This window comes from Martes martes (assembly GCF_963455335.1).
Source record: "Martes martes genome assembly, chromosome: 1".
Classification (NCBI taxonomy): domain Eukaryota; kingdom Metazoa; phylum Chordata; class Mammalia; order Carnivora; family Mustelidae; genus Martes; species Martes martes.
In genome coordinates this window covers 197,417,997-197,473,846 of record NC_137888.1, presented here as the reverse complement: position 1 = coordinate 197,473,846, position 55,850 = coordinate 197,417,997, and the positions used below count along the sequence as shown (strand labels likewise).

Below are 55,850 nucleotides of genomic sequence, written 5' to 3'. Positions count from 1 at the left end.
AGCAGGAGAAGCCTTATTTCAAGCTGAGCGCAAACCCGGTTCTCTGGACACAGGAGTCATAATTTGGTGGTGTGCCCGTTTGAGTCTGTGTGTGGTCTTTTATTTTATTTTTTTTTTAAGATTTTGTTTTTATTTATTTATTTGTCAGAGAGAGAGCTCTAGTAAAACCAGGGGGAGCAGCAGGCAGAGGGAGAAGCAGGCTCCCTGCTGAGGAGGGAGCCTGTTGTGGGGCTCGATCCCAGGACCCTGGGATTGTGACCTGAGTTGAAGGCAGATGCTTAACCAACTGAGCCACCAAAGTGTCCCTGTGTGTGGTTTTTTAAAAATTGGGCTCTTTATAATAACTAAACATATGAAAGAGAGGGAAAACAAGAGAAAGAAAAGGAAAGGTGGAAGGGAAAGGAAGGAGGAGGGAACTCATGGGGTTTCTTTGGGTTCCTGTGACGCCAGCCTCTGCCGCTGCCTCTCCCAGGAAGTCTGCCCTGGCTGCTTTAGCCCTACACATCCTAGAGATTCCCAGAGCTGCCTCTCACCTAGCATCTGTCTCACCAAGTGAATCGGGCCCATCCACTCCTGAAAAGTCTCAGGAATCCACAAGCCCCTCTTGGCTCCAGTGTGGACGTTCCAGGTACTCAATCCCTGGTTCTGGGGCAGGGAAGAAGGCTCCAAGCAGGGACAGGGATGAGGGGCTTCCCTGGGCCCTGTGGTGGTATCTCCAGGGGTGAGAGGACTGGGGAACCCAGTGCCCCTGAAAGCCTGGGGATTCTGTAGTTCTGGGTACCTTCATTTCTGGGAACTTGCTGTGCTTTGGAAAAAGAGAAATGAGAAGCAAAACCCTAGGGCCCAGCACCCCCCCTCCTTCCTGCCTTCCTTCCGCTGAGTCACAGCCAAGAGCCCAGTACCTCAGCCTCCTCTTGGGGCCACTTGGGTGGGGTGGAATTTGGGGTCACGTGAGGATGCAGCATCTGGGACAAGTCCTCTTTTCCTGCCAACATCCTCTGTGAGGTTGCTGAGGGCTGAGGCTACCTCTGAAGCTTGGGGAAGGGGTGACTGAGGTCCTTATCTGGCCTGTCTCCCTTCCCATTACCAGGCCCATTGTTCACCTGTAAGCATTGAGCACCAACTGTAAACCAAGCCAGGGGGTGGGGTGGTTCATGTGGGGTCCTGTCATTGAGGAACTCGTGGACTTGGACAGGGACCCCTGACAGGACCGCAGTGTGTTTGCTCTGGTCAGCAATGGGGAGCCATGGGAGCCTTTAAGCTCTGGGAGAACACATCACACACACACATCACAGAGACCTGTACAGCCTTCCCCAGGGACCTGTGTGCACATGCATATGAACAGGTATGGACTGGAGCATTTGGGTCCACGTCTATGATCACAGGTGTCCATGCAGGGCCTCCCATGGTTGGGGGAGTTTGAGGCTCTGGGAGTCAGGCCAGGACCTTGTGTTTGTGTGTGGGGGAGTGTCACCCTGTCTTGGAGGCCCAACCACTGTCTCTGAGTCGTAGCCCATGGGAGCCTGAGTACTGTGCCCGTATTTCATGGGAAAGAAAGCGAATGTCCAGAGAGGGCCCATGCCTCGGCCAGGATCCCATGGCAAGTTAGGGGAGATCTGGGAGGAGAGTGAGCCAGACCTGGGTGCCTTGCCCACATCCCTGACCTCTTCGACCTGGCACTTGGGGCTTGACACCCCCTGACGACCACACTGCATTAAACTCTGGGAGATGACATTGGTGATCCTCCCAGCAAACTCACCTGAGGACCAACCGTAGGGTATCCCCAAGCTTTATGGACCATTTCCGCGGGTTTCCCCACATACCCCGTCTCTGGTTGGGCCGTGCTAGATTCTTGGAATGCTCTCTCTTTCGGCCTCTCCCTCTCTAGTACTTGAATGATACCCAGACTTCCATATTCTAATTAAATGCTTCTTCCACCTTCTCTGACCCCGTGGAAGGTTCTCCTGCCTCTGGATTCCCCTGAGCGTCTCCCCCCTTATTTCCACCTCCTGTTTGCCCACCTACTAAACAAAATTGATCTCTAGAGGCCTAGGCTGGCGGTAGAGGGTCCTTGAGGCAGAGACAGTGGGAGCCACATCCAGGCCTGCCCAGCCCTTCAGACTTTGCCTGTCATGGGGTTGGGCCTGGAACAAGGACAGGAAGCTGCCTTTCCCAGGCATCATCACCTGTCCCCAACTCTGCTCCTTCTCTGAAGGCCCAGCCAGGCCCCATGTGTCCTCTGAGAGAGGAGAAGGCTGCCCGCTGACAGGGAAGGCTTGGAGCAGTGCATTTGAGGCAAGATGGACCCCTCCGAGTTAGCCATTCTGAGTTCTTTTTATCCCTCCGTGCCCAGAGCCTGTGCCTGTGTTTGGCCAGATGAAGGGTGGGGGCTGACCATGTGTATAGAACCCTCAGGTTTGGTGGCTGCTGTTCTTTCATTAAATGGCCCCGGACCAAGTTCCCTGCTCCTTTGCAGAGCTCTTCCCTTCCACTTGGTCTCGGGAAGGGGCCAGAGGGGCTGCCTTTGCCCCACGAGGCTGTAGGCACCATCACTGCCTGGCCATGCCCTCATTCCTCCCCATCCCTGAGAGCTAAGAATTATGTCCAAGGCTACAGCTACTGGCTTCGCTTTGTCTTCGGGCTTGGACCCAGCCGGCCCAGCCTGTGGAACAGCCAACTTGCATGCAGCCTCTCGTGCAGGGGCCCAGCACGGGGAGGACATCAGGGTCCTGCATCTGGCTCGGGGCCCTAGAGAAAGTTTGGTGGGTTATAGGGGGTAGGGGGATAAAACAGTCAAGAGGAAGGTGGTTTTCAGTTTCTCACGCCTCATTTCCTCCCCTGGCTCTCGGAGGCCCATGCCCCTTGTGAAAAGTTAGCTTTGCTGCTTATCTGTCATACAGTGTTTGTTGTTAGTTATTATATGGGGGATGGCCTAACTGGTTCTTGCAGATGCATGGGAAAGCTGTTAATTTATGTGGTTTATCTTTTTTTTTTTTAAGTTATTTTTATTTATTTATTTGACAGACAGAGATCACAAGTATGCAGGGAGGCAGGCAGAGAGAGAGAAGGAAGCAGGCTCTCCACGGAGCAGAGAGACCCATGCGGGGCTCGATCCCAGGACCCTGGGATCATGACCTGAGCCGGAAGCAGAGACTTTAACCCACTGAGCCACCCAGGCCCCCCTATGTGGTTTATCTTATAACTGGCCACTTCTTGGCTCCTCATAGATCTGTTGTTTGTTGCTTCTCTTGGATTTTTTTTTTCATTTAAATATTAGTTAAGCATACAGTGCTATTTGGCTTCTGAAATAGAATTCAGTGACCCATCCCTTACGTACCACCTAAGTGCTCATCACAAGTGCCCTCCTCCATGCCCATCCCCCACCCACCTCCCTCCAGCAACCCTCAGTTTGTTCTCTGTCCTTAAGAGTCTCTTATGGCTTATTTCCCTCCTCTCTTTTTCTTTTCCTCCTTCTCATATGTTCAACTATTTTCTTTCTTAAATTCCACATTAGTGAGATCATAGGGTAGCTTCCCTTCAATTTTCTACATTGATATTCTACCACTGAAAATGACACACTTGTCTTTTCCTTTCTAACATTTATAGCTCTTACTTATTTTCCTTGTCTTTTGGCGTGGCTAACATCTTCAATATAATATTGAAAAATGGTGATGGCTAGAGCCCTTATTGTATCTTGTTTCCCATGTATGGAGTGATGCCTTTGGTTCCTCCCTCTCCAGTGCACTCGATTTGGTATTGGAGCGAGACAGTCTTTCTCTAGTTAAGGGTGGCTCCATCTGGTCCTAGCTGACTCCTTTTTGCTCATTTATTTTATGTTATTTATTTAATTTTTTAAAAAGATTTTATTTATGAGAGAGAGAGAAGGAGAATGAGCGGGGAGAGAGGGAGAAGCAGGCTCCCCCGCTGAGCAAGGAGCCCGATGTGGGACTCAATCCCAGAACCCTGAGATCATGACCTGAGCTGAAGGCAGATGCTTCACCGACTGAGCCACCCAGGTGCCCCTGCTTGTTTATTTTAGAAGCTTTATTTGCATCATTTGTGTAATAAAACTTAAGTGAATGTTTGCTGATGTCAGGCTTACCCTTGGTACCAGGGTATGAGGGAAAGATTGGCGCAGATGCTGTTCATACAGAGCTCACGGCCTAGTGGAAGATAGAGGGAAGGAAATGGGCGCTTGTCCTTGGGCCACGTGGCATGCACTTGACAGCAGTCTGCTCAGCACTGTGTAGGGCATTGGGGGCAGGGAGCCCTGGGAATGGGAGTATTCAGATGAGGCCCTGCTCCCCTGGAGCCCTGGTGGGGCCAGAGACTCTCCCAACTGAAGTTCCCACACAGCAGCTGCCATGTGCAGCCTGAGGCCTTCTCTGATGCATAGGGTAGTTGGTAAGTGGCTGCAAGTCCATCCCCTGGAACAGCCCTAGGCCGGGGAAGGTGGGGGTTGGCTACACACCCCTGCTTACCCACTCCTTGGGTGGGGCAACTGTGAGGTGTGTTCTACTCCATCTCTCAGCTAAGGATGGTGCCTCAGTGGCCCACAGGGGGATCCCACTCCTTAACACACCTGGCTAAGTGTCCTTTCCTTCCCTGCCTCAGCCTCACTTCTCCTCTCCTGTACATCAGGAACTGGGAAGGCCCTGAGATTTTGCCCCACACGCAGGCTAACAAGTTAGTCCCTTATATTCCCACTGCTGCTGGCAGAAGGCACCAGACTTGTGGTTCAGAAATAAGGATCAGTTTGTTACAGTAACAGCAGGATCAGCATTTTCTTGCATCGCTTCCCCAGTTCCCACAGGGGGACCCAGGAAGCGCCAGTGGGTGCCTGTATATGCAGTGGGTTTGCATTTCAAGACAGGAGCCCGGAGTCCGGGGCCTGAATGTTTTATAATAGGCTGCCAGCAAACTCCCCAACCTTGGCCTAAGAGGGAGCTGTGGTCTTCGCTGTGCTGGACAAGAAAGAAAGCTGCTTTTTTCCATAGAGGGAGATACTCTCTCTGTTTTCTAAGGCTGTTCGGTATGATAATCACCCTTGAAAGGATTGTCTGGACAAGGGAGTCATTGCCTCTACAGGCAAGGATACAGAAGTGGGAGAGAACCGTGGAGACTTATCTCACAACACTTTACTGGTGAGTCTTTTTTTTTTTTTTTTTTTTTTTTTTTAAGAAGAGACTTTTGCTGGGCTTGGACTCAGTCCCTGAGATCAAGACCTGAGCTGAGATCGAGTCAGTCGCAGAACAAACTGGGCCACCCAGGCCCCCCCCTACTGGTGGTTCTTGGCATCACCTCCCAAATAAACTACTTGTATTTGGATCCTTGTCTTAGGACCCACTTCTGGGGGAGCGCCTCCCCCACGCCCAGGCAGGGAGATGACAGTAAAAGGGCATTAATGGATTTCTGATGGGACTCTCCTTTTCCCAGACAGACCTGCCCTGCAAGTGATTCAGGGGAGCACATGAAAGAAGAAGAGGTTTCCTCACCCAGAATCGATACTGTTGTGACCCCAAGGGAAGTGCTCTAAAGGGGCTCTTACGGTTTCCTTTTTCATGTGTAAATATTTAACATATATGGTGGTTGCCTGTGTGACGTAGACACTGGACTTTTCTTTTTTTCCAAAGCATTCCAGTAGCATTTACTGGATATTGTGCCTGGTCTCTTGCTGCTCTTTTCTCATCTGCCTGGGGCCTGTCTTTTACGTCATATCACAAACACACAAAGGATCAGTTCACAATAAATTGTCTAAGAATACGTGGGCATCACCATCCCTGGGGATCTGACACTCAGCACAGGCACAGTGTGAGACAGACCCAAACACCAACTTGTGATGACACCATTTGGGCCCGAGGGACATGCAGGGAGGTTGTGACCCTGCCTCAGAGTTCACGGAGGATGTGACTGTGAATTGGGAAGGCTTATTTCTATAAAAATAGTTAACAGCAAATAAAAATTTCAAAAAGTTAAATAAAGTTTTAGCTTTAAGTCTTTTTTATTTAAATGTTGACATTAGTTCATTGTAACTTGTAACATATATTTTGCCTTTTAATTTTACCTGTTTTGATTATTGTTAAAATAGCTTTTTTTTTTTTTTAAGATTTATTTATTTATTTATTTGTCAGAGAGAGTGAGCACAGGCAGACAGAGAGGCAGGCAGAGGCAGAGGGAGAAGCAGGCTCCCCGCCGAGCAAGGAGCCCGATGTGGGACTCGATCCCAGGACCCTGGGATCATGACCTGAGCCGAAGGCAGCCGCTTAACCAACCGAGCCACCCAGGCGTCCCTAAAATAGCTTTTTGGAGTATATTTTAAATAGTTTTCAATTTTTATTTTTATTTATTTATTTATTGAGAGGCAGGGTGGGGTGGGGAGGGACAGAAGGAGAGGGAGGGAGAGAGAATCTTAGTGTGGAGCCTGACACGGGGCTTGATCCATGACCCTGAGATGATGACCTGAGCTGAAATCAAGAGTCAGATGCTTAATCAACTGAGTCACCCAGGTGGCCCAATACTTTCCAATTTTTAAATATATTTAATTTATATTTTTGTGCTTTTTAAATATATTTCACTTTAATCTTTTAAATTATTACTGCCAATAAGATAGTAACTATATGAAAAATCTTAATTATAGTAACATAGCCAATAGTTTTACTGGAATAAAACAAGAACAGCAAATGTGACAGAACAAATATATAATACTTTACGAACTTGGCATGTCTTTATTTTTTTACTCATCTAACACCGCTGAACACCTGGGTATGATGAGCAATAATTGTGAAACTCAATCATCTTTTTTTTTTTTTTTAAGATTTGTTTATTTGAGAGAGAGAGAGAGAGTGAGTGAGAGAGCACAGCATGGGGAGGAGCAGAGTGAGAGTGAGAGGCAGGCTCCCCGCTGAGCAGGGAGCCCGATGTGGACACGATCCCAAGACTCTGAGAGCATGATCCGAGCTGTAGGCTGACACTTAGCTGCCTGAGCCACCCAGGTGCCTCTCAGTGATCTTTGGTATCTGAATTTCTGATATTTCTATGTGACTTCCAGCCACAGAAAAACTACAGATTTACAGATTTGGTATTGTTATGAAAATTTCTCTGTTGAATAGGATAGAACATATTTTATTAGAAGTTCATAGCTTGATTTATGATGTTTAAATGTTTAGATTCTGGGGGCGCCTGGGTGGCTTGGTCAGTGAAGTGGTTGCCTTCGGCTCACATCATAGTATCAGGGTCCTGGGATCGAGCCCTATGTCGGGCTCATGGCTCTCCCTCTCCATCTGCTCCTGCTCCTGCTCTCTCTCTTTGTTTCTCTATGTCTCGAATAAATAAAATCTTTTTTAAAAAAATATTTTATTTATTTATTTGCTAGAGAAGTCACAAGTAGGCAGAGAGGGAGACAGAGGGATTGGGGGAAGCAGGCTCCCGGCCGAGCAGAGAGCCCGATGCGGGGCTCCATCCCAGGAACCTGAGACCCTGACCTGAGCCAAAGGCAGAGAGGCTTAACCCACTGAGCCACCCAGGTGCCCCTCGAATAAATAAAATCTTAAAAAAATATATTTAGATTCTGTGATGTGGGCCTCCATGTGTCCTTTTGCCCAGAGCACTATGAGCCTCAGGCCTGTGCTCCAGTGGGAAAAGCAGACATGTCTATGGGTACTTCTTGCCGCAATGAGGGCCAGTGAAAGTGCACTGCTGGGGCTTCTGTTAAGGGGAGTGGGGGTGGGGTGGAAGGGTAGGACTAGGGAGGAAACCCCAAGGAGAAAGGAAATCACCAGATCTACACATTTACTCCTTACCACGATAAAGGTAAGTGATAACATCACCCCCACTTTACAGAGGGTGGCTCAGGGACGATCGTGACTGGCTCAAGTCACGCAGGTCGCCAGACCCTGAAACCGGAGCAGCAAGTCGCCCATATCCGCCTGCAAACCCAGGAGGTCCCAGCCAGCCCCCTTCCCACTCCGGATGGGCGGGCTCCAGGTCCAGGTCTCCCATGGCAGGTTCTTCCCAGCCAGATTGACCTGGGGGCAGGTGCCAGGGCTCTGGCTGGTGGAGCGCTCGGCCCTCCCCCCACTGCGACCCTCCCCCCACGGCAGCCCTCACTCCACTGCCATTGGCTTCTGGCTTCAGGTAGCCTCAGAGAACCGGCATTCCCAAGCGCACAGGCACAGTGAGGAACTGGGTCCCTAGGCTGCCCCGCCACCCTTCTGCAGGGGTCAAAGGACCTCTCCGTCACAGCCCTGTCTCACAGCCCCACCCAGGCACTGAACCTCAGGACTTCTCGATCCCCTGACTGGCCCTGGAGGATGGGTTGGAGGCCCCCTTGTCTATGATGCATTGGGGGTGGTGGTAGCAGGCTTGGGGCTGTGCTTGGTGAGAGGCGAAGAGTGACCTGAGGGCACGGGGGGAGAGGCGAGTCCCTGCCTCGTCCAGCCTTGCCTAGGGAGGGTTCTCCATTCTTCTGAAGGCAAACGTGTCCTGAGTGGTTAGACGGGTGTTCCAAGGCCACACAGCCCCAGACGGTGGCCCTTACTCACCCACTGTGCTGATCCTGCCCTGCCCTCAATCCCCACTTAGCCAGACTTCCAGGCTTCTGCTCTGACGGTGCTGACCCTGGGACCCCGTATTGGGAACACTGAGCCACACCAGCAAAGTGTAGCTGGACCCCAACCCTGTCCCAGACCCGGGTCATCGCCCCCAGGGCCTTCCTGGGGGCCTGGTACCATCTCCTTTTTATTATCTAGGCAGGGAAAGGGAGGCTCCAGCCGGCTGGGTGTGTGCTGAAGGCACACCGCTAGGCATTGGGCTAGGACTACTCTATGCCACCCGAAGCTAAAGCTGAGGCCCGTACCCCAACTGTGGGACAGGGATCTGAGGGCAAGGCCATGAAGGAAAGACTGCCTATTGGAGTGACAGGAGTCCTGGCCAGAGGCTGTCTGTCCATCAGGAAGGGGACCTCTGTGAGCCAGATTTGGCATTGCTGACCCCACCTTGCTCTCCTTCCTACTCTCCTTAGTCCTTCCCCACCTGGCGGCGCATGCCACCTTCACCTGCGTGCCCACACCCGCATGCTGCCCCACGCCCCAGACACACACGCACCCCCCTTTCCCTACTGTTTCTGGTTGTCCACTCTGTACCTATTCCTGGGCTGGATGCTGGGTACCGCAGAGGCCATGCCAGAACCGGGCCTCTCCTGGGGCCCAGCAGACTTAATGCTGAGATCGTGGAGTCTCAGGAGGCACCTGCAGTTGGGTAGGGCTTCCTGGAGGCAAGGACCCAAGCTGAGGCCTCCGTACCCCTTCCCCCTCCTCGAGGTCACCGCCTGTCCTCTGAGCCTCTCTCCCTGGAGGGGCCAGCAGGTTCCAGGAAGCGTCCCCTTGCCCCGCAGTGCCAGTGCCGATTCCAAGAACTGCAGCTCCTGGCAGCAGCTTGCTTGGGATCCTTTCCTAGAACACAGGCCTCGCCCCGCCCAGGCTGCTGGAGTCTCATTGGGCAGCCAGTGGAGGTAGTGCAGGAGGGGGGGACCCTGGGAGGAGCCTCTGTAGGAACCAGACACTGGGAGGGGGGCCAGGCTCTCAGCCCAGAGGGGATGGAGGCCAGGAGGTCAGTGAGTGTGAAGGCGCTTTGACCCCTGTTCCGTGGGGGGAAGGGGGGGAGTGAGGGGGGCAAGTCCAGTGCATTCAGCTCAGAGCCTCCGTGCACAGCCAGGAGGCTCGTTCCTTGGGCCCGGAAATTTGGCTGGCTGCTGCAATCCCTCCTTCCATCTCCCTCTGTCCCCCACCAGCTCAGCACCCCAGGGTCCCATCCGCTGGGCGAAACACACGGGCTACTCTGGCCTCAGAGCAGGCCTTCATCAGTAACTTCCAGAGGGCCAGGTCGGGGGATGGGAGTGGCAGGTTCTGAGCAAGGAAAGGGGACTGGGACAGTCAGGTGTGGGGCTCCTGGAAGGAGGTGACATCTCTGTTATTTATCCTGTTATAATTTCACCTAGCCTGGTTGGGACAGAGGATGCCACCTCAGCCCTTACCTCGGCAAGTCAGTTCAGGGAGATGGAGGTCTGGGGGTGAGAGGCTCAGATTCATGGGCAAGGACAGGGCCCAGCTTCCCTCAAGGTCACCGGGCCTCTGCTCTGGGGCGAGTCCCCCACCCCCACCACCTCGGAGCTGGCTTCGAGCCTACCCGCCCGCCTGGGACCTGCCAGATCACGTTGAGCAACCAGTTCCTGAGAAGCGTTGAAGGCTGTTTGGTTTAAAATTAACTCCCCCGCTCCTCCCTCCCCTGACTGTGGGCCTCTTCTGAGTTCTTGGAAGAGGCACTCTGCTCTTTCTTCCTGGGAAGAGGCCGCAGCTGCTCTGATTCTAGTGAAAACACCTCACCCCGGGTGGGGGTGGGGTGCCCACACCCTGCCTTCTCTGCCCTCTGAAAGGGATCCTCCTGGAGCCTGGCGTGCCCTGGTTCGACCACTGAGACCCAGAGGAGAAAGGGAGTGATTGTCAAGGTGCTGACAGGGGTGCTCGTGCCCCCAAGGCCCACAGCCCCCGATCAGGGACCCACTGGCCCTGAGCGAAGCAGTAAAGGGCTATAGAGACCCAGCCTGGGCACCTCTGGGGTAGGGAGATAACACATGCTGACAGCAAACCCAGGACTTTGGGGTGCCTGGATGGCTCAGTTGGTTAAGTGTCTGCCTTTGGCTCAGGTCATGATCCCAGGGTCCTGGGATCAAGCCCCAAAGGGAGCCTGCTTCTCTCTTTCCCTCTGTCCATCTCCCCACTCATGCTCCCGCTCCCCTCTCAGAAATAAATGAAGTTTTAAAAAAACAACCGAGGACTTTGACTTCTTTGAGACATATATGGCTCGGAGAGATAAAGCAACTTGCACAGGGTCACACAGCTTTGCTGGCCAGGGTAACAACGATGACCTTGGCAATGACACCCAGGGGCAGCCCCCACAGGCACTCACCTCAGGGCCAGAGTGCTCTCTATGAGGAGGCCCTTGTCTCTTACCCACACTCCTCTAACTGCCCTGGGAACCCACCTTCTTTTCAATAGACCTTTGTCTTCTAGTGTCTCCTTAGGCTCCATGTCTCTGGGCTTTGGGGAAAAGGTTTCCTGAAAACCTGCTCTGCTAATAGCTCCTCCTGCTATGGCCATCTACCCGAAAAAGCTGAGAAAAACAAAGGAATGTTGGCCAAGTGGAAAGGTCAACACACACACACACACACACACACACACACAGGCTCACAGTGATGTTCAGAGGTGGGACTGGTGGGGGTAGGGAACTGTGAAGTGCTCTTTGGGAGGAGGCTGAAGGCCTTTCCAGAACAAAGTTTTGTCCCAATCCAGACTATAAGGAAAAATTCTCATCTCTGATGGAGGAGGAGCCCAGCTATGCTGAGGAAGAGCCCAGTCTGGTTCACTGATGCTGTGTGAAGGGAGAGTCCTCGGAATAGGGCTCTGCCTGGAGGGTGTTTGCTGGGCACGGGCCCTCTTCAGCGAAACCATCCCAATGTGGGTCTCGCTAGTGGGGACTGCGGTGGAACAGTCCTAGAGGATTGCCTGGAGGAGTCGTGGCAGTCCCAAGTTCCATCAGCTTTCAGAGACCACTTCTAGCGCTCTTGGCCTTGCCTGCTTCAGCCAGGCCAGCGTCATGGAAGCAACTATCTTTCCATTAAGCATAAAGCTTTGGCCACATCAAAAAGGCTCCTCCTGGGGCGCCTGGGTGGCTCAGTGGGTTAAGCCTCTGCCTTCCGCTCAGGTCATAATCTCAGGGTCCTGGGATCTAGCCCTCATCGGCCTCTGCTCAGCAGGGAGCCTGCCCCTCCCCCTCTGCCTGCCTCTATGCCTACTTGTGATCACTCTCTGTCAAATAAATACAATCTTTAAAAAAAAAAAAAAAAAAAAAAGCTCCTCCTGCTCCGGGCCCACTTCCTCTCCTCTGGCTCATAGGTGAGCATCGTGCCACTTACTCCACATTACCCCAAAGCCAGACCCAGCCATTCTCCAGTCACCTGGGGGCGTGGCACTACTATTTCTGTTAGACAGATGGGGACACTCAGGCTCTGGGAAGAACAGTCCAGGTCTGGACACGGGGAGTCTGGGGAGCTATGAACTATGATCTTCAAGTTGCCAGCCAGTAGGCAGCTGACTCGGTTCAAGAGTTCTAGGGGGAGGGGGACAAGCCCTGGCGTGGTCGGAGCCCTGGACTCTAACCCCACTTCCTCTAAGTGACTATGGACAAGCTACTTTGCCTCTCTAGGTTTTCAGGCTTGCATCTTTGAAATGGAGTAGACGAGAGGCACCTGCCCAGCTCATCTCCATCCCCTGTGGCTCACCTCCGAGGGCGCAGACTACTGAGGGCCGGGAGAGGAACAGGCCTTGTGGGAGACCACCCCTTGGGTCTGGGGAAAGGGTAGAAGATGGCCTTACTGTTACTGTGAGAGAAGCTGCTAGAAGGTAGGGCTGGCCGCACTCTACCCCCGCCGATGCAGAGACCAGACCAAAGGGTCTGTTCGCCAGGACCAGAACCCAAGTCACCGGCAACTGATACCTAAGGGTGGAGGGCTGGGCTCAGAGAGCAGAGCTAATGGGGGCAGGGCCCGCTTATAGCTCCAGGCAGCTCCAGCCCAGCTCCCCTGCAGCCCCCACAGGGACCTTGGCAGCCATCGACATCTGCCCAGACAAAAAAAGACGAAAACGGTGGCTAGGGAATAGTTACAATGACAGCCACAGCAGCTCCCCTCAGCATCACCTCACAAATCCTCCAATGCTCCCCGTGTCCTCTCTGAGGCAGGCACTGTCACTTTCCTCACTCCACAGCCAGGAATTTTCTCGGGGTCAGTGAGGTTGAGTGAGACTCCCCAGAACCAAGAACCAAGTTCATGGCACATAATCCAAACAGGGGTGGCGGTGGGGGGGCTGGTGTTGGGATAAAGCCAGGGGGTGGGGTCTTGTTGGCCAGGATTAAACCTCTTCTCCTTGAGTTTCAGATGTGAGAGGCTCAGCCTGCTGCCCACGGGTGACCACTGCCATGAGCTCTCGGTCTGTGGGTCGCACGGCCTGCCGAAGCTGGGGAGTAAGGCCCACACCGTGCAGTTGGGGCAGCGAGGGCTCACTCACCATGAGAGGTTGTTGAGTTGCTGGCAAAGCCTGAACCTGCTTTATTTTTAAAACTTGTCTAGCAGGTTGGTGTGAAGGGACTGCCCAGGCCTGCACAGGCTTCATGTCTCCTGAGGAAGATGGCCTATTTGAAGTCTCCAGAAGCCTCCTGCTTTCTTGATCGGGACTTATTTCAAGGGCCCACCCCTGCCTGTCCCTGTGGGCTGCTGTGCACGCTGGGAGCATTCCCGTCTGAGAGCGCGAGCTGCCCAGGTCTGCCCCCAGCCCGATCCAGACTTGTGTTCTGCCTGGGCCCATCGAGATTTGCTCAGCTGGCCAGTTAAAAGCTGAGCCCAGGTATAGGGGCACTGATGATCGGGGGGTGTTAGCATGGTGATCATGGGAGGAACATTCCAGCAAGACCTCACTGAAGAGAGAAATCTGGTTGGCCTGGTGTTATCTCTGTCCCAAAGTCATTCCAGAAAGCTATTGTGAGTCTAGGGAGAGATACCACATGGGATCATTCTCCCCATAGCCTGGTGGAATCTTCCAGGGCCCAGCCTCCAGCCCCTGGGCCTGCTGCCTCCTCCAGGAAGTGCCCCTGACCCCCACCCCCTTTTCTATGTCCCCCCTGCACCCTGTGGGTACCGAGGCTCTAGCGTGCCAGCTCTGGGGAGGCAGAGCAGAACAGTGGTTATAGCAACAAGGTCTCGAGAAGGATCTGAAGCCTGACTCTGACCCTTGCAAGACATGTGTCCCTGAAAAACCCCACCTCCACTCTCCGAGTCTTACCTCTTCGGCTGTAAATGGGGACAAGCTCTGCTGGTATTTGAGGCTGCAAGAAGAACTCCTGGGGTACAGACTCTGCCCAGGGTCCTCAGGTTGCCCTCCTCGCCTCATCCTGCTCCCCACTGTCACCTCCCCTGCCATGCCCTACACCCCTCAACCTCCTCTCCAGCTTCCTGTCCCCATCTGGCTGACGGGCTCACTCCTGAGAAATGAACATGACGGGGCACCTGGGTGGCTCAGTGGGTTAAAGCCTCTGCCTTCGGCTCAAGTCATGATCCCAGGGTCCTGGGATCAAGCCCCGCATCGGGCTCTCTGCTCAGCGGGGAGCCTGCTTCCTCCTCTCTCTCTGCCTGCCTCTCTGCCTACTTGTGATCTCTGTCTGTCAAATAAATAAATAAAATCTTAAAAAAAAAAAGAAATGAACATGACGTCATAGCACTTCTCTGCTAACCCCCAAGGAGGCCCTCTGCCACCCCAGGATGCAATTCGTACACTCCCTCCGCTCCAGGGCAGCCATTCTGGACTTCTTGCTCCTGATCACAGCAGGTTTGTTCCTGGGCCCCGGCACTGGTGGCTCCTTCTCCCTGAATGTCCTTTGCCTACGTTGTCTGCATAGCCAGCTCCTGCTCAAGTATCCAGGCTCTGAGTCCTTGGAGCTCCCCTGGTCCCCAATCTGGAGCACGGTCCCCATACCCAAAGCCAGTCTCTGCCCTGCTCCCCTTTTTTTGCCTTCTTTACACTCTTCAAACTTGTCCCCAGTGCCCACTTGTTTATTGTCTCTCACTCACCAGCCCAGGAGTCCCACGATGGTGGCACTTGTTCCCTGCTATGTCCCCAGGGCCCACATGGAGTCTGGCCTAGCAGGTCTTAAGCCCCAGCGGGACTTAACTGACGGCTCCTTCACTTGTCCCCGGCTGGTGCTGGCAGGGCATGGCCCCTTTCCTAGCCCAGAGTCCCCCAGCAGTGACTGCGCCCACGAGACGATTTTCAGCCTCTATTAGGCTGGGTCTCTGACATGGGTTTGGGCCCGATGACATGCCCTCGATCATCTCTCCTCTAGGCAGGCATCACTCCCTCCCCTGATAGGGAAACATGAAAAGACTGAGGCAGAAAAATAGCGGGTGAATGAAGTAGCTGGAAGCCCTCCACCGGCAGGAGCTGGAGCCTGGCTTGTACCGAGGCGAAGGGGGATGGACAGGACCCTGTTGACCAGACCAACGTCTGGCCCAGATGCCTTAGCACACAAGGACAAAGGAGGATAACACCAGAATCTAAGATCAACTTGCCTGAAGGCTGCCAACCCCAGCTGCCCATTCTTGCCGGCTCATGTAGCAGCCCCTGGGGGCAAGGGATCATTACTCTTGAGGTAAGCTCCGCTCTGTGCCTCACCTCCCAGCCAGGGCCTTGCCCCCTCTGGGCCTCAGTTTTCTCATCCGTGGAGTATGGGTCTATTCAGACCTATTCCCACGGTACAAAGGCCTCGTCCATTGCCAGCACCTGGCGGGTACCCTGAGCCACCTCCCCCGCTGCAGACAATACAGAGTCTGTGGGCCTCCTTCTGCTATAGCAGCTTTCTGTCCAGACCATGACGTGAAGCGGGGAACACCCTGCCTTTGACCCCTCTGTGTCCACTACTCACCCATTGGGTGACTCAGACCTGGGGGTGGGGCAGACGGAAGAGTCACAAAGGGGCTGAGTGAGATCCAGGCTGGAGCAATGAGGAACAGCAGACGTCCCTGGCAGGGTCACGGTGACCTGGAGGAGGCGTGCTGTCGGGCCCTGCCGCCAACAGCAGAGAGGGTGCCAGGCTGGGCACCGGGGCCCGGGCACTAGTCCCAGGGAAGTCGGCCTTCACTCACCTCTTATTCACTCCTGTCCAGTATCAGCTCTATTCTTTGCTAGAACCATCTCCATGCCCACACGTTTCTGTGCCTCCATAGCTCTGGCTTTTAGCCCTTCCTGCTTCCTCCTTGCCATGAGTATAGCACTCCTGATACCCTTCCGCTCTCAATCTGCCAGCATTTGTCTCTTCTAATCATCTAAGTCCCAAGAAAACAGGAAGGTTAGAACAATTTCTAAAATAAGGGTCAGGAGGCTATAAATGAGTTTCAGAGCAGCTTTCCTATGAGTTGTTCAAGTGGAAGTGCAGAAAATTTCAGGACACAGTGGAATTTCAGGTACAGAAACCTTACAAAGTCAGGCCATCGGGCGATGGAGAATGTTTTCATTTTAATTGCTCTTCCATCTACTTCTGGGGTATAGGGCCCTGAGAGGAGAAGGGTGCCTCTAACCCCAACTAGCCTGTGTCACAGCCCTTCCAGGTCCCACCTCAGGCCAGACCCTGCTGGCTTATTGGCCACTATCCCCAGCTGCACTGTTCTGCCACCCTGCACAGAATGACCCTTCCCCATGCCTCCTGTGGTCCGGGAATAGGAGCTTCCCAGTCATGCCCTGGTGCTTCTGCACTCCCTGTACCTCCTCCCTGAAATGACTGGCTCTGACTTTGCTGTTGGCCTCATCTCTAAAGACACAGCCCCTAGGAGTGGGTGCCCCCGTAGCACCCATCCCCCAGCATCCTCCACGTTCGGTCTTTAATTGACATCTGTTTACACCTCTCAGGTCTGGTGCCCTTCTGCCACTGCCCCTCCCTGGCAGCGGCCTGGTCAGTGACCCTGCAGGCAGTCCAGCTGGCCTTCACCTCCTGCTTCCCATCCTCCAAGGGGAACAACAGGTAGTGAGAGAGGAAGGCTGCTCCCTGTTCCCCTCTACCCTTTAGGGGGTTCCCTAGCAGGACTGCTTAGCTACACAAGGTTGCTGGGCTCCAGCTGACCCAGATGTGAAGTGGCAGATAATAATAACATCAAAGGGGACAAACTGTATAAGAACTCAAAAGAGGACCCATGCAGGGCTCCTTAAATGAAAAGTACAATTTTATTGTCAATACAGAAAAATCAGTAGAAGAAAAAAGACTACCAAACTGGGTTCTGCTTGTTATAATAATTATTTGATAAAGTCTTATCAGATATGTATGCCTTTCCCCCTCACGTGCAAGTGTCTTCCCAGGCAGAAAGTGGGCCCAGCAGACCCGGGGCGACCCGCGCGCTCCCGCAGGCCCGTGGCCCAGTCAGACCAGCTCTGTGCAGGTAGGGCTCTGCCCTGCAGGGGTGGGGAGAGGCGGGCTCTGCTGGGCACTGATGCCCGGGCTCCTATTTTCTTGTTCATTTATCTACCCTTCCAAAGCAGAGCTGGGGGCAGAAGACGGGGGGACACATTCACAGGTGGGTGGGTCAGCGCCAGGATATCCAGAACTGCCTTGGGTCCAGCAACAGGTCTCAGGGTGGGGCTCTCCACAAGGAAGAACCAGAGACTCAGGGTGGGGCTCTCCACAAGGAAGAACCAGAGAAGCTGGGGCAGAGCTGGGGTCTCGAGAGCACTCGGGGCTCAGGGCAGAGACGTGGGGTTGGCTCAGCTCGAGACCAACCCAAGGAGAATAAATAAATAAATACTGTATAACTTGGCAGTCCCCCAGCCCGGCCTATTCCCCACTGGGGGGACCGTCACTGCCAACCTCAGTTCCTCTAGCCACCATCTGCCCTGAGACAGGGTGGCTGGAAGGAGGGTGCCCGCCCTACCCCGTGGACTGAGAAACCAGGGCTGGCAAAGTCTACATAGTTCAGGAGGCCATAGCAGGCAAGTGGGGGCCTGGGCCCAGCCCACAGGATGAGACAGGTCCTGCCTGTCTCCCTCTCTTCTGACCCATGGCTCACCCCAGCCACATGGGGGCTGGGGAAGGGGGGCTGACTTCCAGGTTGTGGGACGCTTTTCCAGACATCCCCCACCCCTGTAGCCTCGCTTCTGCTGACTCTTCCTGGTCCAGCTGGTCAAGTGCACACAGACACCGGGTGACCTGAGGAGGGATGACGGGAGCCCAAGTCCAGCTGGGGCTGGTGTCCCCTCCAGGGTATGGCTGGATGAGGCCCGGCAGCTGCACTGGCAGGTCAAAGCTGGAAGGGGTACTGCCGGAGGTAGTCAGCCATGCGCCGGGGCAGCGGCAGGCAGTCCACGTCAGCCACCAGGCGGTTGATGACGAGGCGGCACAGGTGCTGCAGGCTGCGGGCGCTGCTTCGGCGCACGAATGGCTGTACCAGCTTCAGGTGCACGGCCGTGACTGCAGGCACCGGCAGAGCCGGGTCTCCGGGCACATCCTCCTTCGGGGTAGGCGGGGCCGGGGCGGGCGCAGGGTCAGGGCTGTCGCTCCGGGGGTCGGCAGCACAGGAGGCTACATAGTGCTGCACCAGGCTGACCACGTCGGGGAAGGCCAGGATGCGTGGCCTGGACAGGCAGTTGGAGTCCAGGCGGAAGCTGGAGTCAGCGTACTCGATGCGCACATTGGTGGGGCCTCGGGTGGTTTTGACCGACAGGGTGAAGAGGTAGCTGGGGTGGGTGCTGTCGCGGACGAGGAATGTGCCTTCTGGCATCTTCTGCAGGTGTTGCCGGGCCTCACTGGCCGTAATGGAACCCCAGTACCAGCCTAGGCAAGTGGAGAGGGGGCAGAGAGCCTGGTCACAGGGGCATTCAGGTGGGGGCGCAAAGCAGGGGAGGACTCCACCTCCCCCTTTATGCTTCCATGGGGAGCACTGCCCCTTCCCCATCAGACTCTCCAGGGCAGGGAGACTCAACAGATAGAGCTAAGCTTTCCCCACTGGACTTCCCAGAACAAGGCCTACTTCTCTCCTCGAACTCACCAGATTCCCGGAGGTAAGAGAAGGTCTTGGCTATGCACAGCAGGTCCTCCTCTGGGTCCAGCACCTTGGGCTCACTCTCCGGCTGGGCTGGTGTCTCCTCTGCCACTTCCTCCAGAAAGGACCCGGCAGGCAAAGGCTGCATAGCTGGTTCGGGCAGCTCCAGGGACTGGGCCCACAGGGGCCGCTGCCCGATCCGCTCCACAGCCAGCAAAGAACAAGGCCTAGAAAAGAGTGGATGGGCAGTGAGTGGAGGCCCTGTGCTCACCCTGCTTCCAGAGATCCCCTGCACCCGGGGCCAGCTACATGACTTCTGGCCCGCCCATCTCAGTTCCCCCCTCTGCCCACTCATGGGCTCAATGATGTCAGCATACCACCTCCCAGCTGTCACCACAAGAGCCTCCTTGATGGCTTCCCCCACACAGAGATTTGCTTTTGAAAGAGCCTCCTCTGCCTTCTTGCATTTATTGAACAGTAACTAAACTCTATTGTGCACCAACCCAAAACACAGATCATTCCTTAGAGGCATTTCTAGCTCAGAACGGGAAACTAGTATCCCCGCTACCAGTAGGATCCAGTGCAAAGAAGCCTCACATTGGTGCCCTGTGGGCTGAGGTGGGCTGATTACACGGCACTGGTCCTGCTTGAACCATGGCCTGAACCTTCATGGGGTGCTCCAGAGGCCCCGAAATTATGGTAGGATGCCTGACAGGAGTACCTGTCGGGGGAAACTCGGTCCATACTGGCCAGGGCTGAGAGGTGGGAACAATCTCCCCAAACAGGTCAGACTCCCATCCCGTTTCCTCCTCCTCCCAGCTGAGGGTCTGGGATGGACACTGGCCTCTAAAGGCACTGGTAAGTCCCACCTCCCACAAACATAAGCTCCCAAGAAAGGGCAAGGTAGTCATTCCACGTTCCAGATCCCACCCTGGCAAGCCAGCCCTACTAGGCTTTCTGATCTTATGCAAACCTTGCTGTTCAGCTTCTCCACCCTCTAATGAGGAGTACTCCCAGACTAGATCCTGATGGGTTTGGCTATACCGTGTTCTCTGGTGACAAGAGTTGGGCTGCCAGTCCCAATCTGAGCAGTGCCCTTTCTCTAGGGGAAGGCCACCCAGTATGGTTATCCTGGGGCTTCCTGGGAGTAAGGGGCATGGGCCCTGGCTCCCAAGAAGAGACTGCTGGTCCTTCCTCACTCCTCAGGAAATACATCCTCAGGCCTCAGTTCTGGGTCTGGTCCCCTGCTGGGCCTCAGGACACCAAGATAACAAAACCATGGGCTTTGCCTTCAAGGAGAACTTATAACCCGAAGTCATAAAAGCAAAGGGTGTCATGGGGGAGTCAAGGTCTGCTTGTTCCTGAGCTGAGTCTGTCAGGCCAAAGGAAGGAGTGGAGGGAAGGCGGAGACGACAGCATGGGTAAACAGTGCCCGGGATTTCTTACGAGGCGGGAAGAGGTGGACAGAAGCCTTGGCAGGGTGTGGACAGAGGAGCCAGATCTCACAGTGTAGGTTATCACTGAGCATTAGAAGATTTTTTTTCAATATTTTATTTATTTGACAGACAGAGATCTCTGCTGAGCAGAGAGCCCGGTTGCAGGGCTCAATCCCAGGACCCTGAGACCATGACCTGAGCCGAAGGCAGAGGCTTAACCCACTGAGCCACCCAGGCGCCCCACATTAGAAGATTTTAACAAATTGGGAGAAGGGGTAACAAGATCCTGGTCTACCACAGTCTGCGTAGTACTTGCCCACACCCACTCTGGGTACCTTACGGGAGCTCTGGAATCCTACTGGGGGAGCCAGGGGCCAAGCTCCAAGGAACCAGCTGGAGGCCTGCCTGCTGGGTCCCCCAGCTCAGCTCAGGCTAGCCACTCAGGCCAGAACCTCCAGTGGTGGCCCTGTGGGTGTGGGCACCTCTAGGGTCAACATGGTTTCTGGGTGTGTGAACAGCCCTATTGGTCTCCACAAGCTCCTGGTGAATGACTGTGTATCTGAGGAGGGGTGTGTCCACAGCTGTCATCGCCATGGCTGGGGTGACAGTGGGTGTGCTCTAGGTGTGGGTGGCCTGTACGTGTGTGTGCCTGTTGCGGAGCCCAGCCTGTGAGTCCTGAATGGGGACACATGCCAGTGGAGCATACTCAGCCCCGAGGGTAGGCCCCTCCAACAAAGCCAGCAGCCCAAACCTACCTGGGAAGGGCACCAGATGGGCTGTGGCTGCGGCTGTATATGTGGAGGTCTTAAAATCTTGCTCCCTGGGGCACCTAGGTGGCTCAGTCATTAAGAGTCTGCCTTCAGCTCAGGTCATGATCCCAGAATCCCAGGGATACCACATCGGGTTCCCTGCTCAGTGAGAAGCCTGCTTCTCCCTCTCCCACTCCCCCTGCTTGTGTTCCCTCTCTTGCTGTCTCTCTGTGTCAAAGAAATAAAATCTTAAAAAAAAAAAAAAATCTTGCTCCCTGACACCAAACACCGGCCCTGTGGAGAATGTGGAACCCCAGAATTGGGGGAGGGGTCCTGAGAACAAGGGTTGGGGTGTTCGGGAGTCCCAAAATTCAGAGGAGGGAGATGCGGGAGACCATCAGGGAGAAGTATATAGTAGCACAGTCTCCCTAGCTCCTTCTGCTTCCCTCCTTGGAAACAGGACTGCTCAGAGCAACGGGCACTTCAGCCTTGCCCCACCTTCCACCCTTCTTCACTTGGTACTATGCCAGTTCTGATAACAACAGCCACTGGGCCACCCTGTGCTCCTTGGGTGTGGACACTCAGTCCTCTCTCCTTTCTCTCTCCCTGGAGCTTTCTGAGTTCCTGTCAGATCAGTCCGGAGAGCATCAGACCTATTGGTTGAAGGGGATGCTAAGGCGGAAGGAATGTACGAAGAATGTTCAGTTGAGGCCAAGACTCTTATCAGCCCCCACCCCACCTCAGTCTTCGGGGGAAAGTTGGAGAAGGGAGGCAGGAGCCAAGTGCTCACAATGGGATCCCAGACTGGGTTGAGAGGAGGGGTGACACAATTGTGGGGGTACCACAGTTAAATCAGGCCAAACCCAGGCTCTTCCAAGAGCTGCTGGCCAGCAGGTGCCAACCTGGGGGGAGCCATGGATCTCAGGCTGGCTTCCCAAGAAAAGCCTAGTCCTAGCCCATGGCAGAAGGGTGGATGATGGGACAGAGCGGGGCAGGGGCTAACCCAAGGTCACCGGTAGGCCCTGCGGCCTGCAGGCGAGGGTAGAGAGCTCTGGGCCCAGAAGGGGGTCTGGGCAGGTGAGCCACGTCTTAGAGGACACGCTTCGCCGGCGTTCAACCGCTCCAGCCAGAACCCAGGGTTAGGCTACCCTGTGTTCCTCCCGTCGTCAGCCGACCCCCAGTTTCACCACCCACAGTGCGAGCAGAGGTAGTGGCGGTGTTGTCACCGCTCCCTGTCGTCACCCCGAGCTCCTTCCGCACTCGGTCATCTCCGGCCCGTCCAGCCCTCTTACTGGCCGGCAGCGAGCACGAGGCGGTACTCTCCCGAAAGCCCGGCGCAGAGGCCGGGCGGGGGGCGGCGAGCCGCACTTACCCCTGAACGCAGAGGACCATGTCCCGGCAGCGGCAGCGATAGCTCCAGACCTGGGGCTCGGCCGGACGGCGGCGGCTGGAGCGAGCCAGTGGGCGCAGGGCTCCCTCGCAGGGGAGGATCCCACGGCGCATAGGCTGCGGGCTGGGACTGAGCGGCTACGGCGCGGGCGGGCCGGGAGGGCGCGGGGGGCGGGCCGGGAGGGCGGGGCGGGGCGAGCCGCCTAATCTTTTGTCCTCGGTGTCCCAACCCTTCCCGGAAGCGACGTCTTCCTAGAACCGCCGGCTGTGCTGCGGGGCGGGGGAGGTGTGTGGGCGGGGGCGCCGGCTCCCCAGGGCGGCGCTGAGGGCCTCTAAAGGAAACACCTTTGACAGATTTCCAAGAACTTTCCAGGAAAATGGGGCGGGGTCGCGCTCGCCGACCAGTCGCAGCTCAGGAGGCGGAGCCGAGTGCCCGGGGCGGGCCAATTGCAGGTTTGGGATAGGAGGCTGAGGAACAAGCCGGGTTGAACGTGACCTAGAGAACCGTAGGGAAAGACCCAGTTGGAGAAAGCCAGGGAGGGGCAGGGGTTTTACCCACCCGAGCCCAGACTACTTTTGGGCATTCCGCTTCCTTGGAGACAGGCCCCTTTATCGCTCTGTAGAACTGGTGGCAGCGCAAGGGCAGGGTCACGGGCCTGTCCTCCCAGCTAGTGGCTCCCCCAAAGCTCTCTGGTGTGCAAGCGCCCCCTGTGGGCCGCATTTGGATACTCGGACTCTGTGTGGGGTGGTGGAGAAGTCAGTGGTATGGGGTGGGATTTGGAGAAGGACGTGGGAGGAGGGGAGGGGTGCAGAGGGGGGCCTCAGATCCGAACAGGTCCACGGGGGTCAAGGATCTGCCACAGCTAAAAGGATCCAGGCGAGAATGTTTTCTCTGAAAGAGTTGGGGGAGAAGGCACATCCCAATCTTGGGATGGGGGTAGTTGTGGCGACCTCATTATCCACTTGATGGCTGGGACACTGGGAGACCCCAGCATGGAGCACCTTGTAGCGTGCAGTCTCTTCAGCAGAAACTGTTACCGCCCCATTACTGTGAAGACAAAAGTGCCTCACAGCTGCCAAGCGACAGAACCAAGATTTGAACCTGGGTCCCTCTGGGGCCAAATCCCAAGCTCTCTACCCCAGGACTACCTCTTCCCTCTAACTGTGACTACTTCACTGAACATTTCATATGTGCCATGTATGATCGGTGATTTCCAGCCTCATTTCCTTGTCTAACCACTACACATTGTGTTCTCTTTAAGGTGAGGAGATGGAGGTACAGAGAAGTGAAAATGTACCCCAGATCTCACAGCCGGCAAATGATGAGTTGGTGCTTGGAGCACAGTAACAACTCCCCACCGCCCCCCACCCCGCGCATGCGTGCTGGGTTCCTTGATCTGACAACACCCAGGCATCCTTCAGGATCCAGCTTTAAGGTCCACAGTGAAACTTCCCTGCCCCCAGGCCAGTCAAATGTCAGAGCACCATGGGTGTCCCACTGAAAGCTCCCTTACAGATTTCGGCAGTGATGCAGTTTTGTGTGTTAAACTAAAAGGCCCCAAGGGCCTCCAACCACCGTTGGTGAATGTGATATAGTAACTCACCTGTGTGAGTGGTCTATGATGTGCCCCTGTTCTGCCCCAGGTGTTGTGGGTTCCTCTGGCCATCTCATCACCTCTCCCGCTCTGGCTGCTCCCTACCCACCCCTGCTCTGACTGCTGGGCCCACGATGCCACCCAGTGGCAATGCCTCTCATGCTTTCACTCGACAAATTTCCTTATTCTCTCCCGGGTAAGCCCTCCCTGCACTCCAGGGATTGGCTTTTGCTGCAGGGTCTCCCAGCTCCTCCCCACTAGGAACAGTCACAAGATGGGTCAGTTACAGTAATACACAGCAGTGCCTTCCTCAAAGTCTGGCTCATTTGGTCTCTTTAGTCTCATCATTTGTAGCCATTCCTCTCCCGGAAGAATAGTCTACACGTGTGTGTGTGTGTGTGGGGGGGGGGACATATTCAGTCCTCTACACCACTCTGCCCTGGATACACACACACACACACTCACTCACTCACTGGACCCTTTCATCACTGTAAACTATTCCAAAGTCCTCAGCCCTTGGCCCCTTGGACATACAGCTATTACAGAGGGCTGTGTGGCAAAGTCTGACACCATGAACCCGCCCCTACTCTGGCCCAGCTATCCCAAACAGTGAATTCTCCCATCAGTGTGCTGGCAAATGAGCAGCTAGGGGAAATCACATATTCTGAGTCTCTTGTGTTGAGTGAACAGTTGAAAACATCTATGATGGACCTACATGGGCACTGTGTGTCCTTGAGTAAGCATTGGCACTGGTGGTGGAGACTGCAAAGGGACAAGCATTGCCATTGCTTACTTTTTACATTTCCCTATGGCTTGAATTTATTATAACAAGCACGTTTTACTTATGCAATTAAAATCTGAATTAAAAAGAGATCAGTTGGGGCGCCTGGGTGGCTCAGTGGATTAAGGCCTCTGCCTTCGGCTCAGGTCATGATCCCAGGGTCCTGGGATCGAGCCCCGCATTGGGTTTTCTGCTCATCGGGGAATCTGTGTCTCCCTCTACTCCTCCCCCCTGCTCGTGATCTCTCTCTGTCTCACACACTCTCTCTCAAATAAGTAAATAAAATCTCAAAAAAATACAGTTATAAAATGTTTAGAACAATTGTTATCTGATTCTATTTTTAGAAAATAAGCTAGCAACCGCAGCATACCCTGAGATAATCTGGCTGGGACAAGGAGCCAGCTCCCACCCTCAGCTGCCTGGCACTCTGCTTGTGAGTGGGATCCTGCTTGTCCAGAATGAACTCTTGCTCAGGTTTGGTTTCATCTGGCCCAAACCAGGTCACCTCCAGAGGGAGGATCCTTCTCCAGTCTCCAAGCTATGGAAGCTTCCAGATCACAGGGCTTCCTTCACGTCTCTGAGATCTTGGATCAGATTCTCAGGTGGGGTTCTGTGACTGAGGTTCTGGGTCCAGCCGGGTGTAAGTGTCTGTGTGCGTGTACATGCCTGTGTTGTGCACATGTGCAAATCTGTGCTTGTGCATATGCGTGCATCTGTGAATGTGCATCTGTGAGAGCGTATTTGTACAAGTGGATGTGGGAAGGGGGCAGGGAGTCACAGGAGAAGAGGGCATCATTTGAGGGTGAGAGCTGGGCCCTGGAGTTGTTCTTTGGGGGTTGGGATGGAGACCCTGCCATGAGCGCTGCTGACCTCAGGTTGCTTGATCTCTTCGGGCATGTCTGTCTGGTAAGTTTTGTGGGGTGGGTACAGCGCTTCCTCCTCTGGTCCCAGTGAGGTCACAGAGTGTCCAGATAGTACGCCCACTCAGTGTCTGGTCCAAAATAGGGGTACAGTCAGTCGAAGCCATCATCAGGGTCTCTGCTTTACCAAACCCTGCCAGCTTGAAGGTTGTCTCAAGGAGACAGAACAGAGCCCCAGGCCCTTTCCTCTGGCTCAAGACCTACACACAGCAAGTACCAGTTCTTTGGGATCTAATGCTCTGAAGAGCCTTGGATCTGCAGCCCAGGAATCCACGTGCACCCACGTGCGTGCATGAGCGAGCGTGCGTGCATGTATGTGTGTGTGTTTGTGTGTGTGTGTGTTGCTGTACAGGGAGGTGGGCGGGAGCTCTATTTGGGCCAAATCCCAAAGTCAGGGCTCAGAGAACCCGGTGGGCCTGAAGCCTCAGTGCCTGCGGTCCTGCAAGTGGCCTGTAGATGGCAGCAGAAGCCCGCGCAGGGACCCTAACCCAAGCCTCTCCCTCCCAGTCCCAAGTGAACCGTCAAGTTCCAGTCCCTCAGCACGAGGGTACGGGAGTGGGCGGATATACTGGAGTAGTGCAGATTTGTCACAGAAGAGAGCAACCTCCCCTGCGACTCTATGCAAGTTGTTTCCTCTTAGGGGGCCTTAGTTTCCTCATCTGTGGAATAAGAGTTGTTTAACAGCCTGTGATGGGAAAACTTGCTCAAAATACCCAAGATAGTCTAAGATGGGTTCAGAATAGAGACCTAAAAGTGGAAGGGAACGCCACATAGCTAATATAGAGTATAGTGAGTGGGAGGAGGAGACTTTTTAAACAGGACACCAAAAGCCCAAGCTATAAGGTGAAAAGTTAATGGATCTGACAAAATAGGAGTTTAGGATGTCTGGTCTATGGACGCTGTATCCCAAGGAAAAAAAATAAGCCACGGATATGAGCATGAGATGCACAGAAAGTGAGAGACACCCAGAGTCCCCAGGGACTGGAAGAGTGCGAATCACAACGAAATACTATTGCACTTGTCCTGATGGCAAAAATTAAGACTTTAGGTACGCTGGCGGTGGGCCACCACTAAGGAAGTCGCAGGCCTTACAAGCCTCGCTGGAGGGCCGTCTGCAGAGTACAGAAAAGACGCCCGGCTCAGGAGAGAAACAAGACTTCCTGCGCTGTCACTTCCTAAGTCGCTGGTAAACTCCGGGGCTCACACAGGCCTCGCGGGTGTCGGGAGAATCAAGGAGGTTTCCGCCCTCTCCGAGAAGCCACGCCCCCTATTCTATCCGGGCTCAGGGGCGGGGCCCGCCGGGACCTCCCTCCCCGCCTGGTCCTGCCAGGGCCCGTCTGGCCCTTTAAGGCTGACCGAGCCCGCTCCAAGTCCGGGACGCACGGGGGGTGAGGGGGGGGGCGGCAGGGGAGCGGTCACGTGAGCGGTCGCTGGCGGGACTCGGATCTAGGAGCTCGCGGCCGCGGGTTCCCGGGACTGGGGTGCCTGTCCCTCGCCGGCGCCAGCCAGGTATTCTGCTGTCAGGGACGGCCTCGCCAGGTACGCCCACGTAGGGCTCCCTCCACCTTTTGCTCCCAGAACCTCGCGGCCACTTGGCGCCCAGACCCTTCACCTCTTGACAGGTGTCGGGCGGGACTCGCTAGTGCCTGGTTGCGCGACCACCGCCCCCTGCCTCGAGTCCGTACTCTCGGACAGTTCGCTTCCGACTCCCGGCCCTGTCTGCTGCCCGCAGCCCAGCCAGGATCGGGGGCTCCGGCTGGGGTGTACTGGAGGAGTCTGAGCAGAACTCATTCTTCCCTTCTCCCCCAGGTGGCCCTGGACGCGCCAGGCTGGGGTCGCCTCTGAGCGCCCCCCGGGGGCCATGGATGGCGAGGCAGCAGAGGAGCAGGGGGGTCCTGTGCCCCTGCAAGGTGGACCCTGCGGACCTGGCTCAGCCGGCGCTCCTGCCGTCGGGGGGCGGCGGGAGCCCAAGAAGTATGCGGTGACCGATGACTACCAGTTGTCCAAGCAGGTGCTGGGCCTGGGTGTGAACGGCAAGGTGCTGGAGTGCTTCCACAGGCGCACTGGGCAGAAGTGTGCCCTGAAGGTCAGTGACCCCTCACTGCTCCGTGGGCCACCTGGGAGGCCCAGCAGCAGAGGCTTGTGGGTGTACCGTATGATCAGTCTCTCCTTTCATTGTCACACTCCCCTGTAAAGTCAGGCTCCTGGTCCTCCTTGTTTTACAGACAGGGAAAACAAGGCTCAGAAAGCAAGGGGTGGAGTCAGTAGGGGTAGAGTCTGTTGGACCCGGAAACAGGGAAGGAGTGGTTCCTGACTCTGGGGTTTTGGCTGGGCCTATGTGTTCTGGCCAAAGGCGGGAAGCCCTCACTCAGCTTGGTTGTTCCTTCCATGAGAAGCTCTTCTTTTTTTCATGAGAAGCTCTTCTGACTGGAATGGAACTGAGTTTCCTTCTGCCTAAGGCTGAGTTCCCACCGAGGCTTGGCGTGGGGCTGCTTGCTTTCTCTTGTGGTCCCTGACTGCCCCGGCTGGAGTGATGGGTGGGAGCCTCCCAGGGCTCGCTGGTGGGCAAGGATAGGGCCCATCACACCAGTGAGCAAGAGGTTGCTGATGGGCTCCAGCTGAGTCACCGGCCCTATTTTGAAAAGGGTAGGTCCTGCTCCAAGCCTGACTCACCCTGGTTCCTGGGCAGAGGGCGGGCCAGCCATCTATCTATGTCACACCATTGGCTCCCTGGAGGCCAAGAACTCTCTGATACAAGGGGAATCCAGAGAGTTCTGGGGGTGGCTGAGGTAGCCACATAGTTCTGGCTTAAGTCATTTAGTTCTGGGCCTAGGACCTACCCCCTACCCAGAATGCTCTGAATCTGTGGTCACTGGGAACCTGACTCAACTGTAGTTTGTGCCAGTGGCCACCTGGACGGGTAGATCATGGCAAAGAAAGTGGCTCCTGGACATTAGAACACAGCAAAGGATCTTCTCCTTTTACAGACATTGCAATTATGAGCCTGAGTGCAGGGTTCTGCGGATGTGGCTCTAATCTCTGGCCTGCATTTGCCAGCTCCATGACCTTGCACTAGGTCCTGGACTCTGGAAATCAGGTTTCTGGCTCTGTTCAGGGGGAAAGATAAGGAGCTGATGTGAACTTGGGAGGAGACGATGCCTGTAGAGCAACTGGTACTGGGCCTGGTGCAGGCCTGGAGAGGTTACAGGACTTATTTGGGTCATAGTGTCTGCAAGTATCTGAGCAGGGACCTGGGTCCAACTCCCTGTGTCTTTCCTAGGGGCACTAGGGCTGATGGGATGGGTCTGGAGGAGGCTCAGGACTGGGCTGGTGAGGCTGAGTCTCAGATACAGCTTCTTCACCTACTAACCCTACTAACTCTGAGTCCTTCAGGGGAAAACTGGCTCGTCTCGGGGGGTGAGTCTCTACCCTTTCCCTCAGCACCATCTCCCCGCTCTCACCTCTGTGGGTCTGGGGCAGTCTGGATAGATAGACAAGGGGCCGACTGAAGCTAGAGAACCTCTTCTTACTACCAAGGCTTGGCCCTGTGAGCCAGGCCTGAGCTCTGACCAACCCCTGTGGTGTTCCAGATGCTGTGAGCCAGGCAGGGATGGAGTGAGAGTCCAGAGATCTGGGACCCAGACAGCACCAGCTTTAAGCAGGGCTGGGTTTAGGCCCTTCTCCATGGGTGCTGTGTCTGACAAGTGACTTAGAGGCACTTCTGACTGCAATGGTTGCCTAAAATACCTCCTCTTGAATCTAGGACCTCGTGTTTCTCTGTTCTAGAATAGGGCAGGCCTAGAACAAATCCCCCTGCTATACCCCTTTAGGCTTGATGGGTGAGTGTGGCTAGGGCTACTGTCTTGGGACCTTCAGAAGGTGGCCCCTAGGAGGACATGGATTAGATGTGGCTCCCACTCCAACATCTTCCTTGACTTGCCCCCAGTCCCCCTCTAGTGAGTGAGTTTGGAAGTTTCTGCCATCTGGCACGTCTTTACCATCTTCCAAGATGGCACTAGTGCCGCTTCTGAAACATCGTACCTGTCCTGTGAGTGGTGGCTCCAACCTCGAGGAGGAGGAGCGTGGCATTTTTCTGCTTAGGCTCTGCCCTCTGCTGTCTCTGCCCTTCTTGGTGATACAGGCCTAGGTGGTACAGGACAGGACAAGTGCCTGTCCTCTTGGCCCTGTTTCTCAAGATGGCAGAGTGCTTAGCCCAAAGTCTGGAATGTAGTAGGCACGTCTAATACAGGAAAAGTTGTGGTCAGTGTCCCCGTAGCTGTTACTGTTCTCCAGGGGCCCTGGAGGGAAGGCTCCTCCCCGGGGTGCTGGGCCTCTTCCCCTCAGCCCCTTCCACTGTCGTGGTCCATCTTGGCCTTGCTCCCACTCAGTGGCTCCCTCCCAAGGCCAGCTTCTGCTGCTGGTACGGTCATTCCACCCTCCATTCCACCCTCAGCACTTGCTGCTGACCCCTTGGCAGGACCTAGAGGGGACTGCCTGGCAGGTATGGGGGGCAGGAGGCTGCCTCCTACTGACATCTTGTGCCCCCTCCTAGGCCTGACTGATGAGTTGGTACCCCTCAGTTTCACTCCTAGCTGGGTACAGCCCTGCATATCTGTCCCCCATTAGTCACCCCACCACATCTGAGACACAATCCCTCAGTCCTTATCATGTGTATGAAGACTGTGACTTGGAGTCAGTGGTCGGAAACCATGTAGCTTGACTGGGATGACAGACTGTAGCAGAGGCCAGGTTTCCTCCCCTCCTGACTTCCTGCCCAGCCCGCTTGGGGTCCTCTCCCACACGGCAGGCAGGAGTGACTGTGGCACTTAGATAAATAAACAATAAAAAATTTAAATAAATAATAAATAAATTAAAAAATAAATTAAAAAACAAGAAGAGGTTCTGAGAGGACAGAGAGGGTCCTGCATGTGGGGAAAGTGGAGTCTTCTTTCCTGCCCCTGCTCTCTGGACTCTGGGGCTCGGGGCCCTCCTCTCTGACCACTGGAGTATGTCAGAGGCCCCTGAGACTCCCCGTGCCTTCCTCTTCTCTTCTTCATCAGATGGAGTAGAGTGGTGGGGTGCTAGAGCCCAGGCCGGGGAGCTGCCCCAGGGCTCCATGGGTGCGGCCTGCCTGCCAAAGCTGGCGCTGGTGAGCCAGAGTGGAGGCTGGGTGGGGCTGCCAGGCAGGCCAGGTACTTTCTCATTTGGCAGCTGCCACCCCCTCACCTGCCATCTCCAGACTGGTCAGATCAGCCTGGGCAGGTCATCTGTTACCGAGTCAACAACTTGGGAAGCTCGGGGTAGGGTGGGCAGCCCTGCCAGCCCTGTCTGGTGGAGTCCCCCCAGGAGGGGTTTCAGTGTACCCAGCCTCCTCCCTGGGCCATCCCTCTTCTGGAAGGAAAGAATTGGGGGAGCTCATGGGCTTCCATGCTGCTGGAACCTGCTGAACTGTCAGGGGTGGGCCATTGGCTGTTTAAACAAAGATCCTAGGAAGGGCATCCAGCCCTAAAGAATGCCAGTAGCAGAGTTTGGGGCAGAGATTGGTTGTTTTGAGCTGCTTCATACCTGCCCAGCTGGCCTTGCTTGCAGGTTTAGAAGCTGTGCTTGGAGCCTGCACCTCTGCTGGGGATCCCCTCTGCTGGGAGGGCCGGAATCTTCCCAGCCTCTCCAGGAGCTGATGCCGTCTCTCCAGGCTTCAGGCCTTGCTGCTGTGGATTCTGATATTCTCATAGACGGCTAACAGTTTTCCAGACTGTTCTGTCCGGCAGGCTCCGTTCCCAGTGCATGATACGTGTTCTCCATTCCCATTTTGTGGTTACTGTTGCTGACATTCAGTAAGGTTAGCGACTTGCCCACCATGCACAGCTGAAGAGTGGTGGGGCTGTGATGGGACCCTAGGCATCTGATGCCAGAGTCTTTGTATTTAAGTCACCCCATGCCTCATGCTAGTTTATGGGGACAGGGGAGGGTCTCTAAGACTAGGGCCCTGGATGGGTCCTGGCATCCTCCTGCATGGCTCCGCTGGGAGCCCGAGTGGCGCTTCTCATATCTCTCTCTCTCTGCCCAGCTCTCCTCACTGTGCAGGCTCTGCCCGTGAGCGGACACACGGTACCAAAGGCCAGCACGCAAGGGACATAATGGCTGTGGGGCTGTCTCAGAGAGGTTGTGTGGTTCCTCTCGAGCCTCGTGAGTCTCAGACAAGCCCAGCCCAGCAGCGTCCAGACTGCCACAGGCAGGAAGTGAGGTTGGTGAGTGGGTGAGAGGAAACCGTGTCTGGGCTGGGCCACCCAGGGGAGACTTCCTGGAAGAGACTGCCAGCTTTAATCCAGGCCTCTGGACTGAGAAGGATGTGGATGACAGAGGAGGGCACAGGGTGTGTGTGATGGCATGCCTGGTGTGGACCGCTCAGCACCTGCCGCAGAGTTCTGCTTCCCCACTTCCAGCCAAGGGTCCTGGTCGGACGCGGTGCATCTCAGTGGGTTAGGTGGCCAGGCCCCGGCAGACGCTGGGAGCCATAGAGGGACTATGTGGAAGAAGAGACCTTTATACAGGGCCTTGAAAAAAGGTCAGCGACTCCCCCCTCTCATTCTCCCTCAACTCTGGTTCATACCGCACCCCCAGGGACCTCTGTCTGTCTTTGGTGTCCCCCCTCACTAAGCGGGCAGAAATCCTGCTTCCTTCTCCCGAAACTTTCTTTCCTAATGTCGCCAGAACCCTCTTGGAGCACTGTTGTTCAGGGTCCTCTAGAGGCTTCTCGGTCTCCTGCGCTGTCCTTTAGTTCAGATCATGTGTGAAGGGCCTGGTTTCTGTTTACAACAGAGGTCTGTTATGTCTCTGCTGAGGTCTGTTACATCTCGGGGAAGCCATTTCCCTACTTGGATCCCTCATCTTTTTCTGCAAGGGCCTCCTTGGGATATCATCATGGGACACCCCTGTGAGGGGGCAGCAGGTGGAGCATCGGCTTTGTGGTCCCCTCACCTCCTTTGGTACCAGCCTGGTGACTGGCTGCCGGGTGTCCAAAGGTGATGGTCACCAGGAAAGAGTTGAAGATAACGACCATCCCTAGGTTTGGTAAGAGTGTGCCCCCCGCAATATGTGTGGGTTTGCTGCTCTCGGGGCGGAAGAACATGGCTCCCACGGGCTCTTGTGTTTCTTCCAGGAGAATTTTGGTTCTGTTATGCCTTGTTCCTATCTGCGCGAGATCTTTTGTGTTCCCACATGAGAGGCTGTCTGAGTGCATTTTTTTTTTTTTTTGGTGGCACGTTATTGACCTTTCTGAGGATTCCCTTGGGCTCTTGTGCACTTGGGGAAGCCAGCCCCTTGTGGGGTGAGAAAGAATAGTGTGAAAAGAATTTTGGGTCCTGAACTTCTCCCTACCCTCCCACCCTTTTGGAACTAAGTAGATTAGGCCCTGCATAATCGTGAATAAAATCCTATTGCTGGGAACCATGGGGGTTTTGCTTAGAGCAGGAGAATAAGAAGAGGCTGCTGTTTGGGGGAACAAGGAGCCTCAGGAGGCCTTTTCAGCACTGGACAGGCCAGAGACACTGAGAATATTGATTTTGGGTTTTCTTGCAGTTTTGGTGTTAGGATTGCCTTTTCCTTTAGGCTAGGGCTTTTGTCCTCGCTGCTTTCTCTTTGTGACACTTTCTATTCTTCTTAGCTCCTTGTTGCTTTCATTTCTTCTTTCCCCTCTCTGTTTCCCTTGCTGTCACTTAGTTCCTCCCCTCTCTGGCCTTGTTACTCTGTCTCAGGAGTTTCAGGCTTAATGGGCCTCTTCTCTGCAGCCTGCAGGCCAAGGGCAGACAGCAGACAGATGGAGGCTAGTCAGGTGCTGGGGATTCATGCTAGTCACCCTGAAAGTCTCCCCAGACAGGGTAGGGTAGGCATCGGACAGAAAGGAGGAGCTTCTGGCTGTACCCACGCCACTCACAGTGTCCCCTCCTGCTGCTGGCCTTGACCAGGTGCCGGTAGCCTTGGCAGCCAATGCAGTGGAGTCAGGAACATTTGGGCCAAGCTTGTAACCCGAGGAGTCCCCTGTGGAGTGTAGGAACTCAGCTTCAGCAGCAGCCTCCGCTGTTGGGTCTCCTTTTATGGCTCAGTGGTCTGAGACTCTTGCTCGGGACAGCAGTGTGAGATCAGGAGCACTGTGACTCCCAAGGATTCTCTGGCTGAGACTGAGGCTGAGGAGAGAAGGGGCTGGGGTCAGAGCCAGTGGGAGGAACCTGTGGAGGGACTGGGAGGCCTTGAACATGAGGTACAACCTCCCTCGGCTCTAGGGGACAATATTGCATGTGAGCTTCCTTGCACTGGCTGGGACGAGCCCTCCAGAGCACCTGACTCTCTAGCCTGCGCTCTGCACCTGACCCCATCATCTGGGACACTCAAGGCTATTTTCGGGGGTGTGATGGGCCAGGGCCTGGACCTGCTACACTCATCACCCCATTCCTGAGGGTTCAGCCTCCAACAAGGGACTCACAACTTGCTCTGTAGATGCTCCCCCAACACAAATAAGCCTCCTTCTCAGGCTGTGGCAGAGGGACAGGCTGGTAGCCTCCACGCTATCTGGCAGGCAGTGGCACTTGGGGCAGAACTTGGTTGTGGGGGTGGGGATAAGAGCACCCACTTATCCCTTGAGTGCTTCCTCTATGCTGAACCCAGACACAGAAAAATGTAAGAATGGGTTGTATCACTCCCGGGTCACGGATGAGGACGCTGAGATTCCGGAAGGCACAGATACGCCTCAGAGCAGCCTGTCTGACCTGTGTGGCAGTCAAGTTGTGGCTCTCAGCCATCCCTGGGATGCCAGACCTCTCTCCCAGGCCGCAGTCTCCCCATCTGTAAGATTAGGGGCTGGGCACTCTGCTGGGTGCCATTTGTGGGCATTGCCAGAGAGGTAAGTAGGGGTACAAGTAGACGGGCAGTGTGGAGACTGGCTAGAGGGGGTCCCAAGATGCCTCTCTGAAGCTGGCTGGTAACTGGTGTCACCAGGGGGACAGTCATCTGTGAGACTCCACCAGCAAGGTCTGTGTTCTGCTACGGACAGGAGCTCTGGGGTTAGGACTTAGGTTGGAAGACCCCTTTCCACTGTACTCCATTGCCCAGTCAAAGCCTTTCATCAGGCTGAGCCTATACCAGGGTGCATCTTTACCTGAGGAAGGACTGAGAGAATGGGGATGGGTCACCATTGCCTGTTCCTGTGGCAGGAGCATCCCTCAGTGTGGCCAGGCCACTACCCTGGTCTCTCAGAGGAGGACTTCCCTTCTTCATGGCTATGGCTCCATGGCATAATCCAAGACCAAGAAGTTTTCCTGGGAGTTGGAACCCTCAGAGTCCTCGAGCAGAAGAGGAGCAAGAAAGGGAGAGCAGCCGGGGGCCTGTGGAGGTTGGAAGCCCCTCTGGGAGTAGCCTGAGTTAGGCCATGGCTGCCTATGCTCACCCAAGCCTGTGTGGGGAGCTGCAGGGACATGGATGGAGCCAAGGGAAATGGGAGAGATGCTAGCAGATACGATGTTGGCTGTTGGCTTCAGAAAGAGCAGGTCTGGGGAGTGGGGTGTGGAGTCAGAAGGTTTCCTAAGGTCTCTGCACTATGCCTCCAGGAATAGTCCGGTCTGTTTCCCCTCTCCCACCCCAACACACACATTTATTCCTTTGTTATCCTCGTGACACCTGCTCCAGGGGGACAGAGACTAGCCGTCACTCTTCTAAGAGCTAGAAGGTGTTGGCTCTCCTATTACTATGGCCAGCCAGGGGCATAGCCTGCTGGGTGCCTGAGCAGGGGTCCCCTGGGCATGGCCTCACTTGCCCTAGTCACCCTCTGCTTAGGGAAGGTGGCCACTACCCTCTGTAGCCCCACTGGCTATGTGGGCATCCCTGTGGCACAACTGGCCATTTGGGGGCACAGACCGTGGCTGAGGTGGGGGTCTCTTCACCAGAAGGGACTGTTAAAGGGACATTGCTTCTGAGATGAGAATAAAACACTTGCGCTTGCTGAAATTTTCTAGTCTGAGGGTGAAAATGTCCTATTTTTACACTGTCATAGAAGAAATAGAACCAGGGTAACATTTCACTGATAACGTAGCTGGTTTTGACAGAAAAATGCTTTTTTCCTCTATGAAGTTTAAAGGAGGATAATAGAACCTGGACCCTCACAAGCCCCTGAGTGGCCTCTCCTCAAACAGCCCTCTCAGAAGGTTCTGGGTGGAGTGCTGGGATCTGGTACCTGCCTCGGGCAAAGGGAGTTCTGGTCCTGCCACTTACTCCGGGTGTCATTTCTGAGAGAGAGAGAGGATGTTGTAGCTGTCTCTGGGCCTCTTTCCCTTCCTGTGAAGTAGATATTGACAGTCCCAGACCTGTCTGTCCTCCCGTCCTCATTGCCTTGTGTGAGGAGACTGCACACCCATTTCCACAGATGGGGAGCCGGAGCTCAGGGAGCTTAAGGGATTGGCCCTTTGCAGAAAGGGCTATTGCTCAAAAGGATGCTTGGGGCAGCTGAGGGGGATAAAGGCGGCTGCCGCCTGAGAGAGTTGAGTTGTGCCCCTCTTCTAGTCTGCCAAGCTGAGAGCTGAGCTAGTTCCCTGGCTTGGGTCCCCAGGGAACCTTGGTCCCCCAACGCACCTCACCCCAGGATCCCTCCCCAGAGATCAGCCATCTCACCCTCTCACCACACTGGAGGGTCTATCCCTTCCTCACTGGGCCTTTTACAGCAAACCAGACTCTGTAGACTCTTGTTTCTTGGTCCATTTTTGCAAAGCCAGGTCCAGTATTGTCTGTCTCAGGGTTTGAGACCATTTCCTGCGACCTGCTGGTTTGCAAGGGGTCTGTCTCCCCTTGGTCCCAGAGGCTGCATCTGGATTGCCCCATTTCTGGAGGTAAAGAGTATGGGGCCACCTCAGGGCAGACCCAGGGGAATCCTGGAGCCAAGCGAACCTCAAGGCCCATTTCCACTCTGTACGTACTTGGCGCGGTGCTAATCTGAGTTCTCTCTGTGTTCTCATTCCATCCTCATGGCCACCTGGGGACATGCTTACTGTCACTGCTGCCATTTTCCAGATGGGACCAGTGAGGCTCAGAGAGGTTGATGGCCTGCCCAAAGCTAGAGGCAAGTGGAAGAGGGAAGTCCAGGTCTGTCTGACCCGGAGTCCTGTGCCCACAGCTGGTCCTTCATAGTACATGGTCTCTGGCTGGGGACACTGGGACCCGTGGGCCTGCCCCAACTAGCACTTATGTTCCTGCTGTCCCTCTCCCTCCCTGCCTTGGAGCCCAGCTCAGCTCCCTCTTTCTGGAAGTATTCTGCCCCTCTTCCACCCGTCTCTAGCCCTCCCCAGACCCGGCACTTCTGCCTTTGTTTCCAGGTCGTCTGTGGCTGGTGGGAAACATAAACTGAGGCTACCAAAATTTAGCAAATTGGAGGAGTCTTGTGTTCCTGAGACTTGACAATTTCCACACATGTGTTGGATCTGCTGTCGACAGAGCTCACTGTGAAGACAGCTGGCACGGAGCCTCTGCCATCCTCTCTCCCAGGACTGTGGTGGGAGGTGGTCAGGGAGGCTCCAAGCCTACCCTCCCTCCCACACTCTACCCCCTGCCATCAGGTGCTCTGGCCTTGGCCTGGAAGGGTGTTGTTTGGGGGCTCCTTTTCCTCCTGGGCCCCCTTGGCTGGGCTTCCCTGTCTTGTCTGCTCTGCGAGAAAAGCGGCTGTCTGCCAAGTCCTGATCTCAGTGCCCAGCTGTGTGACTTTGAGCAAGTCACTTAACCTGCATACTATCCTTGCTCCCATTTTCCAGATGGGACCAGTGAGGCTCAGAGAGTCACAGTTTCTCCGCAGTTAAAAGGATGACACTGGTTCTTCTCAGGATATGGTGAACACCAAATGAGGTGGCATCTGTGGTCAAATGCCGGGGCCAGCACCCCACTGGCCGAGCATGGGGGCAGGGACAGCTGCCATGAAGGAGAGGCTAAAACAGATCTGCTGCTATCGGTCCCTGAGCATCCAGCTGGGGCCTGGGTGGTTGGGGTCAGTGGTGTCCCGTGAGCTGACCTCCCTGGAACTTAGCCTCTGAGTAAGAGAGGCAAATGGACAGGGCGAGCTGGAGGACAGGCTATGGCCAGAACTTAATGAAGTGAGGTCTGATCTGGCACGAGGCCAACTAATCCATAGCTGCGAAATTGGTTCCATTAACTCCTTTAATGAGCTACGAAAGCCGGGGAAATGAGTCTGTGTGAGAATAGTGGCACATGTCTGAGGCTCTAATTTGAAACCATGGTGAAAAAGTTACACTTGACACTGCCAGCAGCACTCCAAGGAGCACTGGCGTCCTGGGGTGGGGTGGCGCTTTGGGGAGGGGGGCCTGGCTCTGGCTTTCTAAGAAGAAGACCTGAATCCTGAACTTGAGGTCAACCTGTACCTGCCCCCCCATCCCTGAGGCTGTGGCCTCTGCTCTGAGTGGGCAGAGTGGCACGTGGGGATCAGGGGCTGGCCAGGGGCCAGAGTGAAGTGTGTTAGAAGCCGTCACTGGTGCCAGCAGCACAAGGCAGGCGTGGTCTCAACAACTGGCCATAAAATGAATTTAGCTATTCTGGTGTTTTGTGTCTTTCATAAAATCAGGGCTTTGTCTAGCGGGAAAAATAATGCCAAATAATCAGAACTGGGAGCCAGAAGGGACCTTAGACATGACAGAGCTGAATGTTCTTGTCAAGGAGGGAGTGTGGTAGGTTCAAAGTGCTTTTTCTTCCCCAGGACCTCTCTCTGTGGAGAACAGAGGTTTCCCCACAATGAACAAAATGGGAGTCAAAGACCTGTATTTCCCTATATCATTCCATTCAGTTCTGCTGCCTGAGTGTTTGGCATTGACTGTGATGCGGTGGATAGCCCAGAAATGCAATTTTTCAGTGTTCTAGTCTGCCCTTGCCTGAGGCCGGGGTGAGACCCCCCCCCAGTGGGAGAAGAGGTATTGTGGGGGGACATACCGGTCCTTCTGCCTCTCTTGTTTCTGTACTCTGGCCCAGAACAAAGCTGGAATCCCCAGAAAAAAGAGGGTTTGATGAGGTTCTGTCCAGCTCCCGGCGGCTGTGCCAGGCTGCGATGCCATGCGCCGGCCTCAGTCTTTAGGAAGGAATTTATGGGTTCATGTGAATCTTTCTGTATCTTGCAAAATTATTATTGAAGACGTTGTCAGATGTTATACTTTTCCCTCATGTAAGGTCTGATGCTAAATTTCTTTAATAATTTGGTCTTGAGGGGCACCTGGGTGGCTTAGCTGTTTAAGTGTCTTCCTTCAGCTCAGGTCATGATCTCAGGGTACTGGTATCAAGTCCTGCATCTGGCTCCTTGCTCAGTGGGGAGCCTACTACTTCCTGTCCCTCCATCGCTCCCCCTGCTTGTGTTCTCTCTCTCACTCATTCTTCCTCTCAAATAAATAAATAAATAAATAAAATCTTAAAAAAAAAAAAGAATTTGGTTGTGGAAAAAGTTCAACGAATGTCTGTGCTTCTCTTGATGATAAAAGAAGCTGAGTCTATCTGGTTTCCTTCTTTGCCAAGACTCTCAGGAAGCTCAGAATCAAGATATCCTCAGTTATTAGTTACAAGTTTACATGGGTTTCTGGTATGTTTTATTTTTCTCTGTATTCTATTTTTTTTAAAAGACTTTATTTGTTTATTTGACAGAGAGAGATCACAAGTAGGCAGAGAGGCAGGCAGAGAGAGAGAGAGGGAAGCAGCAGAGAGCCTGATGCGGGACTCGATCCCAGGACCCTGAGATCATGACCTGAGCCGAAGGCAGAGGCTTAACCCACTGAGCCATCCAGGCACCCTTTTCTCTGTATTCTAAAGAGAATCGGACGTTTCTTGTTTTAGTCATGCTTTCGGATTATAAAATGCCTGTTGTCAATGAGTAGAGCAGTGGAAATAATGGAACTTAGAGTGGCACACTGGGCAGTGAGAGCATCCGGATGTCTGGTCTCCAGGAGGTTCTCTCTGCTGTAAGGATGATGTCTCTCAGGCTGTGGGTTGTCATGAAATCCGGAGTTAGTATTTCTTAATTTGTTAGTGCCTCACTGGCAGGAGAGATTGCAAGCCAGCTCTCTTCCCCCGGAAGGAGTGGGTGTTCCCACAGAGGCCACAGAGCAGCTTAGCCCCGGCTGTGGGTAAATTGGCTGGGAGTGTGGAGGTTGGGTGAGGGGAGGCTGCCTGTCCAGGCTGGTGGCCTGGGGGCTCCTGTGTGTGAGACAGATGGAGAGACTGAGCACTTTTTACTTGAGAAGAGCCCGGCCCTGAGGTTAGCTGGATGTGGACACTAGATATGTGGGTGAGTATAAGGGCCTGGGTAGGTGGGCTTTTCTGGGACTGAAGTAGGGTGTTGGGGGCTTGTCCCAAAGTTGTGTCCTCACAGAGCTGCTACAGATATCCCAGTTCCATCTGATGCCCTAGAAGAGCAGACAGAGTACTTTCACAGCTCTGGGCCATGTGAAGTGATATGGAAGACAGGGCCCCAGTGGGAGAGGAGGTCTGAATCGGGTCTGGGCTTGGCCAAGGTGGTCACAGGGTGAGAAGTGGCAGCAAGACCCCCGTCTTTCTTGGGTGCCTCTCTGTGCTTAGTACTCTGGTGGGCACTTCAGAGAGAGAGAGAGAGAGAGAAAATATTGGATGAATAAATGGACAGATGGATGGGTCCCACTCTCCGGGGGTTCAGAGTCACTATTGCAGGGGCTGGAGACACACATGCCCACGGCCCTACTTTCACGCACATCCCCTACCCCATGCTTCCTATACCCATGCGCCCCAGGGACATACCCCTATACATGCCTATATCCATGTTCCCGTGCAACCCCCCCCCCCCCCCCCCCCGTGCACCGGCACCCATGCACACATTCATTTCAGAGCAAGCTTCCCGAGGCCTATAAGCAATAGTTTTGGTTGGTGCCTCCCCCTCCTCTCATTTCCCCTCAGGGAGGGTTTGTCTGGATGCTCTCTCAAAAGTCCCTTCTCCTCCCAGTTCAGCCTTGTCACACTCCAGCCTGGTGGCCTCTGGGCAGTGACTTCATCCTCCTGAACCTCTCTTTTCTCAGTCTGTAAATTGGGGTTGCCAGCCGCACCCTGCTCGTCTCACAGGGCGGCACCAGCATTCCCATGAGATAAGGGGAGAGTGTGTTTTGTAAACTGCAAATTGTTTTCCAGTCCAATGCTGCTCTCGTTTCCCAGCTCCTGAAGTCGGGAGCTCCTCCACCCACATGGGGAGCCTGTCCTTGGCTGGAACAGGATGCAGCATGGGGGCGGGTGAGGAGGGGGCCTGGCTAGTCCTGAGGCTGCTGGGTGGGTGGGTGGAGGGCACAAGGCCTCTCCACCTCAACCTTCGTTGGGGTCCAATGTCTGGTGGGGTTGGCAGGGGTCTGGCCGTTTGGCTGTTGGCTCTGGGGGCAGCTTGGAGAATTTGGCAAAGGAGAGTAGGGAGAAGGGAGAGGTCGAAACCACTTCGTCAAAGCCTGAGGCTAGAGCAGTGTCGTTTGTTCAAGGAAATGTCATCTCAGATCTGATGCTCATCTAACTTCAGTGGGGCCCACACCTCAAGTATGGCCAGGAGCCCCACCCTTAGGAGAAAGCCAGGATTCTGCCTCATGGGTGTGTGGGTGCCTGCTGGGCGCTTGGGAGAGCTGCCCAGGAGCCATCACAGACCCACAGCTTTGGTGGACCCCTGGGGAGCCCAGGGGACATGGGGTGGGAGTGAGGTAAGCCTGGGGTCTGCCAAACTGGCTGGTCAGAAGCCTACGCCATCTTCTTTTCTTCCCCACTGTGACTGGGGACCAGGTGGCCCCCATTGGGTTCAGGCCTTTAGACATGGGTCCATGGAGCCTCAGGGGCTGCTCCCTGGGGGTGGTGGTGGGGGAGGGGTTCTACTGTAGTTGCTTTGCAAGAACCCCCTGACCAGAGGTTTCCTTTCTCTCAATCTAGCCCAAGCGCTATAGCTCAACTTTAGGGAAACAGAGGTCCAGAGAGGCAAAGGAACCACCAAAGTTCACGCTGTGAGTCAGAGTAGAACCAGAGCCTCCTCTCTCCTAGCCCTGTGCTCATTTCCATGCCTGCGAAAATGAGGCTCTTGCTTGGGGACATCTTTTATGAAGGATTGTGTGGACTCACATACCTACATGAATGAAGCCTACAAATTGCCATTTATAGCAATGGCCTTGTGGGCCAGAGCAGTCAGGATGGGCTCCCTGGAAGAGGAGGTAAAGTCTGGTTTACCAGGAAGGGTGGGTAAGGCACAGTGGGGAGCAAATTTGGCCAGGTTGTCATGTCTCTCATTGTTGAAACTTCCCGGGTCTTCCTCAGTTTAATTTTATTCTGTCCTCATGATGGGTTGTGAGGGTCTCTTCCTCTTACCCCCACTTCATAGATTTGTTCTGTAAATGAACATGAGACATTACATGAGCCGGTGCTCTGTGTCAGGCCCTGAACCCCATTACCATGACCCAGGGATGACCAGGCAGGCTGGCCGTGCCCTTGTGGGCCCACAGTCTGCTAAGGGAGGCAGCCTGGTGCTGGCCTGGCTGGGGAACCAGACATGTGGTCTGAGACCAGTTACTTCCCCTCGTTGTGCCTCCATTTCTCAGCTAAGGAACAGGAATAATGAAGCCCCTTGCTCCTAATATTTATAAAGTGCTCAGAACAGAGCCAGGCATGTTGAAAAGTGCAATATCTATAAGCATGTGTTTGTTTAAAGAGTTATCAAAGGAACAAGCTAATTGTAGGTTGTGAGCTGCACAGGAGGGAGGTAAAAAGGGCGATGACGCGGGAGCTCGCTGGGAAGCTGGAAGTGTTTCTGTCTTGGTGGGGGTGTGGCTCATGGGGGGCGGTGCAGCTGTCAAAACTCCCTGAGCTGGACTCTTGAGACCTGTACATTTTACTGTGTGTGGAGAGTACCTCAATGAACAACACATACATATTTATAAGAAGAAAAGGTGAAGGGAGACCGAGGGATCCTTGAGGTCCATTTTTGGCAAGGTGGTCAGGGAGGGCTTCTGAGAGAAGGCGATATTGGGGGGACTCCTGGAAGAGGAGAAGGCGCTGGCTGTGGGGAAGACAGAGGAGGAAACTGAAGCTCAAGGAGGTTTGGGGCCACACTCAGGGCCAAGCTGAGGGATCAAGAGTGATAGCCCAGGAGGTTCCTTGGCAGCTGGGCCTGGGTGGGCCGGGTCCTGGGCTCTGGTGTCTGTGATCTCCCCTGCAGAGAGGGCAGTGGGGGCATTTACTGTGTTTTCTGGGGGCAGCCTTCTCCCCACCCCTAGGCCTGTTCTCAAGCCCTTGACACTCAGAAAAGGCCTATTTTAATCCGTGTGGGAAATGGGTTCCTAAATATGGACTGAGTGGGGTGGGAGGCAGTCCGAGGCTCCAGCTCGGGGCGCCTCCCCCTGCTCCTCCACCCCAGCAAAGCACAGGGTGCTGGCCCAGGCCCTGAGCCCTGTGGGCCCCTCTTTGGCCGTCCCCTCCCCTCCTCCTCTCCTTCCCACACCTTCCTTCTAGCACCGTGCCCATCCTCCCACCCTTTGTTCAGGAGCAGGCCAGTCCTCCTTGGATTGCCCTAAAGCTGCTTTCAGCCTGGGGGGAGGTAGAGAGACAAAAACCCTAGGAGAAGGTGCTGGGAGGTCTTTCCAGAGGAGGAGACATCTGAACTGAGCCCAGAAGTTTCCTCAAAAAGAGGGAGTTGACCTGATGGAGAAAGAGAAGGGCAAGAGTATATGTGGCATAGGCAGAGTGAGGGCTGTTCGGGTCAGCAAGTACCGTCCTTCTGACCAGAATGGAAAGGGTTGGGGGCCAAGGGTAGCAGGCAATGAGAGGAAGGCAGACCTGAATGCCAGGGGAGAAGGTGGCTGTTATTTGGAGGAATGGGTGTGGGGGTTTAAAGGGTGGGGGCAGGAATAGGTGGGGCTGGGGACCCCACTGGGATGTTTCCAGCTGTGTGCTTAGGATTTTACCAGAGGAGAAAGAGGACCTCGGTGTAGGGGTGAGATACCAGGAGCAGGGCAGAGTGAGGAGGGGGTCCAGGAGCCAGCCTGGAGACCCCTACAGGACACTGTCAAGTCAGGCCAGCCTGGGGAGGAGAAGGCTGGGGTCAGGGAGGCCACGCAGGAAAGAGTGCAGAGGAGACAAGAGTGGGGGTAGGGAGGATGGCGCATCTTGGGTCCTGTGGCTGGAGACTGGGCTACCCCTGGCTGGAGCCACCTCAACACAGTGGGGCTGAGCTGACGTGGTGAGTGGGGGTGACCGAGCCCCCACCCCCAGCGCCGTGAGCAAGAAGCTGGGGCTCAGGAGCTGTGTGGGCACGGAGCTGAGGATGTTCCGGGAGGCAGAGGCAGCGTGAGCAAGGGACTCATGGTTTCCAGGCGGGGAGTCTGTCCACAGCAGCCTCTATGCGCACCCCCATCCTGAAATGCTTGATGGAGCAGGGACCCCAAAACTGGTGGAGGGACTTGCCTATGTTCTTGCACCCCCAGGCTAGGGTCAAGGTGAGCAGCTCTAGAGATGGAGGAATAGCCACGGAGCAGCAGACGTGAGAACCTTCTGCCTTCCTCTGTGCCTCAGTCTGCCTTTGCCTAGGGAGCTTGATCCCAGAGTCTGCCCCATCCAGGGCCCTGGTAGAGGGGAAACCATCCCACAGAGGAGGAGACCAAGGCCAGGGACGGCCCAGGGTCCTGTGGGTGCTGAGGGAGATGAAGCTGTTCTGAGTCTGAGGCTTGAGCTCTGACCCTGGTCCGCAGCCCTGAGCAACTCGGAAATGAACGGGGCGGGGTCTCAGGTGAGCAGCCGTGTGCGAGGATGGCTGGTCGGGCTCTCCGCCTTCTGGATCACCTCACCCTGCAGGCTGACTTCTCCTTCCCGACACCTCCTCCAAACAGGACCACTCCAGGGCCTTGCGCACTTCCGGTGACTGGCCTTCTGGCTGGCAGCCGTAGCCTAGGGCTGAGTTAACCTGAGCAGGGATCCTGTTGTCCACCCACCCACCACGGGCCTTGCCGTGATGCATCCTCTGGGGATGACTCCGTTATGACTCCATTTTACGGAGTTGTGGGCTGAGGCTTGGAGCTGGGAATGTTTGCCTGAGGTCACACTGAGTCACTGGAGGGATTCAGTCCCAAACCCAGGCCTCACCAGACCAGGCTGGCCCTTCCTTCAGCTAGGGTCCCTCCTGCCCTTGGACTCTACCTTTGGGTCTACAACTCTGCCATCCCCTTGGAAAAAGGCAGTTCCGGGGATGTGTGGCCCCTGGCCTGGGGTCTCACATCTGATGTGTGAGTCTACAAAGCCCATCCACTGCCGCTTGGCTTGCAGCCCCCACGAAGAGAGGCAGGGCTTCTCTCAGCGGCCTCTGAGCCTTTCCAAGCTGTTGGCCACTTCCTGGGGCCTCCTTGTGGTCACTGGACCACAACTCAGGGAGATCTGGATTTGAATCCTCATTCTGCCCTTCATAAGCTGGGTGACCGTGGGCAGGTCACCCGCCTCTCTGAGCTTCCCTATTCTTGTCTGCAAAGTGAGGGCAGTGGAACTCTCTGGGTGGCTACTGGGGAGGTGGGCTATGTGCCTGACACTTTCTGTGCCTACCCGCCCTCAGCTCCTGTATGACAGCCCCAAGGCCCGGCAGGAGGTGGACCACCACTGGCAGGCCTCTGGTGGCCCTCACATCGTGCGGATCCTGGACGTGTACGAGAACTTGCATCACAGCAAGCGCTGTCTCCTCATCGTCATGGAGTGGTACGCTGGCCCATCCCGCTTCAGTGCCTCGTCGGTACTCCCATGGCCCCTGGGCTCCATTCTTCTATGGCCCCTCTCTGCTCTTAAGATAGCAGCCCCGGGAGGCACCCCAGCCCCTGAGGAGTAACAGAGGGGGGCGGGTGCAGGCTGTTCCCACCAGGGTGGGAAGGGAACTACGGGGCCTCCAATATGGCCTCCATGGGTGTGATCTCACTCTGTGAGGAGGGGCAGGAAGAGTAGTCAGAGAAGGCAACTGGAAGCCTGAGTGTGTGGGTACGGAGGATGTGGGAGGAGCGGGTCACACACAGTCACCTCTGCTTTCTCCTTCCTACCTGGGTTTGGGCTCCCATGGTCCCAGGAGACCACAGGGTAATCCAGGAGCCAGTGGCCTCTTCTACCTTGGGCTTCTCCCAACAGCACTGTGGCTCAGCCCTAGCCTTCCTCAGACTCTGGGTCTCGTGTCTGGACCTTGAGATCCTCCCCATCTACCTTTAAGTGCCCCCTCATCCGATAGGTTAGCAACTCTCGAGTCAGATTTGGGGTTCAGATCCTGGCTCTGCCACCCGCTCACTGTGTGATTTGGGGTAGCTCTTAACCTTTCTGAGTTTCTGTAACTACCATGGAAATGTGGAGGAAGATGTTAAGGTGGTACTCGCCCTGTACCCAATTACATTCTCAGTGCTCCACGCATCCTGCTTACTCAGTTTGCATAACTGTGACTTTGGTGCCAAAAATCCCATTTTACAAAAGAGGAAGTGGAGGCACAGGGAAGTTAAGGGACCAGGCTGGGGTCACAGAGCACTGTAGGTGTTTAGAAGCAGTGATAATGATGATGACGATTGACATTTCCTCCCTTCCTTGAGGCAACTGAGACTTGGACGAGGGTTGGGCTGCTCTAGACTCAGCCAGGTGGAGGCAGCCCAAGCTCTGGGCCCGTGACTCAGGGCAGCAGTAGACTGACACCTGATTCAGGGGGCCCTGCTTCTAGTCACTTTCTCTTCTAGCATGGAAGGTGGTGAGCTCTTCAGTCGGATTCAGGAGCGTGGCGACCAGGCCTTCACTGAGAGAGGTACGTGCATGCAGCAGGACAATGGGGAGCATTCGGACAGAGAAGGGCTGCACAGAATTGCTGTGCAATGCTGGGCAAGGCCCTCCTCCTCTCTATGCCTCAGTCTCCCCTGCTAAACAAGAGAGGGTGGGACAGAGTGTCCAAGGAGTTCTATGAGTTTGTAACACATTGTCAGAGATGAACTGTCCATGGCCTTGGGATGGAGGCTTCAAAGCCTCTAGGTGCCAACCAGCACCTGAGCTGGGTAGAGGTAGCCCAGGCCCGAGGAAAGAGGTCCAAGTGGGTTGGGGCATCTCCAGAGGGAATTAGGATGACTGGGGTGGGTGTAGAGGATGGGCGTCCTGGGTAGCTGGACTGCTATCACCATCTTGTATTGTTCCGGGGGCATGGTCGGAAGCCACATGGGTGCCCGACCTTTGCCTCGTACCACCGCCTCTCCTCTGTGTCTGCAGAAGCTGCAGAGATCATGCGGGATATCGGCACTGCCATCCAGTTCTTGCACAGCCAGAACATTGCCCACCGAGATGTCAAGGTGAGGCTCTTGGTTGGGGGACCAGAGAAGGGAGTGCACAACCCCCAATGGCTCCCAGCACCCACTAGATGGAGGCAGGTTTCCTTGATCGTCATTCAAGGCCTCTGCCCCCGAGCCCAGACTGCTCTCCTCAGCCACTTCTTCCATGGTTCCAGCATACTCATCCTGCTCTAGTCAGATGGGTCTCCTTGTATCTTTCAAACACTGTGTAATCCCAATAGGCTTTAGGATAACTGAGTGCCTACCTCAAGCCAGTAGACCCTGACAAACATCTTGTTTAATTCTCTCATAACCCTGTGGGATCGGTTACCCATTTTACAGATGAGGAAAACAAGTCTCAAAGAGATTGTTATCTTGCCTAAGTTGGTGCGGGTGCCACACTAGTGTTCATTCATTTATTCTTTCAGCAAGGATTTTTTTATTTTAAAGATTTGTTTATTTGAGAGGGAGAGTGAGGGGAGGGGCAGAGGGAGAGAATCCTTGAAGCCAGCTCCCCGCTGAGCATAGGGCCAGCTCAGGAGCCCAAGATCACCACCTGAGATGAAACTGAGAGTCAGATGCTGAACTGACTAAGCCACCCAAGGGCCCCCAGTGCCAGCATTTGAAGGGAAAGAGGCCATTCGCTGGGAGGCAAGGAGGAACAAGTGGAGGTAGTCCCGGTTCCTGGGCCTGCCTACCCTTTTAGTGCATGAGCTTTAGACACGTTCTGGAGGCTCAGCTCTCCAAATGTCCTATCCAGGGAGGACTGGGTCCTCGAGGTCATCAGGATCAGATGGGCAAAAGGCAAACCATGAGAGCCCCACATGCATTCAAAGACATGTGCCAGCCACTGTCAGAGCAGAGTCCTGAGCCCTGCATGTCCTGAGCCCTCTGCCCCAGGCCTAGAGCATTGCCCTAAGGCCTGTTTCATTCTGAGACTGGGCCGAGAGGAGCTCGGGGACCAGCGGCAGCATCAGGTTCCTCTTCTGGCTGAGTACTGCCAGCCCACTTATCCTTTGATTCTGGATCTGCGTGGAGCCATGACAGACTCACCTTCTGAACCCTTGCTTTATTTTGGCCCTGGCTTCCTTTTTTTCCCAAGGAGAGAACAGTCTTCTGTAGAGGTGACTGCCTTGTGGAGACTAAACGTGCTTTCCTGTTTTCATCCCAATCCAAGGTCAGAGCATCTCAAATAGAATCAGAGAAAGGGCTTTCATTGGCTCCAAACTGGAACTCCATCCAACTCCCTGTCCTACTACCCCAGCTCTGCTTGAGGGTCTCCTCCTTTCCTCCATGGCCCTAGGTCCTACCAGTTCATTAAGAACCAGCTTTAGGGCTGCCTCCTCCATGCAGACCTCCTCACTACCCTCTTCCCTCGGGCCTCTCTGTGCTCTGCAGCCGGGAAGAACTGCCCCTGTGCAGCTCCTGGGGCCTGAGGCGGGGGCCTTCTCCCCGAGAGCCTCAGGCAGGCCGCCCTGCTGGCTTGTTCTAGATTGGGTACCAGACGAGTGCTTGGGGACATGAGAGCCTCCCTTGCCCCGGAACCCTCATTTTGGTATTTCACGGAAGCATTACCAACTCTGGCTCCAAAGTTCCTACCCCTGGGCTGTCCGTGGCCCTTGGCTCTTCACTGCTTTGGCTGAACACCTGCTGCCTCTGTTCCCCTTCTGGGAACTGGGGGAAACACCTCCCAGTCACCTTGGTCTTTTCCATATTTGACCCATACTGTTGGAGACCAAGGCCGGGGTCTTTTTCATGAGGTGGAGCTGGCTCCTCCTGAATTGATTGAGGTGAAGGAAGTCTGCCTGAAGGTCCTCTAGGGTCCCTACCCCGACCTGGTGCCTAACTCCAGACCCATGCTTTATCTTCCTGGCCCAGCCTGAAAACCTGCTCTACACGTCCAAGGAGAAAGATGCAGTACTCAAGCTCACCGACTTTGGCTTTGCCAAAGAGACCACCCAAAATGCCCTGCAGACACCCTGCTATACTCCCTATTACGTGGGTGAGTCCTTGGGATGTGGTTTGTACGTTCCTGCCGCTACCAGACCCTGCTGTGGAGTGGGACAGCCCCGGGAGTTGCAGAAGCCAAAGGGTTAAAGCCGAGTAAGGAGGGAGGGAAGGATCCTGTCTTCGTGGAGGCGGTGACGTGGGGGGCCGGAGGCTGCAAAAATATTCTCCCAAACTTCAGCTTCTGCTTTTGAAAATAGATCCAGGAAAATTCTTGCTGTGGCCTGTGAGCTGAATGACATCACAGTAGCTCTAAATATATACGTGATAAAAGGCTGCCATCAGCTTGGGACGGAGCCCAACCGTGGTTGTTTTTCTCCAGTTTTTATCTTTCTGGGATTCATATTCAGAAAGTAGGCAGGACTTTCTGATTACATTGGAAGGATACAAGGCACCAGCCCCTTGTCTCAAGGGAGAGGGTCCCTTAGGCCAGGGCAAGGATTGGACTTGGGGGTATCACCTACTCAGGCTTCCTTGGAGAAGCTCCCTGCTCCCTTGTGAGTGGGCAGCCCAGATCTAGAAAAGCCCCTGCTAAAGGTGCTCCTTACCCGAGAGAGGGGATGACTCCCATTACAGAGGGCTCTTTCCCCTCAGGGGGTGCCTTCTAAGATTGCTGCTTAAGGAGTGGGGAGCCCCAAGACAGCTGAAATGGTATCCTGTTGGCCAGCACGTGTTTTGCAGTATTTTGGCTTAGAAATCTTCTGGCCTACCCATCTCATTGCACAGGGGGGAAGAACAAGGCCCCATGGGATGGTAGCCATGTTGGAAGTAAAAACCGGAGCCTTGTCCCGGGCCTGTCCTTGCCTGTCGCCTAGGCTGTACATTCAGGGAGACAAGGGACACAAGGCCGCTGGGGGACAGAGGCCCTCTTGCCTGTGGCAGGATCCCACCTAATACCAGATTGGCCTTCTCTCCGTTTCCTCCCTCACCAAGGCCAATATCGACCCAAAGAAGCTAGGAGGCTATCATTCGATATAGCCCAGCCTAAAAGTGGGTTTATTTTTTTCTGCGAGCTCTTTTTCCTCCCCCAACTTCACACACATGCTGCCTTCCCAGAAGGTGCCAGACACCAGTCTGCTTTGCCCCACCCCCCAACCCAGGCACCTGATCCCCACCTTGCTCAGGCTTCAGGCTCCTGTCTGGGCTCCAAGACCCTTGGCACTGAGTGCCCTCTTGTGCCCTCTGCCCTGGTAGCTCCTGAGGTCTTGGGTCCAGAGAAGTATGACAAGTCGTGTGACATGTGGTCCCTGGGCGTCATCATGTACATCCTGTGAGTACCACCCATCCCCTGGGACCCTCAGTACCACTTCTGCCCCCTCCCCCAACCCTTGTGAGGGGCTTGAGTGGGTCATTCTTCACGCAGGCTGCCCTTCCCCTCTGGTCAGGGGACACCTCTCCTTCAGGTGGCCTCAAGGTCTCTCCTTGCCAAGGGCAGATGGCAGTCCTAGGAGGAGCCCAGAGTCCAGAGGGCTGGTCTTCTGGCCAAGGTGACTACCTTGGTGGTTGCCTGTCTTCCCAGTCAGGGATTCGGGGAGGCGAATGGGTTCACCCCGCTGCTGCCCTCATACCTGTGCCGAATGACCTCCACTCTCTCCCAGCCTGTGTGGCTTCCCACCTTTCTACTCCAACACGGGCCAGGCCATCTCCCCAGGGATGAAGAGGAGGATCCGCCTGGGCCAGTACGGCTTCCCCAACCCTGAGTGGTCGGAGGTTTCTGAAGATGGTGAGTGAAACTCTCTTCCCCAACTTGCTCCGCCAGACCCCATTAGCCTTCATTCTGGGAGATACCATGTTGGTGTCAAAGCAGCCTATTTTCAAATCCTGGGTGTGTGACATCCCACCTTCCGTATTCCAGCTGTGTGACCCTAGGCAAGTCACCCAAACTTTCTGAGCCTCAGTTTCTGTATCTGCTAAATGGGCTCAAAACTTGCCTCCTCAAAACTTCCTCTGACTCCTCTCCCTTATTAATATTTTCCCTTTGGGGACCACAGACAAATTTGCCCTGTATCCATTCTCTATGGCTGCTTAATGAGTTGCCCCAACTCATGGTGACGTAAAACAAGAAACAGTTATTAGCTCACTGTTTCTGTGGGTTTCGGAATTCGGGAGCCTGGGCAGAACTGGGGCAACTGGCTCTGAGGAGCTCTGCAACCGCCCCACCCCCTCTCTTCCCCAGCCAAGCAGCTGATCCGCCTCCTGCTGAAGACAGACCCCACCGAGAGGTTGACCATCACACAGTTCATGAACCATCCCTGGATCAACGTGAGTGCCTCCTTGTCCTGTGGTGGGCAGCGTGGCAAGCTGGAGGGGGGATGTGGGCAGGGGGGTTATGGCTCCAGGGGCTCTGGGGCAGGCCACAGATGTGCTGCAGGACCCTGCTAAGAGCCTGGCTTTGCCCTTGCTCCAGTGGGCCTCCTTCACCTCCCTGAGCCTTGCTTCCCATATCTGAGACCAGGAGAGAGGGGGTGGGGGCGGGGAGCCAGTGCTGCCCCAGGTGCCTGCTCTGATCTGTGGATTTGGGGCTCCTTCCAGCAATCAATGGTGGTGCCACAGACCCCACTCCACACTGCCCGCGTGCTGCAGGAGGATAGAGACCACTGGGATGAGGTCAAGGTGGGTGGATGCTGTCTCATTCTCCCAGGGTTTTGGGAAAAGGGACTCCAGGGTGGTGGCTCCTGAGAGCCTGGGTCATCAGCCCCTTCCCCAGGGCCGGAACCTGAGGTGTCACTGGCTGCCCAGGGATCCAACTGGGGCACTCAGAGCACAGGGCTGCACAACCACACTCACGGGGTGTTCCTGGCTCACTGGGACGTGGTGGGGGTGCTTAGTGAAGGAAGGGGCTTTGGCCATGACCCCCTTACAATCTACATTTGGGAGGGTGGTCAGCCTGGTTTGAGCCTAGGGCAGCAGTTCAGAGCCCCAGGGCACCCTGGGCACAATCTTTGGGCTTCAGTGCCGTGGGTGTGCCACGAGAGGGTGTCCCCTGTGGGCTTGTGGTTCTTAGCAGGTGACATTGGTCCAGGTCCCTGTCCTCCTTACCCCTGGTGTGGTCGCAGGGAGTCACTGTACTCTCTGTGCCTTGGTGGGTAAGTTCAGTGTCTACTGCAGAGGACCACAGTGTGGGTTAGGTGACACAAGGGGATGGCTCAGGCAACAGAGACTGTTGCCGCCCTCGTGGACATGAGTAAGGGGCTGGAGGCAGGTGGGCGGTGGCTCCTGAGGCCAGTCCATCCTGACCTCCGCGGACATCTGTCACCAGGAGGAGATGACCAGCGCCCTGGCAACCATGCGAGTGGACTACGACCAGGTGCAGATCAAGGACCTGAAGACCTCTAACAACAGGCTGCTCAACAAGCGGAGGAAGAAGCAGGCAGGGGGCTCCTCGGCCTCACAGGGCTGCAACAACCAGTAGCCCACGGGGCCTCCCATGAGGGCCCGGGAGGAGCCGGCCTCTCAGCCTGGGGCCCAGACCAAGCGTGCTGAGGCCCTGACCCAGAGGGCCCAGGGTCATTTTTTTTTTTTTTTTAAACAAAAGGATCATTTTGCTGTGTTTTAATTTGTCACTTAGAACTTCAGGATAGAGGCCCGCAACTCCAAACCTCCTTGGAGGGGGCCCAGAGCCTGGGAGTTAGGGAGCCATCTGCCTCAGTGGCAGCGCCTGTGGTCAGAGTGGCCTGAGGGATATGTGGCTCTGTTGGGCTCACTGGGGCTTGGCTTTAGACTTCTAGGCCACGGCAGTTGTGGCCGTGGTGGCGGGCTTCCCTGGGCCCTTGGAGACACCCCACTGTTGGCTGGGCAGATGGGCTAGGCCTTGGGAAAGGCATCTGGCCATTGGTTGCCATGGTGACCAGGGACCGACTTGTTGTCTGTGAATGCTGATTGAGAGCAAGGGAGGGAGAAAGGGCAACTGAGGGTCTGCCTCTGTGGCCTTGGGGAGGCTAGTCTCCCTTACACTGCTTGACCCTCTCAGGCTTCCTCCCTTTGGTCTCTTGAGGGAGGCCGCAGGGTCAGTCTGCCTGCCTCGCTGGGTGGTCCAGCCCTATCTTGCTGCAACCCCATCCCACCGGGTCCCTGGAGTGCCCTCCCTGGGCCTAGTGATCCTGTTACTACCCCTTACCCAAAGAGTGGCCTCTCATCTCAGGGGAGGGGCGGAGGCATTTTTAACCCTCTTCTACTTTGGAAAATGTCACTGTGACGAAAGCCAGTACGGTTCTCCTGCCCTACCCACTCACTGGTTCCCAGGCAGGAAAGCTTATCTGTGATGGTTCGCCCTCTGCCTCGTCCTGGTTGACTGTAGGGGCTACCTCCTCGGGTACTTTTGTGAGAGTGGATGGCTGGGGGCAGGACCCAGGGGCTCCCCATTAATCAGGGGTCTCTTTCTACACTCTGGGTCAGACCCGAGGCAGTGGAGGGCTGCTAAGTGATGCTTAGACGGTCTGGTCCTGGGTCCTGGCTTCAGCCTGAGTGGGAACAGAGAGGACCCCTTCCTTGCTGGTCCAGGCTTACCCAGTCCCATGCTGCCCGGGGTAGTGTTAGGGTTCTTGGTACCTGATAATGGGCCTGACAAGTGCCTGACACCCAGCCTGGTTCCTGACCTGTCTCTCACTGGCTGGGAAACCTTAGCCCACGTCAGATAGGAAAACACTGCTGGGTTTTACATCTAGATTGTAATAAACACCATTTTGGCATTTCCTTCTGGTTCCTGGGTTTCTCTGTCTACATGAGTGGACAAAAGTGGCTCAAGGGCAGCTGGTCACACCTACTTGTGGTCTCCCCCACTTTGGTCCTAGTAAACATGCCAGGCTGGCTCCAGGGCCACTGTGGCCCCATGGGGAGTAGAAAGGTCAGAGGAGCAGAGGAATGGCAGCTGCCTCATGCCACTAGCTATGGGGCACCCAGTGCCCTGTGTGTGTGACACCCACCCCCGGGCCCAGCGTGCGCCAGCGTCTGCCCACAGTGGCCACCCCCAGCTGCATGCCAGCCTGCTGAAGGGCGGGCAGAGAGCCTGCTGCAGCGCTGAGCTATTTTCAGAAGCTGCCAGATTTTATTTGGCAGCGAGAATGTCGGGGAGGGGAGGGGGCGGGACGCTGGAGACTGTCTTTTGACTATTCCAGCAGGAGAGCACCCTCAGCCCTTGGGAGCCCTTGCGGGCAGCCTCGAGGTGAGGCCCTGACTGTGGCATATTCCCTCTGCTCTATCTTGAAACCTCTCAGTTTTCCAAGAGCTCAACTGGCACCCACAGCTCTCCCTCCTCCACCTCCTGTCCTCTCAAGGCATGGGGGAGGGGGTGGAGAGGGTAGAAGGCAGAGAGAAGCCAGTACTCCTGAGGTGTGGGCTGCTTCCCTTCTTGGCGACCTTGGTCAAGTCCCCCAGCTTTCCCGCCTCAATTTCCTCAGCTCTGATGGGGAGGTAGTGCCCCCCTGGAGGTTCCTCTAGGGGATCCAGGCAGATGATGTATGTGAAGTGCCTATCGAGGTGCCTGGTCCATGGCTCATGCCCAGCACCCATTTGCCACCCCAGCATCCTCAACCATCAGGAAAGAGAGAAGTACCCAAGGTTGCCAGAGGGAAAAGCAACCCAGCCCCAAATCCATCTCTGGGACTTTCCACCCCACAAAATCAGGCATTCGCCACCCATGGGATTTCACTCTCCAGAGCATCATCACCTGGGTGTCCTGAACCTTGGGCAAAGCCCTGGGCTTCAGGGAGGGTGGCCCACCCTTTTGCAGATGAATGCTGGGGCCTCACGGAGCCTGTGGTTCAGACCAGCCTTCGCTGTGTACTCTGCCCAGGGCAATACTGGCCAGAGGCAAGGGCTCATTGTCTAGTGACAGGGCTGCAGACGGATCCTTTACTGGGCCCTAAGCACCACTGCACTCAGCCCCCACACCGGGTGCCAGGAAAGCAGCAGGGAAAGCTGCTGGCAGGGCTCTCGCCTTGGGGAGTTTACTCTCCTCCAGGACAAGGACAAAACAGCACACAAATACTACCAAATCATGGGCTCCAAATGGTCTATGGCGGAGGGGCATGGCTTGAGAAGGCGATGTCACAGGGCCTTTGAAGCCAAAGAGGGAATGGAGGCACCCCGGTGGCTGGGGAGGGTGCCTGATGGTTTCTAGGATAGAAGGCAGAACTGCAGGGACTGGGACCAGGGCCTTGGGGGCAGAAGGACTCTTCACCCCCCAGCTCTGCCTGTCTGTGCTTCTCCCTGGGGGTGACCTTGATCTTCTGCCTGTACAGCCTTCTCACATCCAAGCCCATGGCTCCCATGGTTCCAGCAAGGGAGGCATCTGCCAGGGACCTACAGTCCAGGCCCAGTGAGGGATTCTAATTGGTCATACTTGGCCCATTGCTGTTGTGGGGAAGGGGGAGTGGCTCGGTTGGTGGGGGTGTAGTAGAGCTAGTTAGCAAAGGAGAGGGTTGGAAGGATTGCCCCCAGAACTCCCATGTCTACTCGGTCACTTCCGAGAGCTGAAGAGAAGCGCGGTCCCCTGTTCTCTGGCATCAGGTACAGCTCTCACAAGCCAGGGCTAAGAGGCCGAGTGCCTGGCCAAGTCACACTCTTTGGACCTCAGGGTGGCTGTCTGTGAAACAGGAGCAAACCCCTGACAATCAGCTGGAGTTAGGTGAACTAAAAAGCTGCGTGGCCACTTGTTCTCACCAGCCTGTTCCAACACAGGCGTTTACTTGGCCTCCACGGTGGCGTTCCTGGGAGCTTTCAATAAAGAATCCACGAGAGGTGTATTGACATGTGTGCATGAGTGAGTGAGCGCGGGTGTGTGTGTGTGTGTGTGTGTGTGTGTGTGAGAGACACTGCTTCCCAGTGCTTCCCAGGGATGTTCCCCTGACCCAGCTGACAGCAGAGTTCTCTGTCTTGCAAACCTGGTGCTGGCTGGCTTCCAGCAGCCTAGCTCATTGCTATTCCGCACCAGCCCCTCTCTGCCCTCGACTCAGCCCCTCCACCGCAGAGCCAGATTGAGCCTCAAAAGCAGCCTGCGGTAACCTCTGCAGGGGGCTCAGTGCTCC

General features: G+C 55.3%; 2 protein-coding genes across 4 annotated transcripts; one reads left to right on the top strand and one right to left on the bottom strand.

The window, feature by feature from the left end:
• Window positions 1–16,770: 16,770 nt before the first annotated feature.
• CISH (cytokine inducible SH2 containing protein) lies at window positions 16,771–22,325 on the bottom strand. Its single transcript, XM_080813884.1, has 3 exons — window positions 22,183–22,325; window positions 18,632–18,852; window positions 16,771–18,417 (listed from the first exon to the last, which is right to left on the bottom strand). Exons 1-3 carry the CDS (start codon window positions 22,311–22,313, stop codon window positions 17,885–17,887), a joined length of 885 nt encoding a protein of 294 aa, XP_080670010.1. The 5' UTR covers window positions 22,314–22,325; the 3' UTR covers window positions 16,771–17,884.
• A 4,544-nt stretch (window positions 22,326–26,869) lies between these two features.
• MAPKAPK3 (MAPK activated protein kinase 3) lies at window positions 26,870–53,517 on the top strand. Of its 3 annotated transcripts, none has more exons than XM_080820841.1 (11): window positions 26,870–27,034; window positions 27,305–27,581; window positions 45,099–45,238; window positions 46,243–46,307; window positions 46,760–46,839; window positions 48,697–48,820; window positions 50,020–50,095; window positions 50,424–50,548; window positions 51,002–51,087; window positions 51,358–51,438; window positions 52,085–53,517. In XM_080820841.1, the coding sequence occupies exons 2-11, from the start codon at window positions 27,357–27,359 to the stop codon at window positions 52,235–52,237; spliced, it is 1,155 nt and encodes a 384-aa protein (XP_080676967.1). In that variant the 5' UTR covers window positions 26,870–27,034; window positions 27,305–27,356; the 3' UTR covers window positions 52,238–53,517. The 3 variants fall into 3 exon arrangements, with proteins under 3 accessions (XP_080676967.1, XP_080676968.1, XP_080676969.1); XM_080820842.1 differs by having other exon boundaries at window positions 26,901–27,004; XM_080820843.1 differs by lacking the exon at window positions 51,358–51,438 and having other exon boundaries at window positions 26,912–27,034.
• The last annotated feature ends 2,333 nt before the right edge of the window (window positions 53,518–55,850 follow it).

Coding starts and splice junctions, on each gene's coding strand:
- CISH (XM_080813884.1), bottom strand. CDS start 22,313: ATGCGCCGTGGGATCCTCCCCTGCGAGGGAGCCCTGCGCCCACTGGCT. Junction 18,853..22,182: donor ATGGTCCTCTGCGTTCAGGG/GTAAGTGCGGCT, acceptor ACTCTTTTCTAG/GCCTTGTTCTTTGCTGGCTG. Junction 18,418..18,631: donor CTCTTACCTCCGGGAATCTG/GTGAGTTCGAGG, acceptor CCACTTGCCTAG/GCTGGTACTGGGGTTCCATT.
- MAPKAPK3 (XM_080820841.1), top strand. CDS start 27,357: ATGGATGGCGAGGCAGCAGAGGAGCAGGGGGGTCCTGTGCCCCTGCAA. Junction 50,096..50,423: donor GGCGTCATCATGTACATCCT/GTGAGTACCACC, acceptor ACTCTCTCCCAG/CCTGTGTGGCTTCCCACCTT. Junction 51,088..51,357: donor TGAACCATCCCTGGATCAAC/GTGAGTGCCTCC, acceptor GGCTCCTTCCAG/CAATCAATGGTGGTGCCACA.